Source organism: Neoarius graeffei, chromosome 20 (assembly GCF_027579695.1).
Source record: "Neoarius graeffei isolate fNeoGra1 chromosome 20, fNeoGra1.pri, whole genome shotgun sequence".
Classification (NCBI taxonomy): domain Eukaryota; kingdom Metazoa; phylum Chordata; class Actinopteri; order Siluriformes; family Ariidae; genus Neoarius; species Neoarius graeffei.
This window is the reverse complement of record NC_083588.1, coordinates 19,394,762-19,466,850: the sequence shown is the minus strand read 5'-3', so window position 1 is coordinate 19,466,850 and position 72,089 is coordinate 19,394,762. Positions and strand designations below refer to the sequence as shown.

Below are 72,089 nucleotides of genomic sequence, written 5' to 3'. Positions count from 1 at the left end.
CCTATTCGTTTTGGTCACATTACTGATATTGCACAAATGACTATTTATAGAGCTTGTTGCTGGCAATTCTACAGCATTAGACTTCTCATAGATACTGGCATTCAGTTCTGATTTGTGACTTTAATTCTCCCACATTTGAGAGTGTGTGAATATTTTTGACAATGAATTGTACCTCAGTTAATAACTGCCATTCCCAAAATATATCAACCCAGCCATATGGTATGATTTTATTACAGTGTAGATTGACTAAGTTTGCTTTGTGATACTCCATAAGTGAGGATCAGAAAATATTAATAAAATATTTAATTTTTAATTACATGCTTCTAGTTATTTTTATTTTTGTGATTGACATATTTATTCATTGTTTCCTAATTTCCTCAGTGCTTATATGGTCGTAAGGGGGAGTGGACTCATGACCATTTGCTTTTATCACCGACTTTCTATGTTGAATATGCTAAATATGTTGTATTTCTCCCACCTTTACAGTACCAGTTAAAAGTTTGGACACACCATCTATTTCGATGTTTTTCTTTATTTTTATTCATTAAAATACACTTTATGTCTTAAAGCAAAGATGGATGTCATTTCTCTTTACTTAGTTGAGCAGTTCTTGACATAATATGGATTACTACAGTTGTGGAATAGGGCTATTTACTAGATTGTTATTATTTACTCTTTACTGTTTGATCTCAAACACATTAAGAAGGCAAGAAATTGCACTCATTAACTTTTGACGAGGCATAGCTATTAATTGAAAAGCATTCCAGGTGACGATCTCATGAAGCTGGTTGCATCATCAAGGTAAATGGTGTCTACTTTGAAGAATCTAAAATATAAAGCATATTTTGTTTTTGTTTTAACACTTTTTTGTTTACCACATAATTCCATATATATTCCATATGTTATTTCATAGTTTTGATGTCTTCAGTATTGTTCTACAATGTAGAAAATTGTCAAAATACAGAAAATCCTATAATGAGTAGGTGTGTCCAAACGTTTGAATGGTATTGTATCTCAGTATGATTTCAGAACACACCCAGGTCAGAGATGACCCACTGTCTGGCTTACTCTGGTTCTCTCTAATCTCTCCGACTCCCTTCTCTGTTCTGAACATAAACTGGCCTCTCAATCTCAAATGCAAGCTGGTGAAAACTTTCTATGGGGCAGCATGATGGGCCAACATGGTGGTGCAGTGGTGAGCACTGGTGCCTCACAGAAAGAAGGACATTTTGGAATACACTCACTGCCACTTTATTAGGAACACCCATGCATCTGCTGTTTGATGCAGTTATCTAATCAGCCAATCTCTTGACAGCAGCACAATGCATAAAATCATGCAGATACAAATCAAGAGCTTCAGTTAATGTTCACTTCAAACATCAGAATGGGAAAAACTGTGATCTCAAAGTGTGACTTTCACTGTGGTATGGGTGATGGTGCCAGATGGACTGGTTTGAGTATTTCAGAAACTGCTAATCTCCTGGGATTTTCACAGACAACAGTCTCTAGAGTTTACACAGAATGGTGCGAAAAACAAAACACACTGAGTGAGCGACAGTTCTGTGGGTGGAAACGCCTTGTTGATAAGAGAGGTCAGAGGAAAGTGGCCTGATTGGTTTGAGCTGCCAGGAAGCAACTCATAGCAGCTCTTTACAACTGTGGTGAGCAGAAAAGCATCTCAGTATGCAACAGCAGAAGACCACATTGGATTCCAGTCCTGCCAGCCAAGAACAGGAATCTTAGAATCAAGAACAAGTTCTTATTAAAGTGGCAACATATTGCAATATATTCCATTTTCCTGTGGGCTGGAAGGCAGTTGAGAGGAAGAGCAAGAGCTGTATTCTGAGGTGAGGGTTACAGAGTGGTCTATGGCTCATCCTACAACCCCGATTCCAAAAAAGTTGGGACAAAGTACAAATTGTAAATAAAAACAGAATGCAATGATGTGGAAGTTTCAAAATCCTATATTTTATTCAGAATAGAACATGGATGACATATCAAATGTTTAAACTGAGAAAATGTATCATTTAAAGAGAAAACTTAGGTGATTTTAAATTTCATGACAACACCACATCTCAAAAAAGTTGGGACAAGGCCATGCTTACCACTGTGAGACATCCCCTTTTCTCTTTACAACAGTCTGTAAACGTCTGGGGACTGAGGAGACAAGTTGCTCAAGTTTAGGGATAGGAATGTTAACCAATTCTTGTCTAATGTAGGATTCTAGTTGCTCAGCTGTCTTAGGTCTTTTTTGTCATATCTTCCGTTTTATGATGCGCCAAATGTTTTCTATGGGTGAAAGATCTGGACTGCAGGCTGGCCAGTTCAATACCCGGACCCTTCTTCTACGCAGCCATGATGCTGTAATTGATGCAGTATGTGGTTTGGCATTGTCATGTTGGAAAATGCAAGGTCTTCCCTGAAAGAGACGTCGTCTGGATGGGAGCATATGTTGCTATAGAATCTGGATATACCTTTCAGCATTGATGGTGTCTTTCCAGATGTGTAAGCTGCCCATGCCACACGCACTAATGCAACCCCATACCATCAGAGATGCAGGCTTCTGAACTGAGCGCTGATAACAACTTGGGTCATCCTTCTCCTCTTTAGTCCGAATGACACGGCGTCCCTGATTTCCATAAAGAACTTCAAATTTTGATTCGTCTGACCACAGAACAGTTTTCCACTTTGCCACAGTCCATTTTAAATGAGCCTTGGCCCAGAGAAGATGTCTGCGCTTCTGGATCATGTTTAGATACGGCTTCTTCTTTGAACTATAGAGTTTTAGCTAGCAACGGCGGATGGCACGGTGAATTGTGCTCACAGATAATGTTCTCTGGAAATATTCCTGAGCCCATTTTGTGATTTCCAATACAGAAGCATGCCTGTATGTGATGCAGTGCCGTCTAAGGGCCTGAAGATCACGGGCACCCAGTATGGTTTTCCGGCCTTGACCCTTACGCACAGAGATTCTTCCAGATTCTCTGAATCTTTTGATGATATTATGCACTGTAGATGATGATATGTTCAAACTCTTTGCAATTTTACACTGTTGAACTCCTTTCTGATATTGCTCCACTATTTGTCAGCGCAGAATTAGGGGGATTGGTGATCCTCTTCCCATCTTTACTTCTGAGAGCCACTGCCACTCCAAGATGCTCTTTTTATACCCAGTCATGTTAATGACCTATTGCCAATTGACCTAATGAGTTGCAATTTGGTCCTCCAGCTGTTCCTTTTTTGTACCTTTAACTTTTCCAGCCTCTTATTGCCCCTGTCCCAACTTTTTTGAGAGGTGTTGCTGTCGTGAAATTTCAAATGAGCCAATATTTGGCATGAAATTTCAAAATGTCTCACTTTCGACATTTGATATGTTGTCTATGTTCTATTGTGAATACAATATCAGTTTTTGAGATTTGTAAATTATTGCATTCTGTTTTTATTCACAATTTGTATTTTGTCCCAACTTTTTTGGAATCGGGGTTGTAAAATGGGGTTACTTTTCCTCCTGCATAATGCTGGATGTCTGGAAATATCTTTCAAAACCTTTTCTAACTACATGTGAAACCAGGGCCATCGACAGGGGGGGACAACCGGGTATTTTGTCCCGGGCCCAGGCATGAGGGGGGGGCCCAGAACTGGTCCCTCATGAAGATGCCATTAATCATTCTTTTTCATTTCAAAATGTGTTGATTTGGGGGAGAAAAATGTGCTATATTTGCATTCAATGAATGATTTCTGGTTCTTTTGCCTATATTGTCTTCGAAAATAGATTCAAGAACCCACCTACCACCCCTAATGCAGAAATGGTTTGGTCTTTGATTAAGGCGCCAAATAACATGGCACTATTCCATCATAACGCTTCGACAATAAGCGTGCGAGCCCGTTTGCCAACATGCACAAGTCAGGAGCAAAGAAAAGAAAAGAGAAAAAGAGATGAAGAAGCCAAGAGCCTCAGGGGCTCACTGCATAGATATTTTAGAAAAGATTCAGATGATGCAGCAGGTGGTGAAGGCAGTGGGGCAGCTGAGCCAGGTAAGACACAGATAACTTTTTTCCAGCCCCGTAATGTAACCCCAGCACGCGCGACGCGCCATTCATAATTATAAAGTAGGGGATAGCAGGGTACACTGAGTGAACACTGAAATGCACAGGGCATTGAATTATTTCATAAACATATCGGTTTAATAACACTGTGTTGCATATATCTCAATGAAGCAAAGAATAGCACATTGGCCCGCAATCATATCCAAATGTTTTAGGCACGCTTGCTGAGCTGCGCTGAGCTGGACTCCGGTTAGCTGAAAGCCCGTGGAACGCTGCCTCTTGTTAATTAAACCTTATTTTGTTAGAAATCATCCCGTGTAGATATGACGGCATGTGAAATTGCCAGCTAGATAGAGTTTAATGTAACGAATGGGCTATAAATGGGGTGTTTTGAGGTTAGTCTGTTGCAAAACATTAAACTTTCGCTTAGACTGGATACTCTTCAAACAATTCCCTTGCTCAAGTGAAAAATGATAGGCCTGTATGAAAAGCGCAATTAATGAAAGTAGCCTAATAAGCCCTAAATGAATAAAACAACCTCTGTTTTATTGTTGTTGCTTACACGTTAAGATTTTGAAATCTTCTCGGTCCAGTTCTATATCCAGGGAACGTTGTAATCCTTTTGGTTTATCCATAATAAACGTGTCAGCCCCCAGGTCAGATAGGCTAATGTTACGTGGTTGGGAGGGTGTCAATTTTTTTTGTAACATTCTAAATCGAGTACGGAAAGGACATTTATGAAAAACAAGACAAAAAAATACACTGAAAAACTCACTGTACACATCACTAGTGGTGATGCTTCTATGTTCAGATTTTGGGAAAGCCATAACTCCGTTCTCATTGAGGCCCAGTTCCATCCCGTAAACAATCATTTTGGTTTATCAACTACCTGCGCTCAAACATGTCACAGGAGAGGCTCAATGGGCTGGCTATGCTCTCTATAGAGCGCGAACTTGCAAAGAAGCTGGACTTCAGTGACCTTATTGACGACTTTGCCACAGCAAAAGTCCGGCGCATTGCATTTCGCACCTGAATAGTTGCAGACTAAGGAAATGTTCAAACTGTAAATATGTTGAAATGTTGAAATAAAATGGTTGACTGTTATAATGGGCTTGGAATACCTGTTATTTAAGGGTTGGAGTGAATGGTGACTGTGAAAAGAGGGGTTGGGTGTGGGTGGTTGCTGTGTGGCGATGTGCGTGCGCACGTATGTGTGTGTGTGTGTGGGGGGGGGGCACTCAGATTATTTGGGGGGAGGGGCCCACTCAGATTATTTTGTCCCGGGCCCAGCCAAAGCTGTCAACAGCCCTGTGTGAGACCCATCCTTAAAGTGCACTTAGAGTGGCGTGTACAATTTTTGAATCACTATCCCATTAAAGTGTGTGCGCCTAACTTTTTGGAGATTTACTTTCTCTAATGTATGTACCTATTAACCTATGAAAGTGATTGGTATGTTTAATCAGGTGGCATTGTGCAGCAAACTGTGCTGGACTCTGGCCCTCCAGGTTGACTGCGTGGTTTATGCATTCAGTTAAACTCCATATTGTCCATTCTGTCTCTTTTGCAAGCACTTTATTTTAAAATGGTGAAATCCAAAAGTTTTCTTTTATCTGACAAGTCAGTCAAGAATAAGTCCATTTATTTTTTTCGCGGTCCGGTTTCCATCAAATCCTGCGCTCTGATTGGCTGGTGAGCGGGTCCGTATCCTACGATACGGACCCCAGTTATGGATCTTGGTTATGGACCTCTGGCGACTCACTCGTCCACAACAACAACAAACATAGTAGCATTTATTTGTCAACATTTATCTTTTTTTTATAAGATTTATTTATAAGTGTAGTATGTTGAGCGGGTGGGTGGAGCACAGAAGTACGGCAGGCCAGAACTGAGTTTCCCAAAACTCTTTATTTGCAGCTTTTCAGTGTTTTTAACAAACTCCCAGCCACAAAGACATGCACACACCCATCAGTCGTCTGGTTGGGGAGCGAGACTCTTCTCTCCTCTCCCCCTCCCTTTATACTCCATCCCTGCAACGCGCACACACACACACACACACACACACACACACACACACACACACACACACACACAAATTAACATCAGGTGTAATGACCTAGCCACTTACCTTCCCCGACCCCGCCCTCCATTCACTGCTGCTTGGCCACGCCCCCGCTGCCACAATAAGATTATCAAAAATCTTATAAATTTTTGCCAGCATTTCTCAGGAGCATAGCATTAATTTTACAGCATGGCTAGCGATAACGACAGTGTTCACAGCGAAAGCGAGTTTTACTACCCTGAGGAAGAAGAAATAAAAGAAAAAATTTCAGGAGAAAGCTAAAAACCTGTAACTGTTGCTAACGCCGAGCAAAAACATGGCTGAATCCTGAATGACTCAATTTTGTATAAATAGGGGACTACATAGGTGGCAAAATGTAGTTTTTTTCCTGCCATGGAAGTGCACTTGTATACCGAGGAGGAAGCAATTTGCATTACAGCCGTGAATGAGGATTCAAAATGGCGGCTCACCTCGGCTCGGTTTTCCCTTTCGGGTGCTCTCATTTTCTGTTAGAATTTGGTAAAGAAAAAAATAAATATATTATTTACCAGCTTAAGGTCGGTCTGTATGGTGAAATACTGTGACCTCGGCCTTAAATACTGACCTCGGCCCAGAGGGCCTTGCTCAGTACTTTCAAGACCTCAGTCATGGTATTTCACGATACGGACCTCCCAGCTGGTAAATAACATATGTATGAAAGTGAAACAGGAAAGTAGCAACAGCTTCATCTCTATCTTTCATCACTGCCTTCATGCATCTCTAGAAATACGTTGATGGCATTAGCTGCATCTTCAGGTAGCCTCAACAGAACATTAGGCATCTTGACCTTTTGCAAAAAGTGGTGCTTATTTTCTTTGCGCCACTGTACAGCTGTTCTTAGTGAGTCCATCAACCTTTGTTCCTATAAAAAACAGCCGAAAAGTCAGAGCCAGCTGAAATAATGAGATTTGCATTATATATAGGCCAGGCTTTAAAAATCCAATAATAATAATCAGAGAGCACTCAATTAGAATATAAAACACTTTAAAAAAACCACATAAATCTCAAATAAATAATAAAAAAGGAGCATAACTCCTTCTTCTTGGTTCCTGTGAGTGCTAGTGCTAATATTATTCATATTAAAAATTCACAGCTACATAAACCATCAAATGCTAAAACTTTCAACAAGGACTTAACAGGTGCTAAATCTGGTCTGCTAAAGAAATGATTCTTGTTCTCTTTTTTCTTGTCTTTTAAAAGCTCACCAAAAGAGAATATTTCACTGAACCTTTTCTTTTAAAAAAATGTGAGACATGTAATCACTGGTCTAATCTAGAAACGGTCTTTTAAGATTATTACTTGTCACAGAGTATGAGATGGTCCTAATAAAAGTCTGGCTGAATTCTATGACAGACTGTGCAATAATAATGTGTGGCAGCGGGGGCGTGGCCAAGCAGTAGTCTGTGAATGGAGGGCGGGGTCGGGGAAGGTAAGTGGCTAAGTCATTCCACCTGCTGTCAATTAATGTGTGTGTGTGTTTGTTACAGGGATGGAGCATAAAAGGAAAGAGAGAGCAGAGAAAAGGGGCTCCTTCCTGACCACAATGAGTGAGTGAACGAATGAACGAACAAACGAACGAACGAACGAACAAACAAACAAACAAACAAACAAACAAACAAACAAACAAACAAACAAACATCAACTCTCGCCTGCTGTGCTTCTGTGCTCCACCCACATCAGGAACTGCTACTGGTGCTGAAACCCGGGAGCACAGAAGGGAACCACCCCATGGAGTCCTCCCCATTTGAAGAGCTCATCCTTGCCGTTGCTACCGCTCAGCAGAACCAGCATCAAGCGCTGATTACCCTCCGAAAGGAACAAGAGCAATGCTTCGAAGTCTTGATGCTGGCCCAGCAGGAAGACTGGTAGGCATTCCGGCACCTGCTCGTGTCAGCAGGGGCGTTGACCACCACTGCTTGCACCCTCATGAAGGTGGGCCCGCAGGACGATCCAGAAGCATTCCTTGCCCTCTTTGAGCAAGCAGCCAAGGTGTGGGGGTGGCCGCTGGAGCAGCGCGTGGTGCGCCTCCTCCCGCTCCTGACTGGCGAGACGCAGGTCACAGTGCAGCAGCTCCCTGCTGACAGCTGACTGGTGTATGCTGACCTGAGGAAAGCCATCCTGCAGCGGGTCGGCTGCTCCCCGGAACAACATTCCCAGCGCTTCCAGACGCTGGCATTGGAGGAGGTCAGCCGGCCATTTGCATTTGGCCAGCAACTCCGGGATGCCTGCTGGCGGTGGCTTAAGGCAGAAGACTGTGACGTCGACGAGATCATCGATCTGGTGGCACTGGAACAGTATCTCTCAACTTCCGGAAGGAATGGCGGAATGGGTCCCGTGTCATTGCCTGGCATCACTGGAACAAGCCATCGAGCTGGCGGAGGACCATCTGGAGGCGGCTTCGATGGCAGGCAGACGAGGCGCCTCCCTTCGCTTCTCTTCTCTCTCCCTCTTCTCCCACCCCACCCCGTTCCCCTGCCATGGAGGCGGTGGCCGGTTCCTCCCCAGCCGGCCCATCACACCCGTGGTGTCCTCCTATCTCCCTGTTCCATGTCTGTGTTGCCTCCTCCTCAGGTAAAAAAAAATATGCAAATGAGTATTTAATTAATATTAATTATGCTAATTAGGTAACATGTTAAATTGGTACACTATCTTCTTTGAAGTTTCACCAAATAGAAAAATTTAAATGTCTTGGAATGGCCTAGTCAAAGTCCAGACCTCAATCCAATTGAGAATCTGTGGTCTAACTTGAAGGAGTTGGAGCAGTTTTACCTTAAGGAATGGGCAAAAATCCCAATTGCTAGATGTGTTAAGCTAATAGAGACATACCCCAAGAGACTTGCATCTGTAATTGCAGCAAAAGGTGGCTCTACAAAGTATTGACTTGGGGGGTGAATACCTATGCACACTCCAGATTTCTGTTTTTTCATCTTAATTATTGTTTGTGTCACAATAAAACAACAATTTTCACCTTTAAAGTTGTAGGCATGTTGTGTAACTCAAATGGTGTTGATGCTGCAAAAATCCATTTTAATTCCATCTTGTAATGCTACAAAACAGAACAAACACTGAGGGGAATGAATACTTTTGCAAGACACTGTATATTACATTTGCGTTTGGGTCAGTAAAGAGAAATGGCATCCATCTTTACTTTAAGACATGAAGTGACTTTTAATTAATAAAAATAAAACAAAAATAGTTAGCGCTGTCGCCTCACAGCAAGAAGGTCCTGGGTTCGAGCCCCGGGGTCGGCGAGGGCCTTTCTGTGTGGAGTTTGCATGTTCTCCCCATGTCCGCGTGGGTTTCCTCCGGGTGCTCCGGTTTCCCCCACAGTCCAAAGACATGCAGGTTAGGTTAACTGGTGACTCTAAATTGAGCGTAGGTGTGAATGTGAGTGTGAATGGTTGTCTGTGTCTATGTGTCAGCCCTGTGATGACCTGGCGACTTGTCCAGGGTGTACCCTGCCTTTCGCCCGTAGTCAGCTGGGATAGGCTCCAGCTTGCCTGCGACCCTGTAGAAGGATAAAGCGGCTAGAGATAATGAGAATGGGATGAGAAAACAAAAATAATGAATTTGAAGGTGTTGCCAAACTTTTGACTGGTACTGTATGTTTTATATGAAACACACACACACACACACACACGTAACCTATCAATCATGTCCCTATCTCTATCTACAGGAAGCAATGAAACTGAGAGTGAACCTCCAAGATCCCTAAAAAAGGGCCAGATTAAAAAGAGAGAGGCATTAGAGGAAGATGTAACTAAACTTGCCAAATGTACAGGCTTGCTTGCAACAGCACCACGCCCAGATAATATTGATGAAGCTGCGGAGGCAGGTATCTATAGTGTACACAGTGTAATGTTGCATAATTCACACTCCTCTAGCAACCGCTATTGTGTGATCATTTAAGTGCAAATAATATAAATGCAAATTGCCTACAGAGAAAAAAGTCACAGAAGATACTCCACTGCATTCCAAGTAGCTTGACTTAAAAACAAAAAATAAAATGCTAAACAGATTTTTTTCCTAACATTTTGCAGGAAATTTGTTTTGTTTTTACATTAATGGTATTTAGCAGATGCTCTTATCCAGAGCAGTCTTGGTTTAGATACCTTGCTCATGGGCACTTCAGCTGTTCCTGCTGGTCCAGGGAATAGAACAAGTAACCTTTTGGTCCCAAAGCTGCCTCTCTAACCATTAGGCCACGACCTCCCCTTGTTTGTTTGTTTGTTTGTTTTGTGTAAAAAAAAAATCTCCTTCCTGAGCTCAGTTCTGTGTTTTTTCAGTACTAGCAATAATAAATACATTTTTGTAAGCCACAACAGCACAGTGTAGAGGTCAGTGTCTGACAATAACATCAGCTCCATGGCATCCACAAGCTCCTTCATCTGTTCAGATAAGCAATGTTTCACACACATTTGTTTGGATTATATTTGTTTCAGAGTCATGTTTATGAATTGCTGGATTAGAAACACTACTAGTAGTGTATTGTGTCTACTTTGGCCTTCACTGCAATAAAATTCTACCAGATAAATGTCTTGTGCTGGTGTGCTGTTCCATGCAGAACAGACTGTGATAAATTGGAATTTGGAAGCTGCCTATTATTGGTTTTTTTTTATATATATATATTTTTAACATTTGGGTGATTTGTGATAGCTTGTGGGGTGGCTTGGGAGAAGAATGGTGACAATCATCCATCTATCCATTATCCGTAACCGCTTATCCTGTGCAGGATCGCAGGCAAGTTGGAGTCTATCCCAGCCACGGGCGCAGATAGAGGGTGGGACGGGTGGGATTCGTCCCACCCAGATTTAAATTCACCTCGTTCAGTCCCCCCCACTTATAGGGAGGAAAAAACGTCTATGCTGTCTTTCTTTGCATAAGGCAAACCTCACGGAAAAATCAAAAGACTAATTACCATTCGGTTTATTGAGGTGCACAGCAGTACATACATAGTTGCAACAACTCACATAAAACAAAACAAAGACTGACATTCGGTTGGTTGAGCTGCGCAGACTACACAGGTTGCGAGCTTGAGCTTGGTTGCTATGGTTACCTACAACAAGTTTGACAGGCATATCGGGGACAGCTCCTAGTTCAGGACCCCAACACGGCATGATGAAGGGTGCCAAACCAAAAAGGCAGAAAACGATTGCATCATTTTTTCAAAAAACAACGACTGTAAGTAAACTGTGCCTTACTTTATCACATTACCTTGCAATTTTTTGATAGTCTGTTCAAAGTAATGTCGTAGTGAAAGTAAAATCGTACGGAGTAGAGATGCTTTTCTGGTAGCCTCCTTCTTTCGGTGGTAGCCTGTAGATACAGTGCTCAGAAGGCAGTTTTAATGTTTAATCTGGCGTTCCCTGCCATAATTTCAGTGAGCATATTGTTTCAATAGGAAACTTTGCGAAGAGTTGTTGACTGACTGCCGCTCACACAACACACAGGCATAGTTAGAAAGTCAACACATGTTGACAACACATGTTGGGGTTGGTTTGCTGTCAGCTTTGTCCCCCCCAGTTCAAAAAACATACAACCCCGATTCCAAAAAAGTTGGGACAAAGTACAAATTGTAAATAAAAACAGAATGCAATGATGTGGAAGTTTCAAAATTCCATATTTTATTCAGAACATAGATGAAAAATCAAATGTTTAAACTGAGAAAATGTATCATTTAAAGAGAAAAATTAGGTGATTTTAGAGTTCATGACAACAACACATCTCAAAAAAGTTGGGACAAGGCTATGTTTGCCACTGTGAGACATCCCCTTTTCTCTTTATAACAGTCTGTAAACGTCTGGGGACTGAGGAGACAAGTTGCTCAAGTTTAGGGATAGGAATGTTAACCCATTCTTGTCTAATGTAGGATTCTAGTTGCTCAACTGTCTTAGGTCTTTTTTGTCATATCTTCCGTTTTATGATGCGCCAAATGTTTTCTATGGGTGAAAGATCTGGACTGCAGGCTGGCCAGTTCAGTACCCAGACCCTCCTTCTACGCAGCCATGATGCTGTAATTGATGCAGTATGTGGTTTGGCATTGTCATGTTGGAAAATGCAAGGTCTTCCCTGAAAGTGACATCGTCTGGATGGGAGCATATGTTGCTCTAGAACCTAGATATACCTTTCAGCATTGATGGTGCCTTTGCAGATGTGTAAGCTGCCCATGCCACACGCACTAATGCAACCCCATACCATCAGAGATGCAGGCTTCTGAACTGAGCACTGATAACAACTTGGGTCGTCCTTCTCCTCTTTAGTCCGAATGACACGGCGTCCCTGATTTCCATAAAGAACTTCAAATTTTGATTCGTCTGACCACAGAACCATTTTCCACTTTGCCACAGTCCATTTTAAATGAGCCTTGGCCCAGAGAAGATGTCTGCGCTTCTGGATCATGTTTAGATACGGCTTCTTCTTTGAACTATAGAGTTTTAGCTGGCAACGGCGGATGGCACGGTGAATTGTGTTCACAGATAATGTTCTCTGGAAATATTCCTGAGCCCATTTTGTGATTTCCAATACAGAAGCATGCCTGTATGTGATGCAGTGCCGTCTATGGGCCCGAAGATCACAGGCACCCAGTATGGTTTTCCGGCCTTGACCCTTACGCACAGAGATTCTTCCAGATTCTCTGAATCTTTTGATGATATTATGCACTGTAGATGATGATATGTTCAAACTCTTTGCAATTTTACACTGTCGAACTTCTTTCTGATATTGCTCCATTATTTGTGGGTGCAGAATTAGGGGGATTGGTGATCCTCTTCCCATCTTTACTTCTGAGAGCCACTGCCACTCCAAGATGCTCTTTTTATACCCAGTCATGTTAATGACCTATTGCCAATTGACCTAATGAGTTGCAATTTGGTCCTCCAGCTGTTCCTTTTTGTACCTTTAACTTTTCCAGCCTCTTATTGCCCCTGTCCCAACTTTTTTGAGATGTGTTGTTGTCATGAAATTTCAAATGAGCCAATATTTGGCATGAAATTTCAAAATGTCTCATTTTCGACATTTGATATGTTGTCTATGTTCTATTGTGAATACAATATCAGTTTTTGAGATGTAAATTATTGCATTCCGTTTTTATTTACAATTTGTACTTTATCCCAACTTTTTTGGAATTGGGGTTGTATCTGCGCCCCTGATCCCAGCTGACTATGGACGAGAGGCAGGGTACACCCTGAACAAGTCACCAGATCATTGCAGGGCTGACAGAGACAAACAACTATTCACACCTACAGTCAATTTAGAGCCACCAATTAGCCTAACCTGCATGTCTTTGGACTGTGGAGGAAACTGGAGCACCCGGAGGAAACCCATGCAGACACGGGGAGAACATGCAAGCTCCACACAGAAAGGCCCCCATTCTTATTATTTAAAGTTAACAGTAGATGCACCTGTAATTCAAAAACATTAAAATGACAACCCATATAAAAAATCCTTTAAAACTCAGTCCATGCAATAACTAAAATCAGCGTGATCCCACCGCCAGAGCGCAGCAGAAGCAGCAAGCAAGCAACACGCGGCCAGCAGCAATCCCAGCAACCAAGGTGATTAAGCAGTAGCAAGCGATCCCAAAATCAGCAGCAGTTAGCTTAGCATAACATGCTCGGTACCATCCCTTCCAATCAGCTCCTCCTCCCTACATCAGGTTGGCACTGAACAATGCCTCCGAGGGAGAGAAAGAGAGAAAGAGGGTCTCAGCAGTGGAGAGTGCCGTCACAGCCAACAGAATAATGGGCAGGCAATGTAGCTCAAAAGTGTACTTACTTTGCCTGGGTGCGGCTTAACCACAACCCAGATGAAGTATCAAACGCATTGTACACACACAATGTGGAAACCACAGTTGAATGCCGGCACCCTCCGTTGCACTCCGCTTGCTCTGCCGTGCTCTCTTTCCTGGTCAGTCGCGCCTGCTATTCCTCCTCGCTAGACCCCTATAAATAGGAAAAAAACACGCCTCCCCCACCTATCCCCCAATCAGTCTTTCCGCGTTTGTAATAGAGTAATTGACTGTCATTGTCCAATCATAAGGAACACCTGTGAGTTTAGTTTCAGGCCACACACTAAATTAGATCGCACAGCAAACAATCACAGCAACCGTGGATTACACAGCACACACAAAAAAAAAACACACTGTGACCCCCCCCAGGCTTTAACCTTGGCAGTCCCTGACAAGCAATGAACAGTCATGTATAACTCACGGAGAGTAGCGCTCCGGTGGCAGGCCTAAATTCTGTCTAGCAGACCGGCGGGCTTCCTGGGGCTCCTGATCCCCGGGTACATTTGGGACAGGTACCCCAAACCCATAAATGGGAGGATCTGATTGCTCACCCCCCGATACTGCCAGTTTATCTTTCTGTTGAGTGGTGAGATCCTCCCGATCGGCACAAGGGTCTGGGGAAGGCATGGGCAGGCCACCAGCAACAGTATCCACGACTCTTACCTCCACAACTCCTTCCTGATGAGTGGCGAGTGACAAGTCACGTTGTCCATGGATCTTGGTTTCCTCCATCTGATACAACTGCCCCAACTTCTGATAGCGCCCTAGAGACACTCGAACACGTACCCATAAAACAACCTCACTTCGTGCTGGTAGCCGGATTCCTCCTCTTGCGGCAGTCCAGACATGCCCCATCAAGGCACCGTGTTGTTTGGCAGCGGCTGTAATTAAACCCGTAATTTGTTGTTTCCATTCACAATATTTACAACCTAGCACAGTACCATCAAATTTTGGAACCCAAGGGGCCCCACCAAAAACAGACATCATCATTGTATACAAAAACAATAAAAATATAAAATCTAAAAAAAAACCCAACAACAAATGTCTTTGCTGCCACTCACTACTGTCCACAACATCCTGCTGACTACGCCAAATTATGTCACCAAGGTTTTCGTGTGTCCGTGACCAGACAATTATACAGGTGTGGTGGCAAGTAGTGAGCAGACAGACAAAGTTTAAGTTTCAATAAATTCTTATTATTTAAAGTTAACAGTAGATGCACCTGTAATTCAAAAACATTAAAATGACAACCCATGCAAAAAATCCTTTAAAACTCAGTCCATGCAATAACTAAAATCAGCGCGATCCCACCACCAGAGCGCAGCAGAAGCAGCAAGCCAGCAAGCAAGCAGCACGCGGCCAGCAGCAATCCCAGCAACCAAGGCGATTAAGCAGTAGCAAGCGATCCCAAAATCAGCAGCAGTTAGCTTAGCATAACATGCTCGGTACCGTCCCTTCCAATCAGCTCCTCCTCCCTACATCAGGTTGGCACTGAACGATGCCTCCGAGGGAGAGAAAGAGAGAAAGAGGGTCTCAGCAGTGGAGAGTGCCGTCACAGCCAACAGAATAATGGGTAGGCAATGTAGCTCAAAAGTGTACTTACTTTGCCTGGGTGCGGCTTAACCACAACCCAGATGAAGTATCAAATGCGTTGTACACACACAATGTGGAAACCACAGTTGAATGCCGGCACCCTCCGTTGCGCTCCGCTTGCTCTGCCGTGCTCTCTTTCCTGGTCAGTCGCGCCTGCTATTCCTCCTCGCTAGACCCCTATAAATAGGAAAAAAACACGCCTCCCCCACTTATCCCCCAATCAGTCTTTCCACGTTTGTAATAGAGTAATTGACTGTCATTGTCCGATCATAAGGAATACCTGTGAGTTTAGTTTCAGGCCACACACTAAATTAGATCACACAGCAAACAATCACAGCAACCGTGGATTACACAGCACACACACACAAAAAAAAACCACACTGTGACATACACATCTCCGAAACACATTGCCAGGTCTACACATTTCCCTTTGGTGTGGTCAAGGAGTAGAACTGGCAGGTAACATGTGATGACTTACACCTGTATTTGATTACTGGCAATTTACTAATGTGGATCTTTTGTGTTCTTTTAGATAGAAGCCAACAACCAGAGAGAGAGCTGAGCAACCAAGCACCATATGTGTACGCACATGTGTGCATGTGTCTAGAATGCAGAGAGTGAAAATAAAGTCACTGAAAAGTAGGCTAAAATAAAGCGCACCTTGAACTGTCACACGTGTCTCCCATTTCCTCATTCCCTGAGCTGCAAGAGTGTTAAACTGGTGCTGAAACCCGGGAGTGAGGAGAAAGCGCCGTCATAGATTCCACACCAGTCGCCAAGATCCTCCAAACCCTCATCTGCAACCACCTAGCTCAACATCAGGCCCTCATTGCACTGTGCATAGAGCAGGAGCAGCACTTCTGGGCTCTGGTCTAGGTGCAGGCAATGGACCGGCAGGTCATCCAGAGCTTGGGCCAGCTAGCGGGTATTCCATCAGCCACTCCTGTGGATGCTGCAGCCAAACCACACGTTCAACTGCTCAAGATGGGGCCTCAAGATGATCCAGAGGCTTCTGTGGAGCTGTTTGAGCACATTGCTGAGGTGTGCTTATGGCCAACCTCACAGTGGGTGGTCTGTCTATTACCACTCCTGTCGGAGAAGCCCAATTCGCAGCTCAACAGCTCTCAGCTACCACCTTGCTGGAATATCCAGACCTGAAGTGAGTTATTCTGCAGCAGATCAGGCACACCATGGAGCAACATCGCCAGTGCTCCCCGTTCTCCTTTGCCCAACAACTCTGAGACAGCTACTGAGGGTGGCTGCTGACTGGAGAGTGCAACACGAAGGACATCATCGACCAAGTGGTACTGGAGCCGTTTGTCATTCAACTGCCAGGAGGAACATCATCTGTTCGGTTTCAGGAGGAAGTGGGCTGGCTGGCAGAGGACCATCTGGTGGTGTTTCCAGGAGCAGATGCTCCCACCCCTTCTCTCTCTCTCTCTCTCTCTCTCTCTCTCTCTTTCTCTCTCACTTTTCACCCCATCACAAAAACAGAGGCCAATTCTCTGAAAGTTCACTCCCTGAACTCACGTCCCACCATGTTTTCCCTCACCCCCTTGGGCCTCTGTACCCGGGCAGGTCTGCAGGTTTGGCAGGAAAGTCGGGATTCTAATCCACATTCCTGAAGTGCCTCAGGCCTTCCCCAATCAAGCAGGAGTGTACTGAGTGGCAGTGAGTTTTCAAGGGGGTACACATCAGGCCTTCACTGTAAATGCAAATATTCAAATTAATTAGAAATGATTAGTGAATCAAACTTAGAAATCATCAACCTGTTGTCAACACTAATATTAAATAAATAACTGCTAATTTCAAGTTGGAGAACACGCTTAACTTAGTGTACTCCACTTCAGTTAAATTAGAAAATATAATTTATTGTCCCAGAGTCCTTTGGGCGTTGTGTTTAGACATGCGCAGACCTGCCCCATCTACGCGCGGTCTTTTCAGCACATGCACCAGGATTAACAAAAGTGGAACATGTTTCCAGAGCCTTAAATGATGCGTTGTTTAGCATTTAAAATAAATGTTAATTGCAAAGTAAATCCAATGTGTTCACCATTCATTTGTTTGGGGGCTCATTACCTTGTATTGTGTTTTTTTTTTTTATTAAATTAGCATGTGTCCTATTGTCTTACGCAAAACTCTTTGGTCAAGAAAATTAAAGTTAAATTGGCCTCAATATGAAGGATGAGTAAAACTAGAGAATTAAGCTTTCACAATTCATGAATATTAAGTTAAATTTATGAAAAAAGATATCTGAAAGCCATTGATTTGAGTACTGTAAACTTAAAATAAATAAGTTAATGTAATCAAAATTATATAAGATGAGTACTGCAAACTCACAATAAATAAGTTAATGTAATCAAACTAATCTAAGTTAATTTGAGTACTGCAAACTCACAAAAAATAAGTTAACCCAATCTAATTTATCTAAATCAACATAAATGACTTTTTTTGAGGCAACGACTTTGCATATTTTTTTTAAGTAAAGTCAACTTATTATATTTTACAGTGTTGGTGGACTAGAGTTGTAAACAGACCATAGTTCATCAAAGCCTGATTAAATGCAAGGAAATGCACAATTGGTGAAGGTGAAGTGTGTACCGTATATGGGAATGTTCACAAATATCCACTGGTGCTCATCACTATCCAGTGTAGTGGTGAAAACCATGATGTGTAAGCCATGGTTAATCCTTGCTTCACCATCCACTAATGATGGGGACAAATTGGCTGTAGTTTAAAATACAGTATTAGTCAAGCATTTATTTGTGGATGGGTCCCATTGCAATGAAACTCGGGGGGATTCCATTGCAGGGTTATCTGGGGAGGCAGTCCTAGGGCCATTTGTAACAGCTCAGTGTCAGGGCAACACGGAGGGTGGGGAGAGCTCCACCCCTCTACTCTCCACAGCGATTTCCATTCAAGATTTCCCATTGGAGCAGTCGAAACTCTGAGGCATGCTTTTGACCAAGTGAGAGTAATCAATGGTCAAAACCTCCAGCCTAATGTTGCAGTCTCCTCCCCATATTTTTCAGTAATTAAAGACAGGTTATATTGAATGATGCAGGGCACGCACAGGAGAGGAAACAACCCAGTTGCTGGTCCTAAAGGGCTGTTGGGAACTTGTATTCCAAGCAACTCATGATAATCTAATTGCAGGGCATTTAAGTCAGGATAAAATACTGAACTGGCTCATGGCCCACTTCTATTAGCCAGGCATTCTCGGTTATGTTCACAGGTGGTGTGCGGTATGTTTTCAATGTCAGCTGGTGAATCCACTGGCCACCCCAAAAGTGGCATTGCACCCTTTACCATTCATTGAAATCCCCATCGAAAGAATTGGCACAGATCTCATCAGCCCATTAGATTGATCTGCACAAGGTTATCACTTTGTGTTAGTCTTAGTGGATTATGCAACATGATACCCAGAAGCATGAGCGTATGAGAGGTCCTGCAAGCCTCCACAGGGTTCTCCCCATTTGAATTATTGTATAGTCACAAGCTTCATCTTGGATGTGGGCAGGTGCTAAGCCCTGCTGGAAAAGGAAATCAGCATCTCTATCAAGCTTATCAGCAGATGGAACCATGAAGTGCTCTAAAATCTCCTGGTAGATGGCTGCATTGACTTTGGACTTGATAAAACACAGTGGACTAACACCAGCAGATGACATGGCACCCCAAATCATCACAGACTGTGGAAACTTTACACTGGACTTCAAATACCTTGGATTCTGTGCCTCTCCACTCTTCCTCCAGACACTAGGACCTTGATTTCCAAATGAAATGCAAAATTTACTTTCATCTGAAAAGAGGACTTTATACTACTCAGCAACAGTCCAGTTCTTTCTCTTTAGCCCAGGTAAGATGCTTCTGACATCGTCTCTGGTTCAGAAGTGGCTTGATATTAGGAATGTAACAGTTGTAGCCTCTACAGCTATGCTCACTCATGAAATATGTTCACCACTCGAAGATAAACTGCATATCTTAACGCCACCATGTAATATCCTCTCTCTCTCTCTCTCTCTCTCTCTGATATATGAAAATTCAAACACACTATAAACTTAGTAAGTTGTTTTAACTCATTCTTATAGCTATATGCTTTGTATTTTTGGCAGTATATGTTTTAGGACATAAGTGAAAGAACTTGGTGAAGAACTGTGGTTTATCTGCTTTGTCACAATATAGTATGCCATTTACATACTATAAAACATTTGACAATGATATTGGAACCAGGATATTTTGAACATAAGCCTTATCATCATCATCATCATCATCTCTTCATTCGACTGAGCATCTGATCACTATCCCTGCTAACATTGGTTATGAAATAATCACTGATTAGGTCATTTAAATTTTTGTCTGTTGTCATCTATACACAGTATGTAAGCTGGAATCACCAGGCCACTCCAAGAAGGTTGGCAACCCTGCTCCTATTGTTCATAAATCTAGTCCACAAAGAAAGAAAAATTAAATTGGCAGTAGCTCTTAGATAGTGTGAACTGAAGCTCAGATCTATTTTGATACAGGACACATTATCACAGTAGCAGCAGACCCTTTATACACCCTTTAACAACATAGTTATACAACTAATTGTTAATGTTTATATTCCCAAACAAAACTATCAAACTTTAGACATTTCCAAACAACCCTTAGAGATGAATTTGGTAAGTGGGCCTTTTCACACTTCTGTGTTTTTGCTGCAGGTACTTCCACTTCAACATTAACAATAGCCGAGTAGCCATTAATAGCTTGTGGCAGGTGGGGACATAGTTTAGTGAGAGTCTGCAGTGAGAGTGTGGGGAATGAACAAATTAACATGGCACACGTTGCTGGTTTGTGGGTGCTTACAAACAAATGGTTTCTTTCTCTCCCTTAGTGAGCTACGCTGCTGTGTATGTGCTAGAGTGTGTTGTGTGTGAGCTAAAAGGACAGAGTTTGAAAGGCTGCAAAGCAGCCAAGCCTAGTTTGACAGTTTTCTTTTTTTCCCCTTTAAATAATACGCTGTGGAATGAGTAAATGCATTCTTAACCTGAATCCTCTGAGTCTCTTGAGTTGTCAGCTGTCATTTGTCACAATGCCTGGGATACATGCAGACGTGGGATCAAGCACAGATTGTCCAGTCTCTAGCCCACATGCAGAACTGACAACATCCAGCTTTAATGGGTCTGTAGCAACAGTGGGAGATCTTTGACAAAATTGTGGATGAGCAAGCCACAGATCAAGCCACTATCCAGAGCCTGCTAACCTCCTGTTTTTCCTCTCTGACATGCCCCTAGTTAACCTTGTAGTTACCATGAATCCACAGATAGAGTCATCCACCAGCCTTTGTCTTCTCTCACTGGAGCGTAAAAAAAGAGAAGCTCTCTCTCTCTCTCTCTCTCTTCGGTTGATTGCCATACACGACCTAACTGCAAAGGCAAGGCCTACTTTTCTCTCATCTGAGATCATAACAAGAGAAATGCTCACCTCTCCCAGTGGCATCATTTTGTTCATGCACATTTACATTCACTCTTAACAGTAAGTGAAACAGCTTCTTTCAACTTTGTTGGATAGCCAGACCTCCATGAGTTATGAAGTTGACTGAACTTGATGATTTTTCTGTGAGACAAATATACGACAATGCTTTGAAGAATGCATTCATTCAGATTATGGCAGTAGATGGACAGAGTGTACAGGCTGGGGCAATATTAACCATTCCCCATTTCTCTATTATTATGGACCAAAAAGTTCCAAAAAGCCACAGGGGAATATTTTTCCACATAGCTCATTATAACCCCATGGCAGGGCACCTTGTGGTAGATGATACTTTAGTTTGGTTAATGGCTTGTTTTTTGCTGCCTGGACTTTCACAGTGATGTACACAAAAAGAATTGGCATGAATCTCACTGGGCCTTCAGACCAATCAGGATATTCCTTCATATTAGTTCTCGTGAGCTATGTGATGCAATTTCCCAAAGCAGTGTCTCTGAGAATGATGTCCACGAAGTGCATGGCTGAGGCACTGTTTTGAGTAATCTCCTGACTTGGGATCCTGAAAGAAATTGATCAGTGCACTTCATTTATGTCACATAGATGATGCAAACATCATGAATTATTGAGAACTGAAGCAATCTGTCCTGTTATATTTCACCCTAAAATGGATAGATTAGTGGCGTGTTTCATTAAAACAGGCTTTGTGGCTCCAGAGTAATGCAACAGAAAAGCATTCCCCCTGTCATCTAGAGATCACTAGTTCAAATCCTGATGATGCCACAGCCAGGCTGGGAGCTGAAGAGAGCAAAATTGGGATAGGGAAGTGGGCAGATAACACTTTCCTCTGAGTGTGTTACACCACCCTCTAATGTTGCATCAGCAGAAAAGATACGCTTCCTCTGCCCTTGTGTGATGGGAAAAATATCTGGTGGTTGGAAATTGAACTAAATTAGGGGGAAAACTGATTGACATTATTCATATGTTTATTCTGTCTAAGAACTGTGAGCTGGCCTAGTGGTTAACGTATCTGCCTCTTGACTGGGAGTTTGTGAGTCCTACTTGTGGTTGGGTCATACCAAAGGGTATCATAAAAATAGTTAGTACTGAGAGAGACAACTGCTTGGGAAGACAAGGTCCTGGCACAGGAGGGACTTTGATTCTTGTATTATCTAGGAGAGGAGCTGAAATTTGGGATAAATGGAAGTTATTGTTTGTCACAGATTGCCCTTATTGAGTTTTCCTTGTGATGTGATTAAAGAAAACTGGGAAAACAGTCCAACACCCAGTAAAAATTAGCCTCAGTAAATCCAGATATTATGTCAAAGGGTCTATAATAGGTGCTTCCAAATGAGTTAGCTTACACTGGGAGATATCTCTGTCCTCCATCTTCCGTCTCTATCGCTTCCCATATTTAGTTTGAAATTGCTTGTCAAGTGGCAAGGCCTCTTTCAACCTGAGTCAGCTGAGTTTCCTGAGCTGTTAGAAGTTTATTAACCTATCCACAATTTTATTATTTTGTAAATCAATTAATGGAAATGAATTTAAATGTAGTAAATGTAGGTAACACAGTCCATCTAAGAACTACAACAGTCCCTTTAAGAAACTACATTTCCCATCAGCCAACTTCCACGTTGACCTACGTCATGCCTGGGCGGGATCACCAACGTCACATCCTCCAGGAAGCCACAAGTAACCCGGAAACTCCCAGCTCTTCCTCTTTCCGTCTGGACCACCTGTCTGCAGGCACAAAGAGATTCGCTCCGCCGAGCAAACCAGATAAAGACGTCTTTTCCTCAAGAATCAGAGTTTCGCGCTTTTCTTTTTGTTTACCTTTGGCCATGGTAGACTCTAGAATCGCGCGATTTTAAACTCAGATTGAGTTACAACCGGTTTTTTATTCATATTATAGTAACGTTACAAGACTGCCACCCAAGCAGTTTAATTTAAGAGTTAGAAGCGACCGGATCCTTCTAACAAAGCGCTATGCACATTGTTTTAATCAGAGACTTTCTTTTCATCACGAGCGACCACGCGTCGGACCAAGAAATCCTCTGCTTTACATGGAAGTGACTCACGTGCTCCACAACGGTGAAACTCCAAAAGTCTCGGAACATTTCTTCATAATCTTGCGTAGAGGCAAGATACTAAGTAAGACTGGCAAATTTTGGGCATAAAACTAGTCTTAGGAATTAGCTTTATGAAGAAGTGTGAATTTAAACTCAGGAACAGTTTAAATGTGTACACTGTAGACCCTCAGGGTATTTAATTAATTATTGTTCTTTTTTGTCCTCTGAATTGTTTAATAGATAGGCTTTGCATGCTCTCTCTCTCTCTTATTCCTGTCTAACACTTTAATTTCATTATTACAAAGTGTGGGTGGAGCACAGAGGACAGCAGCACAAAGCTTCAGGTACTAATAGGCTTTTTATTGCCAGACTTTTCAGTATAACAGCCTAGTTTTATTCTGTTAGAGAACACACACACACACACACACACACACACACACATGCTGTGTTCTTGTCCCAGGAGGAGCTCGCCTCTGCTCTCCTTCTGCCTCCTTAAATAGGGCGCGGTTACTGGGAATACACACAAAACACAGGTTAATTACCGTCAGGTGTAGTGATTCTGCCACTCACTTTCCCTGGCTCCGCCCTCCTGTCACAGACCGGCACTTGACCACGCCCCCGCTGCCACATACCCCCACCGCCCGACTCAGGCCGGGCGCCCGTCCGGCCTGCAGCCGACTCCCCCCCCCGATGGGAGAGGAAGTCCGCCACGACCATCTGCGCCCCCGGCCTGTGGACCACCTTAAAATTGAAGGGTTGGAGTGCCAGATACCAACGGGTGATCCGCGCGTTGGCATCTTTCATGCGGTGGAGCCACTGGAGGGGCGTGTGGTCCGAACAGAGGGTGAAAGGGCGCCCCAGCAGGTAGTAACGGAGGGCGAGGACCGCCCACTTGATCGCCAGGCATTCCTTCTCAATAGTGCTGTAGCACCCCTCACGCACCGACAGCTTCCTACTAATGTACAGGATGGGGCGGTCCTCCCCCTCCACCTCCTGGGACAAAACCGCCCCCAGCTCTCTGTCCGACGCATCGGTCTGCAACACAAAAAGGAGAGAGAAGTCAGGGGAGTGTAATAGTGGCCCCCACACACAGTGCAGCCTTTACCTCAGAGAAAGCCCGCTGGCACTGCTCCGTCCACTGGACCGGATCTGGCGCCCCCTTTTTAGTGAGGTCAATCAGCGGACTGGTGACGTCCGAATAATTAGGTATAAACCTACGATAGTAGCCAGCCAGCCCAAGGAACTGTCTCACCCCCTTTTTGGTCTTGGGCCTCGGGCAGGCCACAATAGCTGCTGTCTTATTAATTTGGGGACACACCTGCCCGTTGCCCAAGTGGAAGCCCAGATACCGTACTTCCACCCGCCCAATCGCACAATTCTTCGGGTTGGCAGTGAGACCCGCCCGCCTCAGCGACCTAAGGACGGCCCTCAGGTGTTGCAGGTGCCGCTGCCAGTCGTTACTATAAATGATAATGTCATCCAGATATGCGGCCGCATAGGTGGCGTGGGGCCGGAGGACCCTGTCCATCAGCCGCTGAAACGTAGCGGGCGCCCCAAACAGCCCAAACGGAAGTGTGACGAATTGGTGTAAGCCGAATGGTGTGGAAAAGGCCGTTTTCTCCCGGGATAATGGAGTCAAGGGGATCTGCCAATATCCCTTCGTCAAATCCAGTCTCGAGTAAAAGCGAGCCGTGCCTAGTCGATCGAGCAGCTCGTCAATACGAGGCATTGGGTACGCGTCGAATTTAGACACCGCATTGACTTTTCTATAGTCCACACAGAACCAGACCGACCCGTCGGCCTTGGGTACCAAGACCACCGGGCTGCTCCAGTCACTGTGGGACTCCTCGATGATGCCCATTTCGAGCATGGTCTGAAGTTCTTCCCGAACCACCTTTTTTTTGTGTTCGGGTAGCCTGTAAGGGTGGCTATGCACTACCACCCCCGGGGGCGTCTCTATGTGGTGTTCTATGAGGTTAGTGCGACCGGGCAGGGGCGAGAACACATCCGAAAACTCGGCCTGCAACTGGGCGACCTCCGTGAGTTGGGTCGGAGAGAGGTGGTCTCCACAGGGGACCAGAGAGGTACGTGATGCCAATGTCCCTTTTTGAACCTCCGGCCCCAGCTCCGCCTTCTCCGGAACTACCGACACCAACGCCACGGGGACCTCCTCATTCCAGAGTTTAAGCAGATTGAGGTGGTAGATCTGTAGCGCCCCCTCCCTGTCCGTTCGCCTTACCTCATAGTCAACATCCCCGACTCGCCGTGTGACCTCAAAGGGTCCTTGCCACTTGGCGATTAATTTGGAGCTCGACATGGGCAACAGTACGAGTACCTTATCTCCCGGAGTGAACTCTCTAAGGCGCATGCCCTTGTTGTACAGGTGGGCTTGCCGTTCCTGGGCCTGCTGCAAGTTAGGTGGGTGAGCGTGTGGAGTTTTGCGCGCAGGTCCATAATGTACTGAATTTCGTTTTTACTCTGTGAAGGTCCCTCCTCCCAATTTTCCCGCAGCACATCTAAAATGCCGTGTGGCTTACGCCCGTATAACAATTCAAACAGGGAGAACCCCGTGGAGGCTTGGGGGACCTCTCGCACTGCAAATAACAAGGGTTCGAGCCATTTATCCCAGTTACGTGCGTCCTCACTTACGAATTTTTTAATTATATTCTTGAGGGTGCGATTGAACCGTTCAACTAAACCGTCCGTTTGTGGGTGATAAACGCTGGTGCGGATCGGCTTAATACCTAATAGCCCATACAGTTCGCTCAGTGTTCGTGACATAAACAAGGTGCCTTGGTCAGTCAGAATCTCTTTCGGGATTCCAACCCAGGAGATGACGTGGAAGAGGGCATCCGCAATACTGCGTGCTGAGATATTGCGAAGAGGCACCGCTTCCGGGTATCGCGTTGCATAGTCCACCAGAACCAATATAAAGCGGTACCCTCGTGTTGACCAATCTAATGGCCCGATGAGATCCATCCCAATTCTTTCGAATGGGGTCTCGATTAATGGTAGGGGGCGCAAAGGCGCTTTTGGAATGGCCGCTGGATTTACTAACTGGCATTTGCGGCACGGCGTACACCACTTACGGACATCGCCGCGAATCCCCGGCCAATAGAATCGGGCCATTATCTGGGCTAGTGTCTTATCCTGTCCTAGGTGTCCAGCCATGGGATTAAAGTGAGCCGCCTGAAATACCAATTCCCGGCGGCTCTTTGGAATTAACAGCTGTGTGACTCGCTCTTTCGTCTGAGTGTCCTGCGTCACTCGGTATAATCTATCCTTCATAATAGAAAAATAGGGGAAGGACGGGGTGGCGTTCGGCTGGAGCGTTTGACCATCGATTACTCTCACTTGGTCAAACGCATGTCGCATTCTCGCGATTGTTCTAATGGGAAATCCGTGAGGGATTCCCCAACAGAAAGAGGAGGAGCCGGCGGCTCCTCACTCTGTTGCGGAGATGACGTAGACGGCTCTGGGACAGCAGCTCCAGCCAAAGCGACACCGGGACCTCCCCCTGTCAAATGGCAGGACCCACTCTTTACTAGGCGCGTCATTAAACCCCAAAATCCCGGCCAATCAGTCCCCAAAATTAAAGAGTGGGTAAGGCGAGGATTAACCGCCGCCTTCACTATAGATTTTTCCCCTCTGAAAAATATGTGGACCGACACCAAAGGGTAGCTGTGAACATCCCCATGCACACACAACACCTTCACCCCCTGTGCTCCCCCCAATGCCTCGTCTTGCACCAGGCTTTGGCGGATTGAGGTCTGATTGCAACCAGAACCCACCAACGCCTGATATGTAGCCCCTTGTACACTCACCGGTATGCGATATGCTCCAGCCCGATCGAGGGCAGCTTCTGGCGTGTCGGGGATCCATACCACCGCGCCCACCTCCATTGCTGCGCACTGTTGTTGCAGGTGGCCCGGCTCCCCGCAGCGCCAGCAAACCGGCCCGGGCTTTCCCTCTGCACCGGTGATCTGGGGCTCACTCACCTGAGGGGGGGAGAGACAGACACAGAAGGGAGAAACGGGAGGGCACCACGGGTGCGGTGGGCCAGCTGGGGTGGAGCCGGCCCCCGCCTCCATGGTGGGGGAATGGGGCGAGGACGGGACACAGAAGGGAGGGGAGAAAGAGAGAGAGAAGAGGAGAGAAGACGTCGTCGGTTGTCCTGCCGCCGGAACAGCTGCCAAATGATCCTCCGCCAGTCCTACTGCCTGATCCAGCGACGCCGGGCGGTGGCACTGGACCCACTCCGCGGTTCCAGCTGGTAAGTGGGCGATGAACTGCTCCAGCACCACCTGATCGATGATTCCCTCAGCGTCGCGATCGTCGGCCCTCAGCCACCACCAGCAGGCGTCCCGGAGCTGCTGGCCGAACGCGAATGGCCGGCCGACTTCCTCCAACCGCAGCGCGCGGAAGCGCTGGCGCTGTTGTTCTGGTGTGCGCCCCACGCGCTGGAGGACGGCCCGGCAAAGGTCTGTGTAGGCCAGCCGGCGGTTGGCGGGGAACTGTAGCGCGGCCAGCTGCGCCTCTCCCGTCAGGAGGGGGAGGAGGTGCGCCGCGCGTGCTCCATCGGCCACCCCGAGGCTTCGGCGACCTGCTCGAACAATGTGAGAAACGCCTCGGGGTCATCCTGCGGGCCCATCTTGGTCACGGTGAGGGGAGACGGGCCCACGGCCGGGGCGCTGGTGGACCCCGCCGACGCGAGGAGATGCCAGAACGCCTCGCGATCTTCCTGCTGGGCCAGCACCAGGGCTTCGAAGCGCCGCTCTTGCTCCTTTCGGAGCATGATGAGCGCCTGGTGCTGGCTTTGCTGAGCCGTGGCGAGGGCGTGGACCAGGTCCGCGAACGGAGAGGATTCCGTGGGGTTGCGAGGTTGGTGCTCCACCTTGTCCCGGGTTTCGGCACCACTGTAGAGCTCTCTGAAGTGTGGGTGGAGCACAGAGGACGGCAGGACAAAGCTTCAGGTACTAATAGGCTTTTTATTGCCAGACTTTTCAGTATAACAGCCTAGTTTTATTCTGTTAGAGAAACACACACACACACACGTTGTGTTCTTGTCCCGGGAGGAGCTCTCCTCTGCTCTCCCTCTGCCTCCTTAAATAGGGCGCTGTTACTGGGAATACACACAAAACACAGGTTAATTACCATCAAGTGTAGTGATTCTGCCACTCACCTTCCCTGGCTCCGCCCTCCTGTCACAGACCGGCACTTGACCACGCCCCCGCTGCCACACACACATTTTGACCTCATCAAGATTTCAGTGGATTCAGTAATGTTATAAGCTAGTGAAATTAGCCTACGGCTTATTCTTTTGTCTCATTAGCATCCAGGGCTAATTGTATTGTCTCCAAGGACTATAAGGCCTCACCACGTGGTCACACACATGCACACAAAACACACCTCAGTTAGCATCCCACGCTAGCCCTTTTGGTTAGGCTATAGGCCTCACAACACACCTTAGCTAGCAAACCGAAGCTAACTCTTTTGCTCTATAAAGAAACACATGGTGACCCTTCCCCCCTCCGTTCTTTATCACGAGGTCCTTTGTCTCAACTTTAGATAATATTCCAAGCCCTGATTCAATTCAACCTTTATAGCGCATTCCCCCGTGCCCACATTCAAATCCACATATATCACAGATGACCATTTGAATGTATTTCAATTGCTAATATTTAATTCTTTATCACACACACACACACACACACTCCTATGGACACACACATCTCACTGTTTGCTGCTGACTTTTTGAAGATTTCAACTGCCATTATTCATTTTATCTTTATAATAAATTCAATTAATTATTGAAACTGTGTGTATTTATTTGTTGTTCCGATATTTTTGAAGTTACTCAATCTCAAAGGGTTCCAAGGTGCATATACGTTGTGTAATATGGTAAGTGATCATAATAATTTGGAATATACCATAATTTAGCTGTTTGATAATTTATTATTAAGCATCAAAATTAAAGGTATTATTTAATGAGACTGATTTAATGACTTAATGAGACTGATTTAATGAGATTGATCACTTAATTACCAATTGCACCTACATAAATAATACACAATATGGATTATCTATATCTAGATACTCATTATCTATATATCTAGCACGGGCGATTGCTCTAAGACAACGAGGGAGGCTCAGCCTCCTCTAAAAATGCCCTTATAACTTTAATGTGTGCGTGAGTTTTTCCCCCTCGTGACAGCGCGATGCAGCGCAGCCTCAGTGGACTTCAATGGCATTGGGAGCTCTGCGCTTTTCAGTCTCAAAATGCAAGACGGTTATTGGACAAATACTGCGAAAACACCCGCCCACGGACTCCCACGGACTCCCAGCCTCAGTGGACTTCAACGGCATTTGGGAGCGATGCGCTTTTCAATCTCAAAATGCAAGATGGTTATTGGACAAATACTGCGAAAATGCCCGCCCACGGACTCCCAGCCTCACATGGGAGGGACATGGCAGTTTCCGCGAGGAGACTGGTGATTGGTGAAAGCGGCTGGATATTTTCTTTGATTGACAGCTCGTTTCAACTATAGACAGGCAGCGGTGAATCTCAGTTCAGTCCCATGCGGATTCGCAAGTGGTGTGGTGTATTGTAAGAGCTCAGGTTACATTTCGATTTCATTCATTACATACGGTTTCTACCAGCTTTTTTAGTTTGTATATATTTTCATTGTAAATAAATAAAGTGTAAATATAGTGTTGTCAAGTTTGCTATATTAGTTCCAGAAATTTCGTTTATTTGAGTGACTGAACTTGAGGGGGCTAGTCAGCTAGCAAGAAAGCTGCGCACGGATGCCAAGCATTGCTGATTTAATTTTGGCGAAGCCATTTGCCAGTCTTCCTTTCGAGGAAAAAATTAAAATTAAAGAGCAGGGTAGACCAACGCCTCAAATTGACTTGGTGATAAAGGTAGGGAATAATACTCGTTCCTTTCAGCTCTCCTGGTACGAGAAAGTGAATTGGCTAACAGCAAGTGACCCACATCAACAACAGTAAAAAGGCTACTTTAGTAATATGTCATGGATGGACCAAAAATATAGAATCTATTTAAAATGTTTATGCTGAGTATATTATATTGGAATATATATTTTTCTGGACATGAATTAAACACAGCTACAATTTGGAAAACATTTTTAAACAAAAACACAGCCGAGAACATTTCACACTACAGACCTGGATTAAAAGTGAAGGGTTATCAAAATTGTCAATAAAACATTTCTCAGTCAAAATAAGTAAAATATAGGGAAAGTGTCATTGAATGAAATGTGTGGCACCCAGCTCTACTGCTGAGGTTCCTGACAAAGAGCTGCTTTCAATAATGATCAATTTTTAAACAACATGCCACAAATTTAAAATATAAAATGTTAAAATATACCCCCCCCAACACCACCATCATGTATATTGGACAGTAGGCTAATGGGCCAAAAGAACCTGTTATTTCACAGTTTGTGACGCTGCCAACAATCAGCCAGATCAGAGGCAAGAGTATGGGCAAAATTGATGTTTTTTCTTTTAAAATCTGGAAATATCGTAACCGACCAGCCTCCCCTGTTTGAAAGACTACCAGCCGCCACTGATATCTAGATACTCATTATCAACACTAATGTCCGCTAATGTTACCTTGTCCTCCTTGTCCTACCTTATGCCACACTCACAACCCACCGTAAGTGTTTTGGACACACACGGGTCGCAGGGTTTGGTAGCTCACAGCCATGCCGCAGGGTCGCGGTGAACCCGAGGGAAAGTTTGCGGGAGGAGTACGGGCAAAGTACTTGTCAAGTACAGGTTGCATGCCTGACTTCCTCGAGGCATGGGAAAAATTGTGCCGTTAGCCCATGGAAAGCGTATGTCTGACACACATGATCAGTGCGTGTTCAGTGAGTGTGGAGTGCGTGACTTGCATTTTACCAGTTTCCCGCGCTAGGAGTATGGGCCGCACTTGTGAAGCATGTGTGATGCAGTGATTAGCACATAACAATCACTCATAACGTGTGTGATGGAAGCCAGGAGTGGGTATAAAAGCGTGTCTGCAGCATTCTGCATCTGTCTTTCGACTGAAGAACATTGGATATTTTGTGGGAAAAATTTGAAAATTTTCAGTTTAAAGTTTAGAAAATGGGACCCAAGAAGAAGTGAGCAAAAATGAAGTAACCCAGCCTGAAACAGCAGAGGGGGAGGAGGAGAAAGAATTTGATGATGATGGTAGCAGCACCGACAAGCCCTGCACGGACAGGGAGAAGTATGCCTTCAAGCCGGCAGAAGGTACAGCACCCCACCAGAGGTATTTTCACAGGTAAATACTAATTAAACCTCTTGCACTATAATACACATGCTTTAAACATTCATTTCGGTATCTATATGCTTATGTAATTAATATTATATCTACTGATTTTCATGTAAGTTTCAGCTAACAATGCCCAGAAGTGAGGACATTGCAATCCCATAATCGCTGTCAGGCCATTGTGCCATGCTCAGTGATAAGGACAAGGGCATCCCGACAGCCCCTCCCACCACTCAGCAGGAACAGAAGCAGGACAGTAGCTCGGAGTCAGAGTCAAAGTGTGTTTCAGTGCTCAAACTGTTGGGCTATTTAGTTGGGATTTTTTTACAATGTAATAAAATGTGTTATTCCCTTATACTCGTGTTATATTATTTGATGTTTGCATGGTTAATTCACATATACTCAAATAAAAACAGCAAATGAGGTGGTTTTCTTCCCTTCTACAATGCTACATGCTACATGATCGGTTCCTTGGTTCCTCCCCCAATATATATACCGAGTCTTGCACCTTGGGTTGCGTGTGGGTTGTGTGCACTGTGTGCACGCCACACATAGGGGTAGAAAGTGAGATGTACTTCTGTCTTGGGGTCGCACAAATAGCAAGTGTGCATACTTGTGCAGTACTTCTGAGGCACGTCACTTGTACAATGACCGTGCATCACTTGTGCATCTTACTGTCATCGCAAAAAGCCCCTACTAGCCATGCTGCTGACTTGGTTCAGGCATACAAAAGGAGTACGGGTCCCGTACATAGTGTATGCATACTTGATTTTTCACAAGATCCATAGAATTTGCATGTGCGGACCAAAAGTCTCCACAGCCAATCTGCAACCTTCTACGGCGCTGAACACACGTAAGTGTCGCACAAGTCTCAAGCACGGTTTTGGCAATTTTTTTTTTTTACCATAGACCGCCTGTAGTAGTACATACGACGGGTTGTGAATGAGCCTTCACGTAATCCTTCGTTGCTGAGTGTTCATCAACAATTCTGGACATATCCTTAAGTTTATTCTCAGCAACACTGGCAAAGATAAGGTGAAAAATATTTCCATTGCCACTGTTTCTGTGGTAAGCAATTGCAAGGTTGGGAATCGTTTATCCTGTGTATTCCTTCACCCATTGGATGGGTTTATATATTTAATTATTTATTACAAGACTTGTTTATTTTGTTTGTCAAACTGTGTTATAGCACCAGCACCAGCTTTACCAGATGCTAACGTACCAGATGCTAACGTGGACCTGTGGGGATTTACTGCTCTGAGAGCCGACAGAGACACTAAAGCATGCAGGAAAGGCAAAGGTGGGGGACTCATCATTTACATGAACAACCACTGGTGTAACCCAGGACATATCTCCGTAAAGACAGTCTTACGTTGCCCAGACTTGGAGCTGTTAGCCGTTAGCCTACGGCCATATTATCTGCTGAGGGAGTTCAGTCACGTGATCACCATCTGTGTTTACATCCCTCTGGGGGCAGACGCAGCCGCTGCATGTGAGAGAATTCGCTCTGTCACAGCAAGACTGCAGACACAGCATCCTGAGGCATTTATCATCATTTCTGGGGACTTTAATCACGCTACTCTGGACTCTACTTTGGCTGCTTTTTTACCAGGTTCCACAACCTGGTTCATCTACAGCTGAAGTACACCCCCCTGGTTCAAAGGCAGCCTGCAACAACTAGCTCCATCAGGAGGTGGTCCCCTGAAATGGAAGATGCCCTCAGAGACTGTTATGACACCACGGACTGGGATGTGCTGCTTAGCCCACACTGTGAGGACATAGAGGGGCTGACACACTGTCTGACAGATTACCTCAACTTCTGTGCAGACGTGGTCTCCCCTGCTAAGACTGTACAGTCTTACCCTAATAACAAGCCATGGGTGACACAGGAAGTCAAAGCTGCCCTCAACAGGAAGAAGGCCGCCTTCAGGAGCAGGGACAGGGAGGCAATGGAAGCAGCACAGCAGGAGGTGAAACGCTGAGTGAGGGAAGCTAAGGACAGCTACAGGAGAAAGGTGGAGCAGAAGCTGAAGGAGAACTGCATGAGGGAGGTCTGGGAAGGTGTGAAAACCATCACAGGCCACAACACAAAGACCAGAGTTGTTGAGGGGACAGTGGAGAGGGTGAATGAGCTGAATGACTTCTTCAACCAACTTCTGACCGGTGGCGCTCACTTCACATCTGATGAAGACGTTGAAGCGGCTCTTCCTCAGCCTCCTCAGACCCCAGGTACAACATGCCCAGGACTGTCTGCAGTTTGCGTACTGGGCAGGTGTTGGTGTGGAAGACGCCATCCTCTACCTGCTACACCGAGCCCACTCGCATCTGGATAAGGGAAATGGCACAGTGAGGATCCTCTTCTTGGACTTCTCGAGTGCCTTCAACACCATCCAGCCCCTCATGCTTCAGGACAAACTGAACAGGATGCGAGTGGACCCCTGCCTGGTTACCTGGATCTCCAGCTACCTCACCAACAGGCCGCAGTACGTCAGGCTGAAGGACATCACATCTGACACTGTGATTAGCAGCACCGGAGCACCCCAGGGCACGGTGCTGGCCCCTCTTCTCTTCACCCTGTACACCGCGGACTTCTGCTACAACTCAGAGCTGTGTCACATTCAGAAGTTCACTGATGACACAGCCATCTTGGGGTGTATCAGGGACGACAGAGAGGAGGAGTATAGGAGCCTGGTGAGGGACTTTACCATTTGGTGCAACAGGAACCATCTGCAGCTCAACACCTCAAAGACCAAGGAGCTGGTCATTGACTTTGGGAGGTCCAGACCAAAGTCACGACCAGTTCTGATCAAGGGAGTTGAAGTGGAGGCTGTGGATTCCTACAAGTACCTCAGGCTGTGGCTGGACAGCAAGCTGGACTGGACTTGCAACACCAACCAATTGTACAGGAAGGGACAGAGCAGGCTATACTTCCTGAGGAGGCTGCGGTCCTTTAACATCTGCAGGAAACTCCTGTGGATGTTCTATCAGTCCGTGGTCGCCAGTGTCCTGTTTTACACCGTGGTGTGCTGGGGGGGCAGCACATCCAAGAAGGTCACATCCAGGCTGGACAAACTGATCAGGCAGGCCGGCTCTGTGGTTGGCATGAAGCTGGACTCTCTGGTGACGGTGGCAGAGAAAAGGACTATGGACAAACTACTGAACATCATGGACGATGCCAATCACCCTTTGCACACTGTCATCAGCAACCAGAGGAGCCTGTTCAGTGACAGAATGCTCCTTCCCAAGTGCAGGACAAACAGACTTAAAAACTCCTTTGTCCCTCACGGCATCAGACTGTACAACTCCTCTCTGGGGGGAAGGAGGAGTAACAGGAGGACAGAGGATGGGAAGGAGTAGTAGCCTAGACTGGCAAAAAAGCAATACTGGACAATGTGCAATACCTCTCCTGCTGGACTTTTTTCATATCTTTTTAATATATTTGTATGTGTAAATAATTTATTTATCTAGACGTTTTCTAAAGACTTAATTTATCTTGAAGTTGTCTCTTTTTTCTATTCTCTGTTTATCCTACCTTATAATGATACTACTGGAATTTTAATTTCCCTGAGGGAACCCTCCCAAAGGGATCAATAAAGTTCTATCTAATCTAATCTAATCTAATCTAATCTAATCTAATCTAATCTAATCTAATCTAATCTAATCTAATCAGCTGTGACAATGAGTTGTACAGTTATCATGTTTTCCCCCTTAGATGGTCTCCTCAATGTGAAGCATGTCAATTGTTCTCTTAATCTCAACTCAAATTAACCTTACTTTGCCTTTATCACAAGAAAGAAAAAGTGGAAATTTAAATGAATGAAATGAGCATTTTAATGAAGCAGAGGCAAAAAATAATGTTCATAATAGGTCCAACTTGTTACCATGTGGGCTACTAGCTCAATAAATACTCACAGCCACCCAAAACAAGAACCCTTTGATAATTGAAGTAGTGAAGAGTCAAACAAGCTTATTGAGGTATTTCACCTGATGTCACAGGGTCACGTGACGCCCCGGTGTCCGCCATTTTGAACGTCAAGCTAGCTAATGTCAACAACAGTAGCTGGTATGTTACTGTAGCAATGTTTACTTTCAGTCATTTGGATGACTGTTAAAACCTTTCAGTCTCAAGTTTTTCCTTTACTGGATTTACTAGCTTACTGAGCTAGCGCACCGGCCACCGGCCGGCAGGCAGGCTAGTGCGTGCCGGCCGCCGGCAGGCTAGCACACACTAGCTCCCAGCTTGCCCGAGCGCGCTAGCTCAGTAAACTAGTAAATCCAGTAAAGGAAAAACTTGAGACTGAAAGGTTTTAACAGTCATCCAAATGACTGAACGTAAACATTGCTACAGTAACATACCAGCTATGATGTTGTTGACATTAGCTAGTGCTAACAGTTAGTTGCTAATACACTGCTACAACTACACCGACCCTAATAATACAGTTCTTGGTCATTGCCTGATAACAGCAAATTTATAACGGGCCATGTCTCAACAGACTAAGAAGTTATTTCAATGACATTTAATAGCATTTTGTTTATCCTGAGGACCGAAAGTAAATGAAAATGTGAACAAACCTTACCTGTAATAAGATGGCGACCACCGGCTCCAGGGATGACCCACTAATGTAGGCATGTTACCCAGCCTGACACAAAATATTTGTAGGTATCCAAACTCTTATACGCTTTCAGATCAATACCTGTGTATGGCGATGGGTTTTTAACGACATAGGTATACAGATCATGTGGGCCGAAGTCAGGTAAAGACGAGGGCTTCGTGTACTTCCGTACGTCAGTGAACAATCCTGGTGGAAGCAGGTAAACGTCGTTCTCTAAGCCTGCTAACCTCAATTTTTGCAAATACCTCTCCCTCTGCTCACCCTGTAAATGCCCTACATCGCTGGATAGTGAAGGTGTTTTCTGCATCTCGCTCCTTTTTCTTTTATGTTTTTCGTTTGTCGCCTTCCTCGCATTCAAACTGATTCGAGCCGTGCCATCCAAAATGGCAGCATCACATGACTTGGTCACGTGGGTGAAATACCTCAATACTTTTTAAGGCCTATTGAGGGAACAGACCAACAGTGCTTTAAGAACATCATATTAGCTTTTAAGTATTTATATATAAATATCAGGCAGGTTAATGTGAAATGGAAATACCAAACATAAAATAACAGTATCACAAACTACTTATGCTGCTAGTTAAGCAAAATAACAACAATGTATAATAGTCAAAAATACAATAGTACTGCAAACTTTACCTGAGTATATGCATTGACAATATTTAAGAAATAAAATAAATTCATAAAATAAGTCAGCATGTAAGAGCAACTAACACAAAACTTTAACTTATTCATCAGCCTATGTGGCTCTGTTGCTGCCACACCTTGGTACATTAGTGAAGCATCATTAAAAGACTCAGTACTCCCAAAGACAGCAGCTGTCCATAGTAGTGACATCACACTTGAGAGTGCCTCCTTGGTCAGCACGCAGATATTTGCTGTTTTTGCTCTTGATGGCCATTTGTCCATGCTCGACAAACTCTAGAAAGAAGTTCTCTGGCTCTTCACCATCTGCACACACCAAGTCACTGCTAGTGACATACCAGAATTTTCCACTTCCACCTATGAAGGAACCCACACATTTTTTTTTAACAAGAACACAATATAGGAAGCTAGATACAAAACAAGAGCTATTTAGATCACTTAAAATTCATATAGTAAAATGTCTGCAAAATAGTTATTGCTATATTCAACGAGAGTATGCAGAAATCTAAATTTGATGTGCAGTCTAAAGTCCTTCCCACACCAAATGGCGCATTAGGCAGTGCCAATCTCTGTTTCTGTAGCCCTTGGCCTCTCACCTATTACATAGTTAGTCAGTACGTTTACATGCACGTCCAAATCGAGCTGCTGTTGGTAATCGAGCAAAGGGTCCCAGCAGGGGTGCAGAGAAATCCAATCCTACATGCACAAGTGAAATCGGGCTATTGTGCAAGGTGCATTGTGCACCCGAGCCACACGTGGCGCTACATGCCCCATCGTGTTGGTACACTTCCGGTTGTCGTCATGAAGAAGAGCATAGTGTTGCCAGATACTGCTGACGTTTTCCAGCCCAAAACATGTTCAAATCCGCTAAAATGCACTTAAAACCCCCAATCTGGCAACACTAGCAGTTCCCTTGTTCAAGCTGTTAGGCTTGCTCTAACAGACTATGGCTACAAACTGTCCGGCGCAGACCACTGTTTTGTAAAACAACTTCACACACATCACATTATCTCTAGCCGCTTTATCCTTCTACAGGGTCGCAGGCAAGCTGGAGCCTATCCCAGCTGACTACGGGCGAAAGGCGGGGTACACCCTGGACAAGTCGCCAGGTCATCACAGGGCTGACATATAGACACAGACAACCATTCACACTCACATTCACACCTACGGTCAATTTAGAGTCACCAGTTAACCTAACCTGCATGTCTTTGGACTGTGGGGGAAACCGGAGCACCCGGAGGAAACCCACGCGGACACGGGGAGAACATGCAAACTCCGCACAGAAAGGCCCTCGCCAGCCCCGGGGCTCGAACCCAGGACCTTCTTGCTGTGAGGCGACAGCGCTAACCACTACACCACCGTGCCGCCTAAGACAACTTATTTTGCACAATAATATTTTTCTAAAGTCCATTTTTTGCTTACAAAAAAATATTTTTTTTTGCTTACAATTTAACTTATGTCTTAATAAACACACAAAAAGTTCAATTGTTTTGTTTTTATTGACATTCTTCAGATGTTGGACATATATATATATACACACACACACACACACACACACACACACACAAATACAATGACTTGTTTATGTACACAATTCACAGCTATGCAACAGCTGTACAGATGTATTTGGTGATACAGTAAGTGAGCTAAATTTTAACAGTGCAAACAATGCCACAAAAAGAAAAGATTCATGCCGTTGTCATGATTCGTTGTCATGCCGACCGAGGCTGTTGTGTTTCCCGCTTGTGGTCTCGTCACTCGTCACTTCCGGAAGTAGCTCGACAACTAGCTCGATAGGGTATACATGCGCAAAACAGCTCGGCAGAAATCGCATAAACTAGGTCGTGTAGCTCGATTCCGAGAAATCAAGTTCGGTTCAATTTCAGCCGAATTAAGGTGTATACATGGCATTTTGAACTTCGATTTCAGTCGAGCAATGGCAGAAATTCGATTATCTCTATGTGCATGTAAACGTAGTGATTGTTACAGTGGGGAGGCTGGTCCTCTGGTAACCACAAGAGTTTGATTCCCCACTCACATCTGTATTACAGCATACCTTGCCAGATGGCAGTAGGTACCATTATTATGATGGTCTTTGGTATGACCCAACCACAAGTAGAACTCACAATCTCCCAATCGAGAGGCGGACACACTAACCACTAGACCAACTAGCAGTTTTATTTGGGTTTTCTGAAATCAACACAGGGTCAAAATTATACATAACCCAAAGAAAATTCAAACTTGTACACCAAATTCTAGTATTGTTGGGTTTTTTTTTTTAATTAAAGATGTATGCTGTACAATCATTCTGCCACAGAAAAAGAACAGTTCAAAGAAATTACTGAAAACCCAAATATTTCCATGACATTCATATCAAGATTCAAGATTCCTTTACTGTCACTGCACCATACAGTATAGTGAAATTGAAGCACGCAATCCAGTCAGTGTATTCAAACAAACACTTAGTATTAAGGGGGGAAAAAGTCAGATCTGTACAAGATAAACATTCAAGTAAAAAGATAAACAAATCTATACAAGATAAGTCAATAAAAAGATAAACATTGTCTTTTCAAGAACTGCTTTAAAAAAAGTAGTTCTATGTATCTAGGGTGTGACCTATGATACAGTGGGTTATTGCACAGTAATAAGTGAATGTATTGCACAGTTAGGCGTGATAATTGCACATTTGCCCATATTTAGAGTGCAGTTAAGCAGGAACAATATAAATAAATAAATATAGGTGGTCGAGAGAATAAGGTGCATGTGGTTGTAAAAACATATACTATTCAGGTAAGAGGTAGGCATGTAGAGGTGTAGACAGTTTGTGTTACCATTAAGTCCTGTTTCTGTTTGTACCACTGGCATCTGTGTAGGTCACTGGCTTTGTTCAGTTCACGTGCGACACTCAGGTAAAAGCTGTTATTTAGTCTATTTGTCCATGATGCATTGGATCTGAACCGTCTACCAGAGGGCAGTGGTTCAAGAAGCTGGTGTCCAGGGTGGGAAGGGTCTTTTAAGATGTTGGTGGCTCTGCTAAGGCAACGGGTGGTGTAGAGTTGCTCTAGAGAGGGCAGTGGGCAGTCAATGATCTTATGTGCAGAGTCAATGACTCTTTGAAGGGCTTTCTTGTCTGCCACAGAGCTGCTGGTGTACCACGTAGTGATGTAGTATGTCAGCACACTCTCGATCGAGCAACGGTGGAAGGTCACTAGCAGCTGCTCATGGAGGTTGTTCTTCTTGAGGATCCTCAGGAAGTACAGTTGCTGCTGTGCCTTTTTCACTGCTGCTATAGAGTTTGTGGTCCAGGTGAGGTCCTCTGCAATGTGTGTGCCCAGGAACTTGAAAGTGGGCACTCTTTCCACTCTGACCCTGCTGATTAGCAATGGAGTGTAGTCCTTGTTGTGTTTTTGGAAGTCTATTATGAGTTCTTTTGTTTTTGATGGGTTCAGGGCTAGGTTGTTTTCTTCACACCACCTTATCAGTTTTTGGACATCATCCCTGTAGGCTGTCTTGTTATCTCTTGAGATGAGTCCAACCACAGTTGTGTCATCTGCAAACTTGATGATGGTGTTGGTAGGGTTGGGCGGGAGTGCAGTTGTGGGTGTAAAGGGCATAGAGGAGGGGGCACACAGCCCTTTGGGGCTCCAGTACTGAGTATGAGGGTGGATGAGGTGTAGGGGCCTAGTCTTACCATCTGGGAGCAGTTGGTGAGAAAGTCCTTGATCCAGTGGCAGATGGTTTGAGAGAGTCCTAGGTCAGACATTTTGGGAATCAGTCTGTCTGGGATGACTGCATTGAATGCAGAGCTGTAATCTACGAAGAACATCCTCACGCAGCCTTCCTGGGGTTGACAGCCCTGAGCACACACCTCACTTCATGTTCCTGTACACTGAGTATGTGGCTGTTGTAGGTGGGAGTTGTTGTAATGTCTGCTGCCTCTGCCATTCTTACTTCAAAGTGGGCAAAGAAGCAGCTAAGCTCTTCTGCAAATGCAGCATTCACCTCAACAGTCCTGTGATTGCTGTTTTTGTAATTGGTGATGTGCTGGATCCCCTGCCATAGTCTCCATGGGTCATAATAGGCAAAATGGTCCTCAATCTTTTTCGCATACTCAGCTTTTGCACCTTTGATGGCTCTCTTGAGGTTGGCTCTGGCTGTGCTGTATTGAGGTATTTCACCTGACGTCACAGGGTCACGTGACGCCCCGGTGTCCACCATTTTGGACGGCAAGCTAGCTAATGTCAACAACAGTAGCTAGTATGTTACTGTAGCAATATTTACGTTCAGTCATTTGGATGACTGTTAAAACCTTTCAGTCTCAAGTTTTTCCTTTACTGGATTTACTAGTTTACTGAGCGAGCGTGCGATGGCTCCCGGCTCGGCCGGAGAGCGCGCGATGGCTCCCGGCTCGGCCGGAGAGCGCGCGATGGCTCCCCGCTCGGCCGGAGAGCGCGCGATGGCTCCCCGCTCGGCCGAAGAGGGCGCGATGGCTCCCGGCTCGGCCGGAGAGCGCGCGATGGCTCCCCGCTCGGCCGGAGAGGGCGCGATGGCTCCCCGCTCGGCCGGAGAGGGCGCGATGGCTCCCGGCTCGGCCGGAGAGGGCGCGATGGCTCCCGGCTCGGCCGGAGAGGGCGCGATGGCTCCCGGCTCGGCCGGAGAGGGCGCGATGGCTCCCGGCTCGGCCGGAGAGCGCGCGATGGCTCCCGGCTCGGCCGGAGAGGGCGCGATGGCTCTCGGCTCGGCCGGAGAGGGCGCGATGGCTCCCCGCTCGGCCGCCGAGCGTGCGATGGCTCCCGGCTCGGCCGCCGAGCGCGCGATGGCTCCCGGCTCGGCCGCCGAGCGCGCTAGCTCAGTAAACTAGTAAATCCAGTAAAGGAAAAACTTGAGACCGAAAGGTTTTAACAGTCATCCAAATGACTGAACGTAAACATTGCTACAGTAACATACTAGCTACGATGTTGTTGACATTAGCTAGTGCTAACAGCTAGTTGCTAATACACTGCTACAACTACACCGACCCTAATAATACAGTTCTTGGTCATTGCCTGGTAACAGCAAATTTATAACGGGCCATGTCTCAACAGACTAAGAAGTTATTTCAATGACATTTAATAACATTTTGTTTATCCTGAGGACCGAAAGTAAATGAAAATGTGAACAAACCTTAGCTGTAATCAGATGGCGACCACCGGCTCCAGGGATGACCCACTGATGTAGGCATGTTACCCAGCCTGACACAAAATATTTGTAGGCATCCAAACTCTTATACGCTTTCAGATCAATACCTGTGTATGGCGATGGGTTTTTAACGACATAGGTATACAGATCATGTGGGCCGAAGTCAGGTAAAGACGAGGGCTTCGTGTACTTCCGTACGTCAGTGAACAATCCTGGTGGAAGCAGGTAAACGTCGTTCTCTAAGCCTGCTAACCTCAATTTTTGCAAATACCTCTCCCTCTGCTCGCCCTGTAAATGCCCTACGTCGCTGGATAGTGAAGGTGTTTTCTGCATCTCGCTCCTTTTTCTTTTATGTTTTTCGTTTGTCGCCTTCCTCGCATTCAAACTGATTCGAGCCGTGCCGTCCAAAATGGCAGCATCACATGACTTGGTCACGTGAGTGAAATACCTCAATAGACCCCTTTCACTGACATCACCCGAAACCAGAAGTAAACAGACCCTGCGCCATTTTGGAAGACCAACAAACTCGTGATTAGGGGGAATTAACGGCAGCGGTATGTGAACCCACGAGAATAAAGTGGAGTGGCAAACGACTTAAACAAACAAATCTGAGCTGTTTTATTTATGATTTATTGGCCCAACAGTAGACTTGAAAGAAACCTGTGTGAGACTTGGCAAAAAACTGTGGATATAATGGATAAGTCTGTGCATGATCTGCGGACACTTTGAGGTAAGCAAACGCAAGAAATTCAGATTTAAAACATGCTAAATTGGCCCCAAGTTGATAACTGTATGAGGAGCAAGCCTCCCAGACTTCTACAATTTAATAATAATAATAATTTAGGATGGTTTGGGGCTTGCTCGCTGCTGCCAGGTTGGTTGTTGAGTAGCCTGACTGTTTTTTTTTTTCTTGCGTGTGGTATCATTGTTGACGCGAGGTTGTTTTTTGAACATGCCAATGTGGACACGATTTCCCCTGATGAGTTATGACTTCAGACGCGATGCGTGTGTGGAGGTGTGGAGTCCGCGTGATATGCGCGTAAGATAGGCTTCTCATGTGTTTGGAGATCCGCGCTCTGAGACAAGTGCAAGCACACACACCCCCAAGGGAAAAAAAGGGACCCCCCCAAAAATATCGGCATAGTTCGAACACTGAGTGTAGGCACTGGGTGTAAACAACAAATAGTTTACAATGTCTGGGTAGCAAACAGATGGCAGAATTGGTGTCAGGTCCTCCTTATGTTTCCATTCTCCCTTGCCCCGAGTCTTATCATATGGGTCAAACCCATCAATCACAGCCAGTTTCTCTACATACCATGCCCTTTCTGCAACTGGTAATGTACTCACATAACCAGAATTATCAGCCATCGTGTCACTTTACTCTCACTCGTACTTTGTTTTATATTGTGAGTGCATGTACTTGGTCTTCCAATATGGCGCCTAACAAAATCTCGCGGCGTGGTGACGTCATGTGAAAGGGGTCTATAGGGCTTTGTCCTCAGATTTAAATACAGCATTTAAGGAGAGTTCTGACCTCCTTCATCATCCAGGGTTTCTGGTTAGAGTGTATCCGGATACGTTGTCAACAGTAACACTATCAACACAGTTGTTGAAGTAACAGAGCACTGCTGATGTATACTCGTCTAGGTCATGATCCTCAAAAATGTCCCAGTTCGTTCATGTCATTCATGACATTCATGTCACTGTATGTAAACTTCTGACATCAACTGTATGTCTTTATTAACTTAGCACATCAAGCCACTGGAATTTTTTGCCCATTTTGCAAGGCAAAACTGCTCCAACTCCTTCAAGTTAAATGGGTTTCATTGGTGTACAGCAATCTTCAAGTTATACCACAGATTCTCAATTGGATTGAGGTCTGGGCTTTGAGGCCATTCCAAGACATTTAAAGGTTTCCCTTTAAACCACTCCAGTGTAGCTTTAGCAGTATGTTTAGGGTCATTGTCCTGTTGGAATGTGAACCTTTGACCAAGCCTCAAACCTCTGGCTGACAAACAGGTTTTCCTCCAGAATTGCCCTGTGTTTAGTGCCATCCATCTTTCCTTCAATCCTGACCAGCTTTCCTATCCCTGTAGATGAAAAATATCCCCACAGCATGATGCTGCCACCATCATGCTACACTGTAGGAATGGTGCTCTCAGGGTGTTGGGTTTGCGCCACACATGGCATTTCCCATGATGGCCAAAAAGATACAGTTTAGTCTCATTTGACCAGAGAATCTTCTTCCATGTGTTTGGGGAGTCTGCCACATGCTGTTAGGCAAGCTCCAAATGTGTTTTCTTAAACAATGTCTTTTTTTCTGGCCATTCTTCCATAAAGCCCCACTCTGTGGAGTGCATGGCCTAAAGTGGTCCTATGGACAGATACTCCCATCTCCGCTGTGGATCTTTGCAGCTCCTTCAATGTTATCTTTGGTGTCTTTGTTGCATTTCTGATTAATGCCCTCCTTGTCTGGTCTGTGAGTTTTGGTGGATGGCCTTCTCTTGTCAGGTTTGTAGTGGTGCCATATTCTTTCCATTTTGCTATAATGGATTTAATAGTGCTGAGTGGGATATTCAAAGTTTGGGATATTTTTATAACTCAACCCTGATCTATACTTCTCCACAACTTTGTCTCTGACCTGTTTGGAGTGCTCCTTGGTTTTCATGTTGCTTGCTTAGTAGTGTTGCAGAGTCAGGGTCTTTCCAGAACAGGTTGATTGAGACATCACGTCATGTGACAGAACATGTCAAACTTTGATTGCACACAGGTGGATCTTGATCAACTATTTATGTGACTTATGAAGTGAATTGGTTGGACCAGCTCCTATTTCAGGGTTTCATACGAAAGGGGGTGAATACCTATGCACCCTCCAGATTTCTGTTTTTTTCATCTTAATTATTGTTTGTGTTACAATAAAACAACAATTTTCACCTTTAAAGTCGTAGGCATGTTGTGTAAATCAAATGATGCTAACCCTCCAAAAATCCATTTTAATTCCAGATTGTAATGTGACAAAACAATAGACAATAGTTTGGCCATAGACAATAGTTTGTCTATGGACAAACTACTGAACATCATGGACGATGCCAGTCACCCTCTGCACACTGTCATCAGCAACCAGAGGAGCCTGTTCAGTGACAGAATGCTCCTTCCCAAGTGCAGGACGAACAGACTCAAAAACTCCTTTGTCCCTCATGCCATCAGACTGTACAACTCCTCTCTGGGGGGGAGGAGGGGTAACAGGAGGACAGAGGATGGGAAGGAGCAGTAGCCTAGCCTAACAATAAGCAATACTGGAAAATGTGCAATATAATGTGCAATATAAAGTGCAATTTCTCTCCTGCTGCCCCCCTTCTTTCCCCCCTCCTCTCTCTTCCCCATATCTTACTCTTTTTATATTTGTATATGAGTGATTCCACGCTTATGGGTACTGAAATGGGGACATGAACTTATTTTTAAAAATTCACCTAAAACCATTTCTTTTTTTACCATCAGGTCACAAAACATGTAATCTTTAATGAATAATATGTTAAAAGATAACTTTAATTTTCTGAGATGTAATAAAAACATATTTATATGCCAAAGTCAAGCCTATGAGTTCCAAAATGATGTCTGTTACATTACTTCTGTTACGATTGTCCATCTCGCGTCTGTTACAAATTAATTACAATCTAGCTATATACCATGTTAATCTTATTGAATGTATGTTTATTCTACTACACATGTTTAGTAATTATATTTGCTAAAACATCACCTTCCTATGTTTCAAAAAGTAATTCTACATTGTTAAAATTGAGAATATATATGTCCACAACACTTCTGTTACGTTCTGACTTTGGCATATAAATATGTTTTTATTACATCTCAGAAAATTAAAGTTATCTTTTAACATATCATTCATTAAAGATTACATGTTTTGTGACCTGATGGTAAAAAAAGAAACGGTTTTAGGTGAATTTTTAAAAATAAGTTCATGTCCCCATTTCAGTACCCATAAGCGTGGAATCACTCATATGTAAATATTTAATTTATTTTAATTTATCTAGAAGTTTTTCTCTTTCTTTTTTCTGTTTATCTGTAATGATGCTGCTGGAATCTTAATTTCCCTGAGGGAACCCTCCCAAAGGGATCAATAAAGTTTTATCTAATCTAATCTAATCTAATCTAATCTAATCTAATCTAATCTAATCTAATCTAATCTAATCTAATCTAGGACAAACACCAAGGGGGATAAATACTTTTGCAAGACACTGTATAGACTTACATTTTATGTGATATGCACCATCATTGTAGAGCAATGAGAAGATGTCATTAATAGAGCGGTTGACGTTCAGTGTATTGGAGCTCTTGTGGTGGCAAACAAAGCCATTCACCCCTCGCAAGATTAGGATTGGACGGTTGATCAGCTTCAACAAGAACTGCTCATCACTGCCTAAAGGCACACAAGAAGAGAGAAAGCTTATCTCTTGTTCCTTTTTAAAGGTGTGATAGCAGCAATGGCACTTGAATGAGTTAATAAGGCCAGGTAGCTGACCTACTGTATTATCTTATTACCTACACACACTCACCCACTGTATCACTGACTGCAGCAAGCTGTCCATTTTTCCTGTTGCAGACATATTTTCCATTATTTGCTTTTAGAGCCACTCTTCCCCCAAGCCATTCAATGTCGAACATTGTGTTGGGCTCACTATTGGTGCATGAATACACAATATATCAGTTCTAGGGATATGCATTATATGAAATGTATAGATTCGAATAAATTCATTCAAATAAATTTATTCAAGTAAAATCAAATAGGAGTCTAATATATTGCCACAATATGGCTGCATGAATAATCCAAGTTATAATCACAATCACTGCAAATTTGGTTTAGTTTCATTATAAATCCTTCACCCTCAAGTGCTTATAAAATAGCACTTGATCTAGAATGTCTACCTATTATTATTTTAATTTGATATTTTTATTTGTTTAAAGAATAAACTAATGCAAGTAAGTACAGTAAGTGTGGCTCATCATTTTTTCTCTAAAGAATTCAGTCCTCTAGCAATGTCTCCTGTGCATGTAATGACAATGTCCCTTTGGTTCTCTTTGTTTACTCTAAACAAAAAATTGGATATTTGAATAAAAAGAGCAAGCCAAATTTCAGAAATGATAAAAATGCAAACAGACATTGTCTTACATTTCTGTGGCTGTAGTATGGATGCCTGCATGAACGACAAGTGTCCAGTAATTCCCTGAATTAGTTCTGAACGTGCATTTCTTAGTTTTCTGATCAATTTCCATCTGAAATGTCTCCTGATCTGATTCCTCATCTTGATTGGCTGAGATGCTGACACCTGGAAAAAGGATGTAATTGTGAGGGTGTTCAGTGTTTTAAATGACTAAAAAAAGCTTGATTTCTGCCATGGGGTCACCTAAACATTTTTGTAAGCCCAGGAAGCAAAGAGGCAATTTGAGCATTTGAAAGCACTCTATATTGTAGTGTTTCTTTTTAGGTTTTCTGGGAATTTAATGGTGTGAATAAGCAATTGATTTTTCTTAATCAGCCTAGGGCAGAGGAAATCACAAATGCACATAACAGACAGACAGGTTATCATGATTTCATTGTAGATTTGTGCCCACTGCTGGCTTTTATACATTATTAGCAACCATAGCAACAGGAGAATATTCCTTTACTCTAAGAGAATGTGATAAGTAATTGTCCTGTGTCTTTTACCATGGTGTATATTAGTAGGTGAAATGTTAACCTAACTACTTCATCACTTACTAAATAAATCTAAAATGATAAATTATGTATTTTGATAAACTACAGTGTGGGAAATAAGGTTGGATTGGCGGACATTGACCCGTAATTTTCGCATTTGTCCGTCTGTGTTTCAAAAGCATCAAACCGGATGGCCCATGAAAAATTGTAAAGATATGGGTCTAAATTACTTCTAATTTTCTTCCAAATGTTACACTGGGTGAATACATTATGTTGTAACATAGCCTGTGATTGGCTGATCAGGGATGCTCTCGATGAATGACAAGTTGTCTCTCATCAATGAGTAGGACTGCATTCTGGCATGACACCACGCAATGCTGTTATCAGGTGGATTAGGTATACCACTAGCTTTAAAAGAAAATAGACTACTACAGGTTTTGGACCCTGACAAAGTGTTTTTCCATTGTATTTTAACCATCTGGGGTCAAGAGCTTTGCCAGCGAAGCTCGGCAGGTTTAGAATGAATAGGTCATGTATTTAGATAAATATCTTCACGAGTTTTTATCATACAAGCATGATAAACATATTGACAGAAACTTTACACTTTACACTGTCCTATGTGCCCATTCCAAGTAATATTATATTTTTTTAAATTACCTAAATTAGATGAAACATAAAACTTGTCATGGGCGACATTGTGGTGTAGTGGTTAGCCTCACAGCAAGAAGGTTCTGGGTTCGAGCCCAGTGGCTGACAGGGGCCTTTCTGTGTGGAGTTTGCATGTTCTCCTCGTGTCTGCATGGGTTTCCTCCAGGTGCTCCAGTTTCCCCCACAGTTCAAAGACATGCGCTTAGGTTAATATGGGATGGCCTTGGGCTGAGTTGCCCTTGAGCGAGGCACCTAACTCCCATCTGCTTCCCGGGCACTGTTAGCATGGCTGCCCAGTGCTCTGGGTATGTGTTTGTGCTCATTGCTCGCATGTGTGTGTTCACTGCTTCAGATGGGTTAAATGCAGAGAGGAATTTCACAAGCGTGTAATGAATAAAGTTCTTCTTCTTCTGCGTGGGTTTCCTCCGGGTGCTCCGGTTTCTCCCACAGTCCAAAGACATGCAGGTTAGGCTAATTGGTGGTTCTAAATTGATGGTCAGTGTGAATGTGAGTGTGAACAGTTGTCTGTCTCTATGTGTCAGCCCTGCAATGACCTGGCAACTTGTCCAGGGTGTACCCCACCTCTCGCCCATAGTCAGCTGGGATCGGCTCCAGCTTGCCCACGACCCTGCACAGGATCAATGGTTACAGATAATGGCTGGATGGAAAACTTGTCATCTTACTCAGTCACACCTGGGTTGGAGCACTGAGCACCCACTTATGCATTCATAAAAGACTATTCACACGGTAACAGCATGATAATCTCTTTCAGTTTCGATTAGTTTCGCTTTCATGGTGTTTTCTTCTATTTTCTAGTCCAGCTGATTTTAGTCTGAATGCCAAATGATATTACCATGTCTAGTTTTGAGTCATTTAAAAAGTTTTGTTACAAAGTTGTTGACAGTGAGTGTTATTATACAGTGGTGCTTGAAAGTTTGTAAACCCTTTAGAATTTTCTATATTTCTGCATAAACATGACCTAAAACATCATCAGATTTTCACACAAGTCCTAAAAGTAGATAAAGAAAACTCAGTTAAACAAATGAGACAAAAATATTATACTTGGTCATTTATTTATTGAGGAAAATGATCCAATGTTACATATCTGTGAGTGGCAAAAGTATGTGAACCTTTGCTTTCAGTATCTGGTGTGACCCCCTTGTGCAGCAATAACTGCAACTAAATGTTTCCGGTAACTGTTGATCAGTCCTGCACACCGGCTTGGAGGAATTTTACCCCATTCCTCCATACAGAACAGCTTCAACTCTGAGGTGTTGGTGGGTTTCCTCACATGAGCTGCTCGCTTCAGGTCCTTCCACAACATTTCGATTGGATTAAGGCCAGGACTTTGACTTGGCCATTCCAAAACATTAACTTTATTCTTCTTTAACCATTCTTTGGTAGAACGACTTGTGTGCTGAAGGTTGTTGTCTTGCTGCATGACCCACCTTCTCTTGAGATTCAGTTCATGGACAGATGTCCTGACATTTTCCTTTAGAATTTGCTGGTATACAGTGGTGCTTGAAAGTTTGTGAACCCTTTAAGATTTTCTATATTTCTGCATAAATATGACCTAAAACATCATCAGATTTTCACACAAGTCATGAAAGTAGATAAAGAGAACCCAATTAAACAAATGAGACAAAAATATTATACTTGGTCATTTATTTATTGAGGAAAATGATCCAATATTACATATCTGTCAGTGGCAAAAGTATGTGAACCTTTGCTTTCAGTATCTGGTGTGACCCCCTTGTGCAGCAATAACTGCAACTAAATGCTTCCAGTAACTATTGATCAGTCCTGCACACCGGCTTGGAGGAATTTTAGTCCATTCCTCCATACAGAACAGCTTCAACTCTGGGATGTTGGTGGGTTTCCTCACATGAACTGCTCGCTTCAGGTCCTTCTGCAACATTTCGATTGGCTCAAGGTCAGGACTTTGACTTGGCCATTCTAAAACATTAACTTTATTCTTCTTTAACCATTCTTTGGTAGAACGACTTGTGTGTGCTTAGGGTCGTTATCTTGCTGCATGACCCACCTTCTCTTGAGATTCAGTTCATGGACAGATGTCCTGACATTTTCCTTTAGAATTCGCTGGTATAATTCAGAATTCATTGTTCCATCAATGATGGCAAGCCGTCCTGGCCCAGATGCAGCAAAACAGGCCCAAACCATGATACTACCACCACTATGTTTCACAGATGGGATAAGGGTCTTATGCTGGAATGCAGTGTTTTCCTTTCTCCAAACACAACGCTTCTCGTTTAACCCAAAAAGTTCTATTTTGGTCTCATCCGTCCACAAAATATTTTTCCAATAGCCTTCTGGCTTGTCCACGTGATCTTTAGCAAACTGCAGATGAGCAGCAATGTTCTTTTTGGAGAGCATTGGCTTTCTCCTTGCAACCCTGCCATGCACACCATTGTTGTTCAGTGTTCTCCTGATAGTGGACTCATGAACATTAACATTAGCCAATGTGAGAGAGACCTTCAGTTGCTTAGAAGTTACCCTGGGGTCCTTTGTGACCTCGCTGACTATTACACGCCTTGCTCTTGGAGTGATCTTTGTTGGTCAACCACTCCTGGAGAGGGTAACAATGGTCTTGAATTTCCTCCATTTGTACACAATCTGTCTGACTGTGGATTGGTGGAGTCCAAACTCTTTAGAGATGGTTTTGTAACCTTTTCCAGCCTGATGAGCATCAACAACGCTTTTTCTGAGGTCCTCAGAAATCTCCTTCGTTCGTGCCATGATACACTTCCACAAACATGTGTTGTGAAGATCAGACTTTGATAGATCCCTGTTCTTTAAATAAAACAGGGTGCCCACTCACATGTGATTGTCATCCCATTGATTGAAAACACCTGACTCGAATTTCACCTTCAAATTAACTGCTAATCCTAGAGGTTCATATACTTTTGCCACTCACAGATATGTAATATTGGATCATTTTCCTCAACAAATAAATGACCAAGTCTAATATTTTTGTCTCATTTGTTTAACTGGGTTCTCTTTATCTACTTTTAGTACTTGTGTGAAAATCTGATGATGTTTTAAGTCATATTTATGCAGAAATATAGAAAACTCTAAAGGGTTCACAAACTTTCAAGCACCACTGTAATTCAGAATTCATTGTTCCATCAATGATGGCAAGCCGTCCTGGCCCAGATGCAGCAAAACAGGCCCAAACCATGATACTGCCACCACCATGTTTCACAGATGGGATAAGGTTCTTATGCTGGAATGCACTGTTTTCCTTTCTCCAAACATAACGCTTCTTGTTTCAACCAATAAGTTCTATTTTGGTCTCATCCATCCACAAAACAATTTTCCATTAGCCTTCTGGCTTGTCCATGTAATCTTTAGCAAACTGCGGACGAGCAGCAATGTTCTTTTTGGAGAACAGTGGCTTTCTCCTTGCAACCCTGCCATGCACACCATTGTTGTTCAGTCTTCTCCTGATGGTGGACTCATGAACATTAACATTAGCCAATGTGAGACAGGCCTTCAGTTGCTTAGAAGTTACCCTGGGGTCCTTTGTGACCTCGCTGACTATTACACGCCTTGCTCTTGGAGTGATCTTTGTTGGTCAACCACTCCTGGGGAGGGTAACAATGGTCTTGAATTTCCTCCATTTGTACACAATCTGTCTGACTGTGGATTGGTGGAGTCCAAACTCTTTAGAGATGGTTTTGTAACCTTTTCCAGCCTGGTGAGCATCAACAATGCTTTTTCTGAGGTCCTCAGAAATCTCCTTTGTTTGTGCCATGATACACTTCCACAAACGTGTTGTGAAGATCAGACTTTGATAGATCCCTGTTCTTTAAATAAAACAGGGTGCTCACTCACACCTGATTGTCATCCCATTGATTGAAAGCACCTGACTTGAATTTCACCTTCAAATTAACTGCTAATCCTAGAGGTTCATATACTTTTGCCACTCACAGATATGTAATATTGGATCATTTTCCTCAATAAATAAATGACCAAGTATAATATTTTTTGTCTCATTTGTTTAACCAGGTTCTCTTTATCTACTTTTAGGACTTGTGTGAAAATCTGATGATGTTTTAGGTCATATTTATGCAGAAATATAGAAAATTCTAAAGGGTTCACAAACTTTCAAGCACCACTGTAGTACCTATATGAGTCCCAGTAAGTTGTAACCAACTGGCACATCCTTGCCCCCATACTTTTTTCTCGACATGGAACTGACCTGTGTGTGCTACTGTTTTCGTGGGTAAAACTTTAAGTTTGTTTTATTTGAATCTTCTGACATTTAATTTGTAGTGTAATTAGTAACTAATGTCTCGTGTAATTTGGCCTTTGAAGATCACAAAAATGTGCCTGGAAATAGCTGAGAAGCCATCTCTAAGCACCTAAAGCCCTTCAGCTTCCCCTGGCTGCATTGTTACGGGCTTTTGGCCCGTCATTCAGACAGGCTGAAATTTGGTCATACAGACAACGTTTCAGACTTGTCTGTCCTGTGACAGTCTGCTTAAAATTCCTTATTTCCCACACTGAAACTATATACCAAATGCTGACACCACAATGTTACACAAGGAGTTAATTACAGTGAAAGGATGTAGATACCTCACAAAACCCTTAACAAACATAAATTGCTTGTTACCGTTGTTGTCTACAGGGTTGTGCATTTAAATTCATTTAAGTAAAAAACAAACAAACAAAACAGCATCTATTATGGCATGTCCAACAATTACCTACTACCTCTTACTGTAAGCCTGTTACGAGAATAATCCTGCACCTACACCCTCCTCCCAACCTGGTCACTTGTTTGCTGCAGTAGAACTATTCATGGTGCAATGCAAATGTGCAGTGAAGGGCCAACTTAAGGCCAAGTTTACATTAGACCGTATCTGTCTCGTTTTCTTCGCGGATGCACTGTCCGTTTACATTAAACCGCCTGGAAACGCCGGGAAACGGGAATCCGCCAGGGTCCACGTATTCAATCCAGATCGTGTCTGGTCCGGTGCTGTGTAAACATTGAGAATACGCGGATACGCTGTGCTGAGCTCTAGCTGGCGTCGTCATTGGACAACGTCACTGTGACATCCACCTTCCTGATTCGCTGGCGTTGGTCATGTGACGCGACTGCTGAAAAACGGCGCGGACTTCCGCCTTGTATCACCTTTCATTAAAGAGTATAAAAGTATGAAAATACTGCAAATACTGATGCAAATACTGCCCATTGTGTAGTTATGATTGTCTTTAGGCTTGCTATCCTTCCACTTGCAAGTGGTAAGTGATATGCACTGGGATCACACACACAGCGGCTCAGTCCCGAATTGTGGCTCGTGCACTTCACTCGCGCGCTCTGTGAGCTGCGCAGGGCCGGAGTGCGCACCCTCCAGAGGGCACTCACTGTTCAGGGCGGAGTGATTTGGAGTGCAGGATGCCTGCGGAGCCGAGCATATCCGTGTATTGGTGTTGCTGTGTGCATGCAAATCGTGTATTGGTGTTGCTGTGTGCACACTAATCATTTTAAAAACGTTAATCTGATGATCCGCTGATACAGTCTAATGTAAACATGGGCTAAGCAGCTTCCAACCAACATAAAATCAAGGGGCGCTAAAGTAAAGAAATGTAAACCAATGTAAAAAAGAATTCTCACTCCCCATTTCTTTACATTAAAAAATATTTCTTTACTTAAGCTCTTGCAATGCTAAACAATTTAAAACTGCTCTCTCAATACAACACACTCTACATTACTTCTTATTCCACTGGTTGAGTTCAGCCAGATTCTGAAGATACTACCAGTAGTTTAACCTAAGATGTGCTTATGTGCTCCATTGGCAGGACATTTGTGTAATTTAATTTCTAAACACTGTCCAGTTAAATACTAATGAATAAAATTGGATTTATAGGATATGAATGCAATTTTATTGATATTGCTTTTTTGCTAGTGTTATGGAGCCATATTAACATGATTAAAAGCAATCAATCTGCCTTTTCTTCTGTATTCCCTCTAAAAGCTTATGAGAAAAGTATGCCTGAATTAACTTTTGCATTTTAGATCTGTTTCTTCTGTTTGTCATCCCCCAATCAAACAAACCTTGTATGTAGCTCACTAGTTGGATTTGGTATAACAAAAACTTAGGCTTGTTATCAAGACTGAACTCATATGCAACTAAAATCTGCAGTGTATGTACAATGAGGATAGCAGAGCTTCCTGCAAAGGCCTAAGACTAGAAATCTCATCACTTCATTTGCTGTATGTTGCAGTTTCAGTACTACAGTTGCAGTATTCTGTCCAATAAAATGTTTCTCAAGGCATATTTTGATCATCGAGTAATTCCATAGGTTAAGCATGACCTTGATGACATGTTGAAAATGAATATCTGGTCTGAAGCATCTTAATTTCTCCTCTCTGTTTACCCATGAAACCTCACACAGTTCTTTGCTTTCCATTCTCGGTCACTGTTATCGTACAAAATGCCATTCAGAAGCTTATTTGCCCTATAGGGTTACAGTTATAGCCCATTATCCCATTGCTGTTATTAAAGTAATATGAGTGTTGCTGGCCTATAATTTGTATGAGTGCAGAATAAAACTGCAGACCTGGTGAACCAGGTCTACAGATATACAGTATGTGCCTAAAAAAGCAACTACATTGTTACAAATGTCTACCTGTGCTTTTAGCAAGCAAGGTGCATTGTTTGGTGGGTTATGGTTTACAAAGTTTAAAGAACCCCCCACGTCATATCTGAAAATAACAATAAAACAACATCATTTAAAATGGCATGCTACCTAGCTAAGCTAAGCAAAGATCTGCCTTGTCACTAGCTATTATGATAAAATATTTAATGGTACATTTGGACTTCCCAAATGTGTCACTCTCTGGCCTAGTGTTTTCTAAATCAGTTGACAAATACTTTGTTTGCAGAATGAAAAACATCACAGTGCACCATAACATTGCTTGACATAAATTTCTTGCATGAATGCATGAATGATGTTAAAAAGAATCAGCTAAAAATAATAAGCACATCATTTTTCATTACTGAATACATTATATTACATTGTCTTACTAGCTATTTATTCATGGTCCATCAATATACAATATGCATCTGCTCTAATTGAAAAAGCATAGTGGTTACCTTGACGGCAAGATAGGTATCTTTTGTTGGCTGCTTGGAAAACCATTTGTGGATGACACTCCTCCAGATCAAAAAGCTCATCTTTACCTGGCTTTGTACATTTCCCAGACTTCAAGGTGCCTGCAGGACCCGATGGAGTTAGGTACTTTCCGTTGTTATCTTTGAAAGCCACCTTATCAGACCTGAGATCCAATGTGAAAGCTGTTTCAGGACCATAATCATTTACCAGCTTTCCATTGCTACTGAGAAAGCGGTTGTCACAGGTTTTCATACTGTACTTTCCATCCTTGAAGACCAGGGTAATCAGAGCATCCACACCCCATGGGATATCACTGTCAAAAGAAATTTCACTCTTTGAATCAGACAAGTGTGCATAGCGTTTGCGGGCTACACTCAAAAGCGTAACCTGTGGGTGGAGGGCCAAGTGGACGGCCCACAATTCAGGTTCTCCTATGGTCTGGTTAAAGCAGGTCAGGAAATCTTCAGTGCCTCCAAAGTATCTCTGATAAGGCTCGGATTGCAAGGCCCAGCGGCCATCAGACTGAGCTACAATCAGAAAGCGACAGTCTGAGTTTGGAACTTCAGTTTCACAATTCACTTTGCCATCTTTACCTGTAGACAGATAACGACCAAGGTGACTGCGAATGAACACCACCTGGCCATCCTGGTCATCCTGCTCTAGACTCCAGAGTTGTTTTTTCTTCATACTTGTACCAGATGCATTTACCTTGAAGCCAAAAGTCTCAGCTGTGAGGTAGCGGTTGTCGTAGTTGATGAGCCCAAATTGGAGCTTTAAAGATTTGCTTATTCCGTTGGTAGCCATTTCGACTAGATAACTACAGTTTGATAATAGCGTAAAATAAATTGGGTGCTTTTTATTAAGGCTACAACTGGTAAATTGGTAAAAGTCCTTCTGAAATTCCTTTAATCCTCTGGTTCCAGATTTACACTCACCCTTCAGTCCTTCTTGTTCCTTATTGCCATTCAGTACAACAAAGGATGTTGTACTTTTGTTGTTGTTGCTGTTGGATTTATTTTAGTTTTGGTGGCTCCACATTTCACTAACTAATGTCTCTCTATCGTCACTGTAGTTGTACAGGTGCCTGGTTTTTTCCTTATTCAGTCTGGATTAGTCTCAGCGGGACAACACATCTCACACCTGTGACATCATACAATACGTCTCTGACTCCACCTCTCTGGCTGTCTTCTACTTTTTTCCTTGTTTTGTACAAACTCCTACAACATAAAACTATGCTAGTTCTTATCTCACTTTTCATATTTCTGACAGTCTGTGTCCGCTTACCAGTATTAGATTTATAGTAAGTGGATACGATAGTGGTTCAGGATCTCTTGCTTAATTTCTTAGGAATTTTTTTTCCTTTGACCATTTCATATTTTGTCTACTTGCTCTCTGGTTTATTTATTTTTTAATTGGGCAAATATGTATTATGCAGAACATGTATTTCTGAGAGCACATGAATTTGAGTTTGAAGTGTTTCTTTACAAATAAAGGAAGACTCGTGCCTTTCACCCTTATGTTTGTTTCTAGGTAAATTTTTGCAATTTACATCTAGTTTGATTGTATTCTCTTTTCTCAAGATCTACATTTTCTTCCATATATGTCAGTAGCCTGCCTGACAAATATGGAACAAAACAGTGTTTCCCTCCTAATTTACCCTACTAGTCAAGTAGTTAAGACACAAATAACAATAATAAGGACTACTTCACCCCAGGACTGTGCTTGTCTAACTGCATTACTGACAGAGAATCATCAAGTCAGCAGGACCACATTAAGAAGCACTGAAAACACTTTGCTCCTTTGGTTGTTGTTTTTTTGTTTGTTTTTTTTGGGGTTGCTTCTTTGTTTGTTGCCGTGCAATGACCTGGCGACTTGTTCAGGGTGTACCCCGCCTTTCGCTCATAGTCAGCTGGGATAGGCTCCAGCTTGCCAGCGACCCTGTACAGGATAAGCGATTACAGATAATGGATGGATGTGTTTGTTTGTTTGTTTTGGCCAACATCTGATACATAAGTACTTCAATCTAAATGTGGTTTCTCCCCAATCTCTTATACTGACACTTAAGGGGTCATCACAGACTTTATGTTCCAGTGAGGCAAGCACTCTGCCTGGAGAACACAGAAAACCCAGAATAAGCTTTTAACTTAAACTTTTATTTGCTTGACTTGTGCTTATAGTCATGTTGAACAGATGGCAAAATGAACAAAACACTCTGTTTCTGCTGCTCTGCACCATTAACACACACTTTGCTCACTGTGGGTAAAAACAGAGAAACATCTCATCTCATTATCTCTAGCCGCTTTATCCTTCTACAGGGTCGCAGGCAAGCTGGAGCCTATCCCAGCTGACTACGGGCGAAAGGCGGGGTACACCCTGGACAAGTTGCAAGGTCATCACAGGGCTGACACATACACACAGACAACCATTCACACTCACATTCACACCTACGGTCAATTTAGAGTCACCAGTTAACCTAACCTGCATGTCTTTGGACTGTGGGGGAAACCGGAGCACCCGGAGGAAACCCACGCGGACACGGGGAGAACATGGATAGATAGATAGAGATATGGCCCTTTTCCACTACCCTTTTTCAGCTCACTTCAGCTCGCTTCAGCCCGACACGGCTCGCGTTTCGACTACCAAAAACCAGCACGACTCAGCTCGTTTCAGCCCTGATTAGCCCCTAAAACTCGCACCGTTTTGGAGTGGGGCTGAAGCGAGCCAAACCGTGCCGACTGAGGTTGGGGGCGTGAGCAGACACTCCCCTGTGTACTGATTGGTGAGGAGGAGTGTCCTCACATGCCCACACACGCCCCGCGAGCGCGCTGGGATCTGTAAACACCGCAAACCCGGAAGAATAATAATTACGAATTACGAGAATTTCTGAAGCCTTATGCGCCTCGCCTCATCTATACGCTCTTGCCAGTATCTGTTGGCGTTGTCGGTGACAACAAGCCACAGCACCAAGACCAGCAACACTAACGACTCCATGTCCTCCATGTTTATTGTTTACTATTCGGGTCGTGAGACTACCGCTTAAAAGATCACTGAATCAGTGACATACAGAGCATCGTGGACGAGTTCGCGGAGCGCAAGGCTCGCCGTATGCCCTTCAAATAATGCGCGCAGTAGGCTATTGATGTTTTATTATGAGCCATGTACAGTATGTCGCCGAATGTTTTTTTTTGTTTCTGAGTTACATGTTCGTTTGAAGGACTTAATGTACAAACTAACATAGTTGCACCCCGTAGTGTTGAAATTGGTAAACACAGTGCATTCAGTGAGGTTTGCACCGCCCTCCTTTTATTTCTGACTCTTCCTGTCAGCGTTGCAACCTCTGAGCGCTCATTCGTATGCCCTTCAAATAATGTGCGCAGTATAGGCTATTGATGTTTTATTATGAGCCATGTACAGTATCCTAATGTTTTTTGTTTCTGAGTTACATGTTCGTTTGAAGGACTTGATGTACTAAATAACATAGTTGCACCCGGTAGTGTTGAAATTGGTAAACACCGCAGTTGCGGACATTTTGTAGCCTAAAATGATGTTATGATAAGCTTTAATAAAGGGCCCGGTCATTTGCCCCGCCCCCGGCCCGGCTCTGACTTGTTCCGCCACTGTCACTGATGTCACTGTTTGCGCTGCTTAACGGCATCACATGACGTCCACCCACTTTCGCTAACTCCACCCAATGTGTCCACCCACTTCCAGCCAGCACGGTTCAGCGCGGTTGTAGTCGAAATGCAACTCCAACAGCCCCGCTCAGCTCGACTCAGCTCGACTCGGCACGGCACGGCTCAGCCGCGTTTGTAGTGGAAAAGCGGCATAAGTGATTCTTACGGCCACTGGTGGTTAGAAGAGGTGAAACCACACATGAAATCCCTTTTCATAAAGTGTAATGATAAAAAGATGCAAGTAAATTCCCAAGGCCTGTTCCATTCTACTTCTGTGTTCTACCTAATTTGGCAATTACTTTAGATAAAGTCATTTGCCCAATTAATTAACACAGTTAATTATTTATTAAGTCAATGTTTTAATAATGTTTACACAAACAAAAACTTTATTGAAGCTGTGTATATGTGGAATTGTGTTAACCCCCCTGCCTCTCCATTGCTCATCAGTTGTCAGCTCGGTACTAAAGTGAAAGAAAGTGTAAGGCTTCAAACAGCCTCACATGAACAATGCAAAAGACGCCATGTTAACATCAACCTAACAGTAACCAGCACTGCAAGCCAAATCCATCTCTAATCCTTCTTCAGCACTAATGGACATGATATAAGGTCAATAAATCCTTTTAAGAGCTTAAGTTAACATTATCTGACTTTCAAAGGACTGGTGATGAGCAGATTTAGGCTATTCTGCTCACTATGGATGTTGAGTGTGTCCCACTGTTGGAATTCAAAAAGAGAGGAAAATTTACATACTTATTTACAAAGCAACTACTGTGTTTGCATCTTCAAAGGACACGAGGGTTAAAAAACACAAAAACTTTCATAAGTCTATTGCAATTTTAGATTTCAAAATGTTCTAATGAAGCTTACATGTATTTAAGATTGTGTTCACTGGTAGTTCTTGTTAATTTTCATCAGTTCACTGCAAATATTGGTTATGCTAGCTAATATAATAGCACCCATTAATTATTGTTATTTTCAGTTAATACCAATTAGTACTGGGCTGGCTTTTCACCATATTGTAATATTTGAATATAAAAGATGAGCAATGCATAACATTAGTATATAAATTCTCTACGAATATACAGTGCTTTGCAAAAGTATTCATACCCCTTGAACTTTTTCACATTTTTCCACCTTACAACTATGAACTTAAAAGTTTTTTTATTGAGATTTTATGTGATAGACCAACACAGAGTAGCACATAATTGTGAAGTGAAACGAAAATGATAAATGGTCTTCAAAATTTTAAACAAATAAAAATCTGAAAAATGTGATGTGCATTAGTATTCAGCCCCCCTGTGTCAATACTTTGTAGAGCCACCTTTTGCTGCAATTACAGCTGCAAGTCTTTTGTGGTATGTCTCTACCAGCTTTGCACATCTAGACACTGAAATCTTTGCCCATTCTTCTTTGCAAAATAGCTCAAGCTCAGCCAGATTGGATGGAGAGCGTCTGTGAACAGCAATTTTCAAGTCTTGCCACAAATGCTCAATGGGATTTAGGTCTGGACTTTGACTGGGCCATTCTAAAACATGAATATTCTTTGATTTAAATCACTCCATTGTAGCTCTGGCTGTATGTTTAGGGTCATTGTCTTGCGGGAAGGTGAATCTCCTTCCCAGTCTCAAGTCTTTTGCAGCCTCCAACAGGTTTTCTTCCAGGATTGCCCTGTATTTAGCTCCATCCATCTTCCCATCAACTCTGACCAGCTTCCCTGTCCCTTCTGAAGAAAAGCATCCCCATAGCATGATGCTGCCACCACCATGTTTCACAGTGGGGTTGGTGTGTGCAGGGTGATGAGCAGTGTTAGTTTTCTGCCACACATAGCGCTTTGCATTTAGGCCAAAAAGTTCAACTTTGGTCTCATCTGACCAAAGCACCTTCTTCCACATGTTTGCTGTGTCCCCTACATGGCTTCTTATGCCTGTCTTTCAACAATGGCTTTCTTCTTGCCACTCTTCCAAAAAGGCCAGATTTGTGGAGTGTACGACTTATAGTTGTCCTGTGCACAGATTCTTCCACCTGAGCTGTGGATTTCTGCAGCTCCTCCAGAGTGATCATGGGCCTCTTGGCTGCTTCTCTGACCAGTGCTCTCCTTGCTCGCTCTGTCAGTTTAGGTGGACGGCCATGTCTTGGTAGATTTACAGTTGTGCCATACTTTTTCCATTTTTGAATGATGGATTGAACAGTGCTTCTTGAGATGTTCAAAGCTTGGGATATTTTTTTATAACCTAACCCTGCTTTAAACTTCTCCAGAACTTTATCCCTGACCTGTCTGGTGAGTTCTTTGGTCTTCATGATGCTGTTTGTTCTTCAGTGTTCTCTAACAAACCACTGAGGCCTTCACAGAACAAGTGTATTCATGCTGAGAGTAAATTACACACAGTAGGACTCTATTAACTAATTAGATGACTTCTGAAGGCAATTGATTGCACTGGATTGTATTTAGAGGTATCAGAGGACAGGGGGCTGAATACTAATGCACATCACATTTTTCAGATTTTTATTTGTTTAAAATTTTGAAGACCATTTATCATTTTCATTTCACTTCACAATTATGTGCTACTCTGTGTTGGTCTATCACATAAAATCTCAATAAAAAACTTTTAAGTTCGTGGTTGTAAGGTGGAAAAATGTGAAAAAGTTCAAGGGGTATGAATACTTTTGCAAGGCACTGTAATTTAAATTAGGTAGTAACAAATAATCTAACAATATAGACTTGAAGATAACTTGTAAAGGGTATCTGTCACACTTGCGCACCTTGCCGTGCGCATCAGACTGACTCTCGGGTGCTCTCCAGACAGCGCATGCCAAGCAGACTCTTGTGCGCGCGTCGTCATAAATGATGCACACCTGCACAGGATTAAGGCACAATTAGAGCGCCTATATAAAGACTATGAAAACACACTCACATTGCGAAGTATTGAGTTATTTAGTGACACTTTACCAAGCCGTATTCTCGCATTGATCTTCTGGTATCCTGATTCCTGTTCTTTGATTCTGCTTTTGTCTGTGCCTTGGATAGTCTGTTTCCATTTAGGATTTCTGCTGACCATTTTGGACTGTATGCCTGATTACTATTTTTATAATAAACTGTCTTCTGCACATAAATCCGACTCCAACCCATACCTGACAGTATCAGAACTTTTTCTTTCTTATTATAGCAAGTCTTTCTGGTAATATTGAATCTAAAAAAAATATAAGTTGGAATGTAAATTGGAATGTAAATTACAAGCAAAAAGGTCTGGTGTCTTGCCATGTGAGTTTGCTTTCTGCTTCATGTTGTATATACTGTTAGTTAATAATAGATAACCATTAAATTTTTCATGGTTATAAGTTATTGAAAATTATTGATTGCTTTAGACTACAGGCCAAAATTGCTTCAGATTAAATTGAAAATGTTGGTCATGTTGTTGCCATGTCAGTCATTCTTTCTTCGCTTTGACTTGCCCTTTACCTGTTTTGTGTCTGTAGTTTGTAACTGCATGGTTACACAGTATGGAAAAAAAAGTTTGCCATTTCACAGTAAGCTCTAAAGGCCTAAGGACAGTCGCATTTTCTGCACACTGTATTCTGTAACTCTGTGGTTCTCAACCGGTGGGGCGCAGACACTCTCCCGGGGGGGGGAGTAGGCTAGGATGAGGGGGGAAAAAAATCAGGAAAAAAATCGTTTAAAAAAATTACGAAAATTCCCATGTCGAAAATGCAAGTGAGCCCTGTGATGACCTGGCGACTTGTCCAGGGTGTACCCCGCCTTTCGCCCATAGTCAGCTGGGATAGGCTCCAGCTTGCCTGCGACCCTGTAGAAGGATAAAGCGGCTAGAGATAATGAGATGAGATGAGATGAAAATGCAAGTGGTTGGACTACTATAACACAGAAACAAATCAACCACACAGTTTCATTTCAAATTTACCAATACAGGGGGTAGTATTTTGAGCCTGTGACACGATGTCACGTAACTGCTAGGCTAGCCTACTATATAAGAGTCTGCACACACGTTGAGCTTCATTCACTCTAGTCTAGTCTCTTGCCAAGTTCGCTTGTGCCAGCTCTCGCTAGTCTATCTGTTATCAGTGTTGATATCGATCTACTTTAGGCCTTTACTTCAAACCCAAACAGTCTTTTTAAAGACTAATACCACAAAAAGTATTTTTAAAGACTATCCCAATCTCAGCCCTAGCTAATTTTTTAACTGCTAAGCGTGCACTTAGCTAATAGGGTAAGCCTCTGCCTTTTTCACCATGTTGCAACACATACGACACACGCGACTAAGACAATCACTCACTCACTCACTCACTCACTCAGAACTACAATCTTAAGTCTTGAAATAAAATTGGTATTGCCTGCAAAATTGTTAAACACTTGCATTAAAGAACGTGCATAAGTCCCGTCTGATTAGTCCCCGATACTTGTCTCTTAACATAGCCACACATCCAAATTATAATTAACAAAAATGGAGAGATTTCTAGTGAGGACCAACAAGGCAACCGACGCACCACCAGCTGCAAAAAAGCTTCGAAGGTACGATGAAGCATACCTGCAGTTTGGATTTACAGTCACGGCTGGTCTGAGACCTCAGTGTGTCGTGTGTGCTGAGGTGCTAGCAAACGACAGTATGAAGCCCTGCAAACTTAAAAGGCACCTCAAAACAAAACATGCTGCTATTAAAGATAAACCGGCAGAATATTTTAAAAGAAAGCTTGATGGCCTCCATCAGCAACAGGCAGCCATTTCAGTGCACAGCACTGTGTCTAAACATTGTTTGGAGGTATCGTATGTAGTGCCCAAAAGAATAGCTAAACTGGGTAAACCGCATACAATTACCAAGATTCTCATTTTGCCGGCCGCACAAGATGTGCAGAATAATGATAGGAGATAGTGCAGCAGCCAAACTCGGTGCAGTACCACTGTCCAATGGCACAGTCGCTAGGAGGATTTCAGACATGTCTAATGACATCAGAGAGCAACTCGTAGAGTTCATAAAACAGAGTCCTTACTACGCGCTGCAGCTGGACAAATCCACTGATATTGCTGGGCAGGCACAGCTCCTCGCCTATGTCAGGTACCTGCGTGACAAGGCGATTGAGGAGGATGTCCTGTTTTGCCGGCCTCTTCAGTCGCACACTACAAGAGAAGCCATCTTCAATGTCCTTGATATTTTTATCCATGAAAATGGTTTGGCTTGGGACCGATGTGTTGGCCTATGCACGGATGGTGCGTGGGCAATGATGGGCCGCGAGCATGGCCTAGTTGCTCGTGTTCAGCAAGTAGCTCCACTTGTGAAATGGACACATTGTATAGTCCATCGCGAAGCATTAGCTGCTAAAAAAATGCTGGTTCTCTTTGACTCCGTGCTGAACCAATCTGTGAAAATGACAAATCTAATCAAATCACGGCTGCTAAACTCTCGCTTGTTTGGGGTCCTCTGCCAGGAGATGGGGTCGGGGCACGAACAGCTGCTTCTGCACACTGAAGTTCACTGGCTCTCCAGGGGGTGGGTATTGCAGCGGTTGTATGAGCTGTGAGAGGACGTGAAGTGTTTTTTGACAGAAATCAAATCAGATCTGGCGAAGCATCTGGATGACACTATGTGGCTTGCGTCTCTGTCCTATTTGGTCGATATATTTGACCGTTTGAATGGCCTCAACCTGTCTCTGCAAGGCCGCGAAACTCATATTTTGCTCCTCACAGACAGAGTGGACGCCTTCACACAAAAAATTGACCTCTGGCATGGTCGCATCAGTTGAGGGAACTGCGACATGTTCCCCAGCCTTGCAGACTTTATCACTGATGCAGGCACATCACACGATTTCTCCTCTCTATTTCAATCAGCGTCTGAGCACCTGTCTGCAATGAGAAAAGAATTTGCGATGTACTTTAAAGAGGATTATCGCCCTTTTGCGTGGGTTCGAGATCCATGTGTGTGCACAGCAAACGAGCTGTCAGTTGATATGCAGGAACAGCTTATTGAGCTGAAGAGTGACAGTAGGCTGAAGGAACTTTTTACCTCCTGCCCTTTTTCGTCATTCTGGGCAGCATTGATGCAGGAATACCCTCAACTCTGTGACATCGCCTTGAAGATTCTCCTCCCTTTCGCGTCCACATATTTGTGTGAGGCAGGATTCTCAAAAATGACTGCACTCAAAATGAAATACCGCAATCGTGCACAAATCGAGGATGATTTGAGGCTATGTTTATCAGACATTGCACCAAGAATTGAGAATCTTTTCAAGGCAAAGCAGGCTCAGGTCTCACATTAACATCGCCTACCTGCAAGCTTCTGTAAAACATGCAGATGATATGCCTATTATTAGGCCTAGTAATAATAACAATAATAAAGCATAAATTCATATCAGAGGTCTAGTGCCAATTCCCAGTTATAGCAATAGGCTAGTAATGATAATAGGCCTACTGATAATAATAATAATAATAATAATAATAGCAAAACATGTAACCTCATAATTATATAGCTATAGCCTAGTAATGATAATAGGCCTATCACTACTCATAATAATAATAGTAATAATAATAATGCCTGCAAGCTCACATTAGAAGTCTGATGCTACTTCCAGTTATAACAATAGCCTAGTAATGATGATAGGCCTACCTACCGCTACTGATAATAATAATAATAATAATAATAATAATAATAGTGTGGGCCTAAAAATAATAATCTATCTATCTATCTATCTATCTATCTATCTATCTATCTATCTATCTATGCAAGGTGGTGTAGTAGGGGTGGGGCTGGTAAGGGGGGGTGGGGGTGGCGCCAGGAGTCGGGGGGGGGGGGCCCAACTGCAGTGAACCAGCTTGGGGGGGGCAGCTTGAAAAAGGTTGAGAACCCCTGCTGTAACTGATTTTGAGTAAACACTTAGCAATACCTATTTTAACAAAAAGTGAAAGTTTTATATATATATATATATATATATATATATATATATATATATATATATATATATATATATAAAAGTACCCAAGTCCCAATGGGCCATACCACAGAAGGTGGCTGAGAACAACAGGGCCAAGGTTCTGTGGGACTTCAGCTTCCAGACTGACAAACAGTTCCTGGCTAACCAACCGGACATAGTGGTGGTGGACAAAGAGCAGAAGAGGGTGGTGGTGATCCCAGCTGACGCCAACATCAGGAAGAAGGAACATGAGAAACTTGAGAAGTATCAAGGGTTGAAAGAGCAGCTGGAACGGATGTGGAAGGTCAAGGGTTGCGTGGTCCCCGTGGTAGTGGGGGCACTTGGGGCAGTAAGCCCCAAACTGGGAGAGTGGCTCCAGCAAATTCCAGGAACAACATCTGAAGCCTCAGTCCAGAAGAGCGCAGTCCTAGGAACATCGAAGATACTGCGCAGAACCCTCAAACTCCCAGGCCTCTGGTAGAGGACCCGAGCTTGAGGATGACATGGATACCACCCCCCCCCGCCAGCTTATATATATATATATATATATATATATATATATATATAAGCTTTCACTTTATAAATATAAAAAGTAAATATAATATTTACTAGCTTAAGGTCGGTCCGTATGGTGAAATACCATGGCCTCGGTCTTGAAAGTACTCAGCAAGGCCCTCTGGGCCAAGGTCAGTATTCAAGGCTGAGGTCACGGTATTTCACCATACGGACCGACCTTAAGCTGGTAAATAATATATTTATTTTTTTCTTTAACAAATTCTAACAGAAAACGAAAGCGCCCAAAAGGGAAAAAAAGAGCCGAGCCGCCATTTTGAATCCTCGTTCACGGCTGTAATGCAAATTGATTTCTCCTTGGTATACAAGTGCACTTCCATGGCAGGAAAAAAAAACAACTAAATTTTGCCACCTATGTTGTCCCCTATTTATACAAAACTGAATCATTCAGGATTCAGCCATGTTTTTGCTGTTTTTTTGCTCGACCAAAGTTATACAGTATTATGACCTTTATGTTGCATAAATAAAGCCATTTGGTGAAACTTTGAATAAGAGATTGTACTGTTTTAAAGTTTTTTACCTGATGTAATATTATGTATTAGGATAACATGGGCCTCATTAACTAATGAGATCAAACTGTTAGCAAGTTAGAGGTTTTTAAGCTTTCTCCTGAAATGTTTTATTTTATTTTATCTTCCTCAGGGGAGTAAAACTCGCTTTCGCTATGAACACTGTCGTTATTGCTATCCATGATGTAAAATTAATGCTATTCTCCTGAGAAATAATATATATATATTTTTTTCTTTACCAAATTCTAACAGAAAACGAGAGCGCCCGAAAGGGAAAACCGAGCCGAGCCGCCATTTTGAATCCTCATTTGCGGCTGTAATGCAAATTGCTTCCTCCTTGGTATACAAATGCACTTCCATGGCAGGGAAAAAAAAACTACACTTTGCCGCCTATGTAGTCCCCTATTTATACAAATAGGAGTCATTCAGGATTCAGCCATGTTTTTGCTCGGTGTTAGCAAATTATAGTTTTTAGCTTTCTCCTGAAATGTTTTCTTTTATTTTGTCTTCCTCAGGGTAGTAAAACTCGCTTTCGCTGTGAACACTATTGCTATCGCTATCCATGCTGTAAAATTAATGCTATTCTCCTGAGAAATGCTGGCAAAAATTTACAAGATTTTTGATAATCTTATAAATAAATCTTATAAAAAAAAAAGATAAACATTGACAAAAAATGCTACTCTGTTTGTTGTTGTGAACGAACGACTCGCCAGAGGTCCGTAACTGGGGTCCGTACCGTAGGGTACGGACCCGCTCGCCAGCCAATCAGAGCGCAGGATCTGGACCGCGAAAAAAATAATTGTATTCATTGAATAATGAAGGAGACACAGGTGTGAAAAGGAATGGATAATTAATGCAGATGGAGCTAATTGAATTGCAAAGTAGCAATATCACACTCCCGGGCTCACCTAACACTCTGGACTCCACTTCCCACAATCCCACTCACACACCTGACACTATCATGTGCACCCAATCCACCAATCCATAGCCACTTCCTAGGAGTGGCTCCCCAGTCTGGGCTTTTTTTTTTCCTTCCATAAAAATTTTGCCTAGGCATAATTCTGACTACTGACTCTGAACAAAGGTTATGTACTTACCAAGTACTTTTTTAGGAATGCCTGTACTTCTACTCATTTATGCATTTGTCTAATCAGTCAATCATGTTGCAGCAGTGCAATGCATAAGATCATGCAAATGTGGGCCAGCGGCTTTAGGTAATGTTCACGTCAACCATCAGAATTGGGGGGAATGTGAGTTCAGTGATTTTGACTTTGACATGGTTGTTGGTACCAGATGTGCTTGAGTATTTCTATAACGGCTAATCATCTGGGACTTTCTTTCACCACAGGCTCTGGAGATTACTCACAATGGTGCAAAAACAAAAAAACAATGTATTGTTGATGAGAGAGGTCAACGGAGAATGGCCAGACTGGTTTGAACTGACAGAAAGGCTACAGTAACTCAGATAACCACTCTATACTACTGTGGTAAACAGAAAAGCATCTCAGAATGCACATCATGTCAAACCTTGAGGCAGATGGGCTATAAGTGCAGAAGACCACACTGGGTTCCAATTCTATCAGCCAAGAACAGATAGAGGAGACTACACCGGGTACAGGCTTATCAAAACGGAATAGCTGAAGACTTGGAAAATATAGTCTGGTCTGATGAATCTTTATTTCTTTTGAGGCACACAGATGGTAGGGTCAGAATTTGGCATTAACAGCATAAATCCATGAAACCAAACTGCCTTGTGTCAACAGTCCAAGCTGGTAGAGGTGGTATAATGGTGTAAGGAATGTTTTACTGGCACACTTGGGGCTCATAAATACCACTCAATAATCACTTGAATGCCACAGACAATTTGAGTATTGTTGGTGGCCATGTGCCTCCATTTATGGCCACAATTTACTCTCTTCTAATCACTACTTCCAGCATGATAATGCACCATGTCACAAAGGAAAACCGGTTCATGAACATGACAATGTGCCCTTCACAGTCACTGTATCTGAATCCAATATAACACCTTTGGGATGTAATAGAGCAGGAGATTCTCAGGATGAAAATGCACCTGAAAAATCTGGAGGAATTGCATAATGCAATCATGTCAATATGGACCAGAATCTCAAAGGAATGTTTCCAAATTGATGTGGAATCCAGATTCGACTGCTTCTGTGGTGGGAATTCAGGTGAAAAGAGAAGTGACATCATAGGAAATCATGGTTTCATCTGAGTCTAGCTTAAGGTCTGCAACACCTGCATTCCCACCACAGAAGCAGTTGAATCTGTTAGGAAATGACTTCAAGACAGCACCTTACCAGACAGAATGAACCTCACCACAGACCACATTTGCACCCTGCTTGACCTCTGCCTGACCACCAACTATTTCCAGTTCAATGAATGTTTCTACAGACAGAAGCATGGATGCACCATGGGCTCACCAGTGTCCCCAATAGTGGCCAATCTATACATGGAGGAAGTGGAAAACAAAGCTTTAACCATTTTTTCAGGAGTCACTCCCAGCCACTGGTTCAGGGATGTAGATGACACCTGGGTTAAAATCAAAACCCATGAGGGGGAAGCCTTCACAAAGCACATCAATGCAGTGGATATCAACATCAAGTTCACTCGGGAGGACATCAGTATAAACAACCTAGCCTTTTTGGACTGCGGCATGCACATCAAACAAGACAGAAGCCTTAGCATTGAGGTCTATCGGAAACCCATGCACACAGACCAGTACCTACTGTTTGACTCTCACCACCCACTGGAACACAAATTGGGAGTCATTAGGATCTTACATCACAGGGCTCAGAACAAAGGTAAAGGGAAAAGAGAAGGAGCAAAAACACATCAAGGAAGCACTTTAGAAGTGCAGGTATCCCAACTGGGCTTTCATCAAGACCAGAAAAATAAACATAATGGACAGGGAAGAAAACAGCAACAAATGCGAGAACATTGTCATTCCCTACATTTCTAGACTATCTAAGAAACTCGGGAGGATCTTCTACAAACACAACATTCCTGTACATTTCAGACCCAGCAACACTCTGAGGCAGAAATTGGTTCACCCTAAGGACAGAATACCCAGACACAAACAAGACAACGTAGTATGTGCAATTCAATGCAGTGAGGAATGCATAGACCTGTACATTGGGGAAACGAAACAACCGCTTCACAGGTGCATGGCTCAACACAGGTGAGCCAGTTCCTCAGGCCGGGACTCTACAGTCTATCTTCATCTCAATAATAAAGGACATTCGTTTCAGGACTGCAATGTACGCATTTTAGCCAGAGAAGACTGGTGGTTTGAAAGAGAAGTAAAAGAAGCCATCTTCGTCAACCTGGAATGACCATCATTTAACAGAGGAGGTGGTCTGAGACACCACTTATCAGCCACCTACAATGTAATCCTTGGCTCACTTCCCAGAAAACTGAATACACATCCACACCAAAACTCAGCTGACTTCAGTGACTCACATGATGGTAGAGAGAGCCAATGACCCACAGATGACCCTAACAACTCTCTAGGCTGCTAACACCATTCACACCTGGCCCCCAGTGACCTACACCTACAGGATGACTCAACGACCCAGGTGACTTCAGATACCCCTTTTCCACCAAATCAGTTCCAGGGTTGGTTCGGATCCAGTGCTGGTGCTGGTTCACAACTCGTTCAACTTGCGAGCCAGCTGAGAACCAGTTTGCTTTTCCATCACTCACGGTGCTAAGCGGAGCCACGTCATTACATCGCTGTATACGTCAGTTATGTCGCTGTATACGTCATTACGTCGCTGTATACGTCAGTTACGTCACTGTATACGGAAGTTACAGCGCTACGTTTACATAAACCTTGGCGCGAATATCAAAGCAAAAACAACACGGAAGAAGCAGCAGCGGCAACAACAATAATAATAATGGATGACTTTGCGTTTGCACAGCTGCTGCTTCTTGTCGCTTAAAAATGGCGATCTTTCGTGGTCTTGTTATTGTTGTTGGTTTTAACAACTCCGCCCCCCCGCTGACGTAAGCGGTTCTTTCCTCTGGCCCAGCAGAGAGTTGGTGCTAGCCTGGAACTGGTTTTTCTGGCCCCAGAGCCAGTTCTTTGTCAGTGGAAACAGAAAACCCAGTTCCAAACTAAGCACTGGCCCCGAACCAGCCCTGGAACTGCTTTGGTGGAAAAGGGGCAAATGACTCTCCTTAGGGTTGCTTTTGATCCACTAGAGGATAAATACCTGGAACTCCCCACTTGTCAGACAGAACTGAAGAAGCCTTTCAGATGAGAGGTGAAACATCTTCAAGTATTTCAAGCAAGTCCAGTTGCCTTCTTTAGCACCAACAGTCCCATTTCCTGAAAACATCTGTGCGTGGTGGCTCTTGAGGCACTGACACCAGCTTCAGTCCACACCTTGTGAAGCTCTTGCAAGTTCTTGACAATTCTCTCAAGGCTAAAATCATTCCTGGTGCTTGTGCACCTTTTCCAGCCAGCCTTTTCAGCAATCACCTTCTGTGGCTTACCCTCTTTGTGGAGGGTGTTGATGATCATCTTTTGGACAACCGTCAAGTCGGCAGTCCTCCCTATGATTGTGGTTGCATGTACTGAACTAGCCCAAGAGAGACAGTATTTATACTGTTTTACTGAATCTTGAAACATTCTCATATTTTGAGATTTTTTTTTATTATTTACACCTTCGGCAATAATTATCAAAATTAAATAGAAAAATGCTTGAAACATTTTAGTTATTGTGTAATGAGTCTAGAATATATTAAATTTTCATTATATGTATATATCTAGAGAGAGAGAGAGAGAGAGGCAGACAATAATGGGTGAGCAGCCCTTGCACACAAGATCACAATCACTCCTCATCATGCTGCCAGTGTTTGTAAACAAGCGCACATGGCCAAGAGGCAGGGAGCTCTAACACAGCGTGGCTGGAGCTCGCCAATCTGGATGCTCAATCACCCTTCACGAGGTGCAGAGAGGATACAAAAGGACACTGCTTCACCAGTTGGGTGAGTAGGAGGATGGTGAGAGGAAATTAACGTGTCTGTGCTGCTCTCTGTATCTGCCAACAGGCCAAAGTGGCTCTCCTCCCTGATGCCTCCCTGAAGCAGTGGAGCCGACACAGCCT

At 43.5% G+C, this 72,089-nt stretch overlaps 1 protein-coding gene across 1 annotated transcript; it reads right to left on the bottom strand.

The window, feature by feature from the left end:
• Window positions 1-36,764: 36,764 nt before the first annotated feature.
• On the bottom strand, window positions 36,765-56,093 carry fscn2a (fascin actin-bundling protein 2a, retinal). The gene is made up of 5 exons (XM_060902537.1): window positions 55,271-56,093; window positions 46,977-47,133; window positions 46,359-46,484; window positions 46,059-46,222; window positions 36,765-36,970 (listed from the first exon to the last, which is right to left on the bottom strand). Exons 1-5 carry the CDS (start codon window positions 56,091-56,093, stop codon window positions 36,765-36,767), a joined length of 1,476 nt encoding a protein of 491 aa, XP_060758520.1.
• Window positions 56,094-72,089: the final 15,996 nt, after the last annotated feature.

What these genes read in the sequence shown, in the direction of transcription:
- fscn2a (XM_060902537.1), bottom strand. Translation starts at nt 56,093, where the DNA reads ATGGCTACCAACGGAATAAGCAAATCTTTAAAGCTCCAATTTGGGCTC. An exon ending in ATACCTATCTTGCCGTCAAG is followed by an intron (nt 47,134 to 55,270) that starts GTAACCACTATG and finishes TCCTTTTTCCAG; the next exon opens with GTGTCAGCATCTCAGCCAAT. An exon ending in GTCAGTGATACAGTGGGTGA is followed by an intron (nt 46,223 to 46,358) that starts GTGTGTGTAGGT and finishes GCCTTTAGGCAG; the next exon opens with TGATGAGCAGTTCTTGTTGA.